The sequence below is a fragment of the Phyllostomus discolor genome, chromosome 4 (assembly GCF_004126475.2).
Source record: "Phyllostomus discolor isolate MPI-MPIP mPhyDis1 chromosome 4, mPhyDis1.pri.v3, whole genome shotgun sequence".
NCBI lineage: Eukaryota > Metazoa > Chordata > Mammalia > Chiroptera > Phyllostomidae > Phyllostomus > Phyllostomus discolor.
In genome coordinates this window covers 48130810-48202898 of record NC_040906.2, presented here as the reverse complement: position 1 = coordinate 48202898, position 72089 = coordinate 48130810, and the positions used below count along the sequence as shown (strand labels likewise).

The 72089-nt window shown below is 39.7% G+C and overlaps 1 pseudogene; it reads left to right on the top strand.

Annotated features, from left to right (window-relative positions):
- The first annotated feature begins 49133 nt into the window (after positions 1 to 49133).
- On the top strand, positions 49134 to 65586 carry LOC114494827 (annotated as a pseudogene).
- The last annotated feature ends 6503 nt before the right edge of the window (positions 65587 to 72089 follow it).

Here is a 72089-nt window from a genome sequence, read left to right as displayed (position 1 = left end):
TTTTCAAAGCACAACATCCTCTTTCCTTAAAGCTTTAGAAGATTGTTCAAAAGAAGCGTTTCCTTTTTTCTTTAAGTATTAACACAAAACACCTTGACTTTATCCTTTCAGATCTCCCCTATTTATCAGTCTGACATTTTGAAATTTGGGTTTGCTATGAAAATAGCTTACCCAATGAAAGAGCATTGTGTTGGGCCAATGTCTTTTTTGAGCACTGTGACTCCTGGCTTCATTGTTCTGTTTTGCTGCAGAATTACCATGGCTATTTTTAAATCATCGCTGTATACTTGTCAGCTTTGAACGACTCCTCCTCTTGGCTGCACGGGCTCCAGCTGCCTTTTTAGTCCTACTGATAAGCGATCCCCTGTGTAATATTTTTATGGCTTCTCATCTATTTATAATTGCTTCTCAAAAACTAGAAAATTGTGTTTGTGTCCTACTTTTCCCCCCTAATCTACATTACCCCTCTGACTGAAGTAATAACCTGCCATGCTTAAACAATTAGCATAAGGCAGAAGACACAAGGCTTCCTACACACTACTAATGGGACACCAAAAGTAGCTTTGGGAAGTCAGATAAAAACGTGTTTATCTGACTTCCAGTGCCACAGTCAGGCAAGCCACCCATGCACGCACATTGCTGACATAGGACCACCACACTGAGTGCTTCTCGAGGGGGGCAGCCTTCCCCCACCTGATATCTGAGACCCTGCAGGGTGGTTTCCATGACTCAAATACAACTAGTACATCAGAACTGTCACCTTATGCTGAATGTGACACGATGGTGGTACAATGTCCATGTCGTCTATGGATGCTCATTTCCAGAGCATGGTTCCGAAACACACCCATGGCTTCAAATTATGCAAGAATTTTTTTCACCCATACATTAATTCATTTACTCATTTATTCATTCATTTATTAACTCAGTAGGTATTGATGAGCAAAAGTTTTTCAGGCTTTTATCCCATAATATCACCAATTTAAATGCTATGTTATCAAATATTCCTGAATTAAATTCCTAACTTCTACCTTTTAATAAAAATGTAAGCAATGAATAACATTTCTGAGCTGTTCATTATAATTCATTCATGGAAGTTATGCTAAGGGGGACGGAAACAGTATTAAGAAACCAGATCTAACATGCTCTTCTGAAGAGAGTCCAGGCATACCATGTCTCACAGCATTGCATTTAGCACAATTATAGCACAATAAAGGGGTTAAGGGCATGGACTCTGCAGCCAGTGAGCATGGGTTGGAATTTGGACTTTACCATTTCACTAGCTATGTGACCTTGGGGAAACTACCCAACCCCTTTGAGCCTCAGTTTCCTCACCTATAAAATGGGAATGATTATGGTATTCATCCTCATGGGGCAGTATTGAAAATCAAATGAGTAAGTGCAAGAAAATCTCTTGAGACAGAGCACATAAATACTTGCTGTTATCATGTTGGCAAGCATTGAGCTAAGTACATCACATAAATTATGTCAATTAAATATATAAAGCAGGCATTATTTTTACCCCAAATTAAAGATTTAAAAACAAGGTTTAGAAGGGTTAAGTAACTTGTCCAAGGCTGCTCAGGTACAGTTAAGAGTAGAGCCAAGATTCCAACCGAGGCATTCTGCTAACAGAGCCCATTTGCTTAAAAACTCTGTCATACTGCCCTGACTTTTAGCTTTCCAGCCAAGCTGAGTTGGGTTGGGTCAGGTGCAGTATGATCTGGCCTGACTTAGGTTCTGTTTATGGAACCGTATACAAGTAGGCAACCCTTCAGAGAGTGGAACACTCTAATCAGCAGCATGCCACCCGCCCCCCGCATGTATAAAATTAGATCTCGATTATCCTCATTAATTTCTTTTTAGTTTCCCAGGATTCTTGGTGACCATGGAATTTTTCTGCCCTCTGAAAGAGGAATTCAGCAGCAAGAAAAACTGACCTTACTGAATTGGTTGCTATTCATGATGCAGTTTTATGAAATAGAATTGACTTGCATCAGTGGTTAAAAATACCCTTTTTGAATCTTTTAAGTTATACAGATATAGATTGAAAAGACAAAAGCTTCCTATAATTTCTAATGGAAATGGTATAGAAATAAATACTGAAAGTGATACTGAAATACAAGTAAGCAATGAAATGATGAAGTGTTCTGTCACTGGAAATTTGAACCTTTTCCTCCTCCTGTGTGTCGAACATGCGGCAGGAGGGGAGCAGGGGCCATGGTTTCGCAGGCAGGCTCCCCGTCCTTCAGGGACTGTCTGACTGTCACACTGAGCAGTTTTACACCCCATCAAATAGATTCTCTTTGTTCGGAAAATAAACACAAAACTTATCACATATTGTTTGGCTAGTCATTTTAATTAGAGTAGCGTGAGCTATTAATTATGAATATCTCTGTAGAGTACTAATAAAATGACTCAAGAAAAAATCAACAATAGTAACAATTATTGAAATAATGGCTAACTTTTATTAAGGGATTTCTGTATGCCAAACACTTTATATATGTTATCTAATTTAATCCATATATCACCCTATGAAGTCAATACTGCTATTGTCCTTATGATATAGAAGAGGGAACTGAACTGAGGTACAGTGTGTTGAATTATCTTGCTCAAGTGTGGCAAGAACAACTAACTTTTCACCCAAATTTGCGCTCCCCTTTTCACGGAATCAAGCTGCCCAGGCAGGGACTATGCTTCCCAGCTTCCCTTACATCTTGGTGGCACCATGTGACTGGCCCTCACCAATAGAAAGAAGTGGCAGAGATGTGTGTCTTTTCCAGCCTTGTTAGTGCCTGTGCCTTCTCCACACTCTCTGCTTATCTGATGGTTGCATGCAGAAGATGCTGAGGTTCTAAGAGGTGCATGAACCTCAAGATGAAGGAGCCTTATCTCTGAATCACAGCATGGAAGACTGCTTACCAGGGACACCACCATTGGATTGTTAATGTAGGTGAGAAATAAACTTCTGTTGTGCCAAAGCAATGGTAATTGGGGGGGGGGAGTTGTTTGTGACAGGAACTACTGCTATCCTAAACCATACGCAAGATTAACCTGGAGGAGCCAGGAAGCAAATTCAGGGATTCTGACTCCAGAGAACCCCTGACTTCTTAACCACTCCACTGGAGTGCCTCTCAGGAAAGGGGGCAATAAGCTCTTCACTGTAGTTCATTCACAGCAGAAATGCAAAGAGGGAGAGAGACAGGGGTAAGAGACTAATTCTAAAGAGCTCTTCTGAGGAGAGTCTGGGCACACTTGTGCCTCATTTCGTTGTATTTATCTTTGGTCACTTGACGTCAAAAAACTCAACCTTATCCTGAAATGTTGATGATAGGAAAGTTGCATTTCTTTTCTCATTTTAAACTGAATGTCAGCTCTGTTTTCTAAGACCCCCCCCCCACACACACAGAACACTGATTTAAGGAAGAAAAATAAAATAATTATTCTAGATACATTCCTGAGTGAATTAGGTAATTTCCCATTCTCTAAAATTGAGAAGTGTGTCCTTAACGCAGCGGTGCTCAGACTCCACAGTGCAGGCTGGATGGTGACAACTATGCATCGACTTAGCTGCTAGCTGAATGCAAGCAAACTGGATTTCCGAGCTCCCTGTCCCACGCCACCACTCCACTTTCCCTAAACCATCCATTACCCAAGCCAACTCGTACCTTTTTTATGGACCACATTTTCTGGATGGTTATGATTTTAAAATCTCTGGCCTCAGAGTGCTATAATTACCTATTGATGATGTAATTAGTAACAAAATTTAACAGGGTATCAGGGGACACCTAGAACCTTTCCAAACGCATCCACCTCATTTATAAAGGGTTTCGAACCACTCCCCCAACCAACTGCCCATAAAACCAGGGCTCCCAGGGTGACAGAATTCACCTACTCCTAGTGAACAGTGCACACTGACCTATGCAATAATGTTAGGCTGAAGAATATTATAAATGCTGTCAGTGACCAGTAACTCACAAGTGCTCTCATTACCTTACCAGCAACGTAGGCAGGTGTGCTCAAGTTAGCACCCTGGGATACATTAGACATGATGTAGGGAATTAGTCATTAGTCCCCATAAGGCATGTTTTTCTCCCACTGTGGTGATGTGGAGGGTTAACACGAGAGCTCCAGTGTGAGGCTGGGCCAGTCTCTGGCAGCTTAGACGTTGTCTAATGAGAGCTGTGAAGGCCAGCCCTGAGTTTACGTGAGATGGGGATTTTCCTTTCAATCCTGCCCCTCACCTGCCATCCCCTTCACAATGCAGATTGCCCAGAGAGAATTGGGCATAGTCTTAAAGAGATATCATAAAGGCCCATTACAACAGCTTAGTGTCCAACATACAGCCTCAGCCTGGATTGTGGCTGCAGGCTTTTTTAGAAATGTGAAGTGAAAGAAACTGGTTAGGTCAGCTTGTGTTTAAGGAGTTTTGTGGCATCAGATGTAACAATGTCAAACATGACAGCAAAATTCTATACTCTGATAATATTTTACCTCATCGATGATAAAGAAGCAATGAAATTCTGAAGGCCCTTTGGGACTCTGGAAACTTCTAGAGTTAGTTTAACAAACCATTGACCTGAGGCTTTCAATGGAACGTAGATATAGAGGTGAAAAAGCAAAGTGCCAGGCTTGTGTTGCTGAGATAAGTCCTGACATTTAAAGTCGAAGTGGATGGGAGATTTGTTCCTGAGTAGAGGAACTATGAAGAAACGATATTTCATTTAGAGTTTGGGAAGCACTTCAGCAGAGTTGGAATGCAAGCTTGCCACAATAGAAATCTCTGTAAGATTAATGAATCTAATGCTGAATGGAAATTAGGCATTCCCTAAAATGAAGGCAAAGCTCAAAGTTTCAAATATTCAGCTTGATTCAGCCTTCAGCTTAGACGATGAAGGTTAGAATTAAACTGAGGACCCTGGAACAAATTCTATGGATCAGGGTAGAGGAAACAGAGGTTCCTCTGCCTTTCAGTCAGGGCTGTCTCGAACATCAATACCCTTTTGAGGTGGAATGTTTTAATCTTGGGGTTATCTTTTGCTAGCAATGTTATCTTAAATTAGGCACTTTCTCTCCTCTGAGTCTCATCTGCAAAATAGAGCTAATAATAATATCTTCCCCACCCTGGCTGGTGAGGCTCAGTGGATTGAGTGCCGGCCTGAGAGCAAAAGGGTCACTGGTTCAATTCCCAGTCAAGGCACATGCCTGGGTTGCAGGCCAGATCCCCAGTTGGGGGCATATAAGAGACAAGCAATTGATATATCTTTCATACACTGATGTTTCTCTCTGTCTCTTTCCCCCTCCTTTTCCTTCTATCTAGAAGTAAATGAATAAAATCCTTAAAAATATCTCCCCAATTTCTCATATTTATGGAGACCAAATGAAGTAATATAGGAGATTCCACTTAAACAAACAAACAAACAAATTGAAAGAGCAGCTTGATCCTAAATGAGAGAGTGTTCGTATACTGAAAGTTTCAAGCTCCAATCTAGGAAATGGCCTTGACTCTTGGCAAAGTTTGGTTAATAGGTCAAAGATTCATGGAAATGATTTGGACTTAAACACCAGGAACTGTGTGGCAAAAACTGCTCTGAGTGAGCAGACACTAAAATGTGTAATGGGGAATAGGTGGTATGGTTGGCCTTACCGTACTTCTTGCTGTCCTTCTGAAGCAAGGAGCACTTTGATAAGCTTCTTCAGAAGCCTGCAGCAGAGGCACCACCTGACAAGTCCCTTGTCAGGAGGACATGCCTGCTTCTTTCCTGGTGGGTACAAGTGGTGTCTTCTTTGGAAAGTGACCCATGAGTCATGTCCCATCTTTTCCCCAGCAGAGGGATCTGAATCAGAAATTCCCATGCCCCCCTTCACTACCCACCCTCTCTTATTCGCTGAGTTACTTCTCTCACATACACAACACCCAGAGTCACCCAGAGGCTCCTTTATGCATCGTTTCAGAAGCCCATGAGCTCTCCCCACTGCTTGGGCCACTCCACTCCAGCATGTCCTGAGCATTGTAGCCAGATGTACCTTCTTAAAACACCACATTCAGAAAATTTTGTGATAAGCCATGATTTACTCAAACTCCTTTACCAGTTAAGAGCATCCAGGGTCAGGTGTTGTTCTTCCTTTTAAAGGAAGTCCTTTAAAAGGTCCTCCACCTTTTAAAGCTTTCTCTACTCACAACCTGTGCTAAATTCAAACTAAACATGTCTTCCAAACATACAACATGTTTTTCCACCTCCCTGACCTTGACCAGACTGCTTCCCTCCTCTGTTTGAGGTGTGACATCCAAACCAAAGGCGAGACCATGATAGTGCTGAAATCTGCCATATTATCACGTAATTTCTTTGCAGTAATGCCCTGCGGAACCATGACTCCTACCTCAAGCATTTTGAAACCCCCTGGCTGAATTCATCCTTCTCTTACAATTCTTTGGGTTTTGCTAAGAACAATTACATTTTCCTTAGAATAGTTATTTATATGTTTATTGGAGTCTATCTTATAGATTATCATTATTTGATGTCAGGAAACTATGCCTTACTTTTATTGTATAATTCAGTAACTATTTGATATTTTTAAGTGAATGAAGGTGTTAGTGAATAAATGAATGAAGTTTTACCTTTCATCCTTTGCTCATACTCTTCCACACAAAACACTCTGACTTGGCTTCAAACTATCATCCATCTCTCAATGTCAAGATCAAGGTTCATTTGCTCCATAAAGCCTTCTCCAAACTACCTCAGACCCCACTAACCCCTCTGCTGTATTTATAGTATATATGCCAAAAAGTCAAACAGATTATGTCCTGAAGACATTGGTCTTAAGCAGAGGGCCTTAAATCTGAGAACCATGGATTAGGGAAACCATGAACTCTCTAAAAGTGAATGCAAATTTTTATGTACATGCCTGGGTCATTTGAGTGTCCAAGAGCTCCATGACCACCCCCACAAAAGATTAAAAAAACACTATTCAGAGGGGACTGTAAGCTGCTTCCTTGGAGCAGAGATTGAGTCTGTTTTGTACATCTTTCCTACTTCCCCCAATGGCTAGTCAAGCACTAGGAACAGAGAGGAGGCTGTCCTTGAATCCCTAGAAATATTTTCTTGACTCCCAATGTGCCTACTTAGCATAGACCCCCGCCTGAAAGGTGATGGGCAGAACTTAGTAATGGCATTGTAAGTAGATAAGCAAGTGATCTCAGGATTGTGGTGAGTTAATGCCTGAACCAAAATGGTGGAAGAGCACCTGGCTTAACAGAATTGCCTTTCTCTGTGTGAAATTCTATGACAAGATGAGGCAGGTGAGCCCTGCGCAGTTCTGGGTAGTTAAAAACCAAATCCATAAAGGAGCTGGTCCCCTCTGGAGGCAGGCCTGCTTGGTCCTGGGGTCTCTGGGCAGAATCCCTGCCATTGTTCGCTCTCCCACCTGTCTGCCTGGCCTCGCCTGCTCCAGAGAGCAGGGGAACCCACATGTGCCGAATTAATATTAAGTAGTCTTTACAAAGCATAATGTGTTAGGGAGATAGTGTTAGCAAAGGAATGTCAGAACTTTAACTTGGGATTGAGCAGCAGGACAAAATAACGTCTTTCACCAGCTGTAGTGCTTTCATTAAAAAAAACAACCTATGGAATATTTTTAAGTTACAAATGATGACTCTAGCTGTTTAATCAAAGAGTTGATTTTAAAAGAAAACAACAGGGGAAGTATGAGTGGTAATTTTTGTTTAACAAGCTCAATTCCTTTTGGTTTATCCTTGATTTAAGTCATGGTTTGTGTTATAAACCAAAAAAATTATAAGCAGCTAGTGCAGTCGTGGTTTCGATAAAACTCTCTTAAGTAATGGTGATCCCACCTTATTTAGACAAGTCAGAGGTCAATATGGCCTTATTTGCTTCTGGTTTTCATTAGTGGTGCTCTCTCTGTAGCATCACTCTTCTTACCAGCTCCTTGAATACACAGAGGATTCATGCTTCAGTTCTGCATGTATTAAGAATGCAGCCATAGCAACTAGAAGCATTAATGAACTATTTGCTTATGCAGTAATAATTAACTTCCATTACATTACTTTGTGTGATTACTTTCTTAATTGCCTGAATTATGCATCCATTTAATATTTAATAACCATTCTCAGAAATCAGACACTGGTAAAAAAACAAATTGCTCACAGTTTCCTTGCAATAATTAAACTCACCAGAATAAATGAAACCTTTTAAAAACAAATGCCTTGTGATTATATCCTTGCATATAGAACAAGATCCTAAATTAGTTATTTATTAAATCTAAATTTAAGCCCAAATAGTACATTTTTCACTTTCACCTCGGGAAATCAACCTGCCCAGTACCTGGTATCAACAACAGAATTAAGTGCCTTCTATTTTCTTTGGGAGTCACAGTCTGCATTAATATTTATTACCATGCAAAATTCAAAAGTCCTTTAAATATTGTGTTTATTATTTATTTCAACTTGGCATCTCTTTTACACAAGGTAAGTAAGATGTTGAGTTGAAGATTAAAGTGTTAACGAAATGAGATCAATAGCTCTCCATTGAGATGGGCTATTGTGAGCCTTCGCCATTCTTTTCTGCTTCCTAACACCCCCACTCACATGCTCACTCACATACTCAGGCCCACACATTCACCTCCTGGTCCCTTATACAACAGTGGAAACACGCCTGTGCAATGTGTTTTTAACCAAGCAAAAGCAGATTCATGGCAACTTATCCTCACACATTTACACTCACAGCCGGGCAGTTTGATCTCCTTGTCTTTTCAGGTTACTTGCTAGAGCTCTCAGAATCCCATGCCCTTCTGCCAGCACCCAAGCAAAGCCACATGCTGATTTGCAAAGTGATAATGCTATTATCCTATTCTATATCAGCTTCAGTTCCCAACGGCTTGCAAAGTCATCACTGTTGTTAACAAATAAAACATGTGACTGCTCTCTATCGCAGATTTCTTGAATAGATTCTATTGAATCTGGACAACTATTATTTTTTACTCTTCCCGGGACTGCATCTGCAAAATTGTTCTGCCATTCCACATTGATTATGGCAGCCATGTACAGACGTGTTTATCTGAGCCACAACCATGTTAGTCTTAAGCTACAGGGACACTGGGATGTTATTTACCGACTGTTAACCCTGTACGTCCATAATATGCACAAAATAATACGTGTCACATGAAAAATGGGGGTTGGGGGGTAACTTAAAGCATTTTGCACCAAATGAGCTAGTCCAGAAAAATAGGTTCAGCCTAAGAGATTATACACAGAGTGCCAAGCAAATAGCTGAGATGAACCATTTTCCTATCAGAGTGGAGAATCTTTGGCAAGACATGGAAATAGCCTCAGGGAAGGGGTAGCATTGGGGGTGGGGGTTAGTTTGTGGAGAAGAGCCAGAGTTTAGGGTGTCACAAGTCAACAGTGACTGCTATCCTGAGTTTCTAAACTGAGCTAAATTGATGCCAATCTCGCTGACTGTTGTTACAGTGGGCAGAGTCATTAGGATTTGCTTTTTAAATGATCTCTCAGCCTGTAAGGCTGAGAGCTGCTAGCAAGGCAAGGTTAGAGAGAAAATGATAGCAGTATGTTGATGCTTCACAGACCTCATGATAGTTTCCGTCTGTCATTATTTACGTCTGACTAGATGCGTCATGTCAGCTACCTAGAAGGCACTTTAATATGAAGCCCTTGTTTGCCTCCGCTCTTGTGCAGCCAGACTGGGATACTATTATTTTTGCATCACTACACTTAGGTGAAGCTTGCTTCAATCTTTCAGTGAAGACACACGAAAGAAATGAAAATGGTTGTGTCCAAGTTATTACGCATGCTTGTGTTCTAACAGGCCCCGTCAGCGTTGCTCAGGAAAAGAAAAAAGTGAATTTAAATCAATAAACAGACATTTATTAAAAGGTCAGCTTAATTTTATTTGTTTCAGTTTCTTCCTCTGTATTTTAGGTAAAGCTATTTTCCTTTGGCTTTGGATTAGTATATTCATTAATGAATGGAATCACTTGCGGCAGGTGGCGGGGGGGAGCGATAAAACTAAGATTTGATCAAACTTGCTTATGTTGTTTAACATCATTGTATCATTTTTATCAATTCTATCAGTGTCACTGTAAATAAAGCCACATGGAAAGCTTTTATTTTATATTTATATTATTGACACTAAAAAGGACAGATTTTCAAACAATGTGCATTTATCTGTAAAACTATATACAGAAAAGTCTAATCACAGAACCCACACTAATTTTCAAACCTAAGATTCCTATTTCATATATCAGGAAAAAATACCATTACGGCAAAAATTAATTTAGGATATTTATGTTGTCTTTCACCAACATAACAAGTGAAACTACCACTACTTTGTACCTGGGTCTGGTAGAGAAAAGAAATGTTAGCTGGAAAGATATCTAAAATGCCAGAATTTTTGAGCACCATTTTATATTAAAACCTATAACATAGCTTTTGCAGAAAGCACATTTTAATAAAGGCAAAAATCTTTAAAAAATGTAATATAACTGGATTTAAGTGTGAATAAAACAATCTACAAACACATTTAAAAACCAGAGCATATACATATATGTAATGCATCAGTAAAAACATATAAACAGTTTATAATTTTTCTTTATATGTATAATTTAGTAAAAGCACTTGAAAAGCTACAATTTAAAATAAAATAACTCAGGCTATATCTTTAGGATCACATGTTTATAATGTTTCTGCCAAGATTCTATACTTAAACAGTAAATAGCACTTTAATATCCAGAAAATGAGTTACTGCTCTCAAATGAACAGTTTAGATGCGAGAGAAAAATGCACTAACCCATCCTGCCTTCTGAGTTCTACATATTTAACAGAGTCTCAAGACTACAGTGTTAACTGAACAAATTTCTGTCAAAAGCCTGGTCATTCTGAAATAGCTGGGAATGTACAGTACTTGATATCCTTATTGAGATAGAAGTGCTTATAATTTTTAAGTCTACATAAGCTGTGTAAGCACAAAAGTATGATGATAGAAATCTCTTTTCTGTTTGAAAGATCAGACACCAGTTTCATGAGATGATACTTTCAGGTTGATGCATTCATGTTTGTGACATATTTTTATAAATTACAACTACAACACTTTGTCAGGACTAAATGAAATGCCCTGTGTGCCTGTGTGTGCACACATACACACACACACACACACACACACATTTTTAGAACATAATAGAATTTGCATTTTTAACCAATGTGACTGTCATAAACTACTAAGATAAATACAGTAATATGAAATGGAATCAATCACATTCTCTCAATCTCTTAAATTTTTTAAATAATTACATTACAGTATACATGGTAAAATACTTTTTTAAAAAGAGAATGGTTTGCCCAAGGCATTTTTCTTACCTACTGCCTGAGCTGTGTGAGAGTTGTGCCTGAAACTGAACAGTAGGTGGCAGTCAAACCACTAAACTGCTTCAAGGCTTCATTAACTAGAATCTGTTGTTAAGAGTAATAGGAAAGTAGTGTATTTTTCCATTTTAAAGAATTCATTTTATAATTAATCTTGAAGTACATTTCTAAGGTCCCAAGGTGCTGAAATAGTGAGCTGATTGCATTCTTAAGCGAGTGAGTCTAGATAAAAATGATTTAATTCAAGAAGTCTTTCTGCTCTGTCTCTATACATTTTTTTTATTTCTCTGCTATTACTGTTTTAATGTGGGTCCTTATGCAGTTTGGTAGTTGTGGACATGATCAGCACATTCTTGGGCTGGAGCCCAGAGCGATGTAAGTCATTCTTGTATATCTTTGTGTAGAGTTTAAATACCGGGCAGGCGCTCTTTGCTCCCCTAATCTTACAGACTGAATGTGTATAATCTCTTTTTGTGCCTCAGAAAAAACCCTGTTTATAGGGAAAAGGTTTCAGACAAGTAGCTGAAACACAGAATAAACATTCCCTAAAGCAGAGAATTGTAGACAATTGAAAATCCAGAGAATGAGAGTGAAAACCAGCTTTGTGTAGAAGAGACCATATTATCTCCATGAGAGGAAGGGCCTTCCTTATCTGTTGGGTTCACCCCAGTGTCCCCTTGGTTGAGAATGGGATGCCAGGAACATAGTAAATGTTCAACGAATATGTGCTAAATGAATCAATGAGTAGCCAAAATCCAAGTCCTACCCATTTCTCAGGTGTCCATCCTGGATGTTTTTGCTTTTGTTTCAGTTCTTCACAGAAAATGATAAAGCTATGTTCCCACTCCCCTCCACTGTCCCTCCCCCAAATTAACTGCTATTGGGAGTTGATTTGGCACCACCAGAACACAGCAGGATGCGAGTCTAGGGGATTCAGTTTGGAATGTCTTTTCTGTGAGTTACTGGCCAGAACTGTTTCTGGAAATCAAAGCTCATGCTACAGAAAGAGCAAACTATGTAAGAAGCACTAGCCTAAAAGGTGAGGCAACTCGGATGAATTTATGTAGCTGCCTGTGCCTCAGCTTTCTCATCTGAGATGTGAGGAAAGTATTAGTGCTTACATCAATAGGGTTGTGGTAGGAACTGAGTGAATGAGTACATGTAAAAAACTCAGACTCTTGTCAGGCACATAGTGAGTCCTCAATAAATATGAGTTTATTATTATTGCATTTTATTATATTTGTTATTAATATTAATAGTACTTCACAAAACAGGTTTTGTTCACCCTTATTTGTGCATTTAAATGAAAATCATTGTGAATGGACTTGGTGATATAAAGAAAGATTTGCACTATAGAACCAGAAGCTCCCTAACAATAAAGTATGACATGAAAGTGGCTATGTTTTAAGTTGCCCAAAAGCCTGAATTCCTTTCTTTTTTTTTGACCTGGCTTTAAGGACAGCCAGGAAATAATTAGCACTCACTACCTCCTCTCTTCCCACCCTGTGACTCCTCACATCCCGGTCTGACTGAGCTATGAAAACATTTTTCAAACATTTCAATAAAGCTTATCTAAACCAAGAACTCAAAAATTCTCACTGATTTTGAAAATTTTTCTCAATTCTATCTATCCCTTAATTCACTAAAATGACCACCTTAAGGATAATTAGTTTAAGAAGGAGACATTATAAGGTGATTTCCTTTTATCCTTTGTTGAAACAGAGAGCTGCATTTTGTCAAAACTAAATTCAGATCCCAAGAGGACCTAAGTTTAGTTCAAACGTCAGAAAGGAGGCAACTCAAGCTGTGTTTACAATCTGGCAGTTTGCTCCCCTCCAATGCAGAGAGCACCGGGCAAGCACCACAGACCCGAATTTCAGGTAGCAGTAATAAAGGTTTCCTAATGTCTCTGGGAAATTTTTAGGGAAATGAAACCCTTTCCTTCAACCCATTGATCCATTTCTCTCCTCCTATGGCAAACCCTGGAGTATTTTAGTAAAGAACTGTGAACTAGTCAAGTCTAAAAAAAAAAAGGAATAATTTGAAAACTTTCTAAGAGATAGGTTTCCTTTTTCCAGAATCTTCTATTTTCATAAGTAACTTTTTCAGGAAGGAGGTCAAAACATTGAGTTTGAGCAATTTAAATAAGAGGCATTGAATAATTTAAAAATGAGATGTTCAGTACAAGGTCCATTCATTTAAATTATGTGAAAATCCAAGGTAGACTCTGTGTAATTAGGAGCCATGTAAGTCTTCAGGCAATTTCAATGGGGGTTAGGAGATTGCTTTAATAGAATATGACAAGGTTCCTTTTGTTTTTCATAAAATATTGTATTCCCTCTTGAAATATAACAAATCCTTAATGAGATCACAGTCCCTTTATTGTTAGAGAATACTTTTCATGTTTTAAGAGATCAACAATGTCAAAATAATTACTGCAAATTAATGATGGACGAACCTCAAAAGATTTAGAGGTTGGTTAGTTCAAATACATGAAGACTCATATGAACTTATTTGAAGGCTCTAGTCAAAATCTCACCTGATAAGGTGCTCCCGTGAGAGCTGTTAGGGCCGATGTACTGCAGGGTTGCTCTGGGGAGAACACTGGGCAAGGAAAGAGGAAATCTGATTTTTCCTGGTTCTGTTTTTACTCACCCCCTGGATTACTCCAAAGAAATAACTAGGAATCTCTGGACATGCTTTTCTATTTGGTTTTCTTTTTTTGTTTGTTTGTCGAGGTTATTTGTTTACGAAGAGACATAAAATATTTTCTGTGAAGAATTGGAAGACTTTTGAGGAAAAAAAAGAGAATTTTTGCAGTTTTTAAGTTGAATTAATAGCAATTAGTTTCTGCTAAGCCAGAAACATGCACTTTCATTTAGTCCTCAAATAGTAAAATTATAGGTTCTAACCAAGTCCATAAGCAAAATTACAGTGGTAACTGTGCATATTATAGCCAGTGCCACACATACTTAATGTGATTTATTAATAGCTAGGAGAATTGAGAAAGGAGCAAACCAGGAATTTGCTTTATAAATAAGTCATGCCAAACTAACCCTTTTTCCTTGTGTTAATATACTGATATTCAGTAGTTAGCAGTAGTTAATACAAAATCCTTGCAAAGTGGACATTTTTATTTTAGACAAACATGAAATTAACTAGCTTGTACTATCCTGGACCAGGAACGCAAGCATAGGCTGGAGGATGATGTACACTTACAGTGCTCGGTAATTGTTCCTTGTCTTAGTTGGCTTTTTTCCCCAATAATAAGGTTAAAGTCATAAAAAAGAATTGCCTATCAAACCTCCAGACATCAAAAAAAGATCAGGAGGGAGACTAAATATGTTGGATGACACCATCAAGATTCAAAATACTTAATAGATTGGAATATATGCTAAAATAAATCATATAAATTGTAAAAGGATAGAGCCCTTCATTTTGGTTCAAATGTACACACCTACAAACTGCACACACATTTATGTATAGCAGAGAAGGAACACTGATACTTAGTGGTTTGTATATAAATGGCCATGGTCTTGGTTGACCAAAAGTTCAAAGTATACTAAGTGTGGCCTGACTGCCAAAAATATGAATGTTATGACAGCTCACAAATGGGCTTATGGGTCAGGCACTGTTCCAAACTACTCACAAGCATTATTTTATTTATACCTAGTATCATCATTTTACAGCTGAAGAAACAGAGGTAGAAAGGGTAGTTAACTTATCTTGGGGCAGATTCAGGATAACGATGCTAGTGCCTTTCCCCAGAGATGCTCTGAATTTCCACTTACGTGACTTTCAGCTCAGGGAAAGTAACTGCCCATTGTTCTTGGACTGGAGTCTGGCTCATAGTTCTCTGTACATCTGGGGTCAGGGATAAAATACAATATAAACATAAAGAGGCAAAGCCGTAGGAAATAGAGACACTTGCCTGGAGGGGAGAAAGTGTGGTGAAGCCATGATAGATGTTCTCAGATGGCGAGACTAGAGACTGTCAAGGAGAAGATTACCCATGTTTATGTATTCCCATAGGGGATGGAAGTAACAGGAAGGCAAATTTCAACCCAATATATGTTCTTACTATGTAAATATCCAAACTAGGATGTGCTGCCCTGTGAGATATGAGCATCTCATTTGTGAAATGATCAAGAGGAGCCAGAGCAAGGAGCAGTGCTATGCAACAGTGGGAAGCTTGACCCAGATGACTCCCAGGGTGCCTACAGAGATACAAAGGTTTGGATAATCAGGGAAAAGCTTCCACTGGAAATACTTGTGAACTGCTTCGCTTTCTCCACCCAACACACACACACACACACACACACACACACACACACACTTTCGTCTATCTCCATCTATATCTTTACATGATAGCAGTCACAATGGCAGCTAGTAGATCTGAATTATAAACATTTTACTTACATCTCTACCTTTTTGGTTTCTCTTTCTGTGAATAAGAAATAAAAAGGAACTGAAGATAGGAAGAAAGAAGGGAGGGAAGAAAATGGAAGCTTAAAATAAGGAGAATAAGAAAAATAGATTTAATCATGTTTCTTTCCTCATAACTTCCTAGACTTTTGGGAAACCACCATGAGATAACAGACCAGATAGAGTTTGGATAAAGACACACACACACACACATATGTATACACGCACATGCACACACACATATAAAACCCTCTGTAAATTCAAAGCATTGAAGGATTATTTCTCTGCAGCAATTTAGCTCGGTATCTTGCATGAATCCTAGATCATGGGTTCAGCACATATAAACTGGCTAATTGCATCCTGTCCTTTGACCATGTGCTCTATGTCCAAGTCAAACTTGGCATTTGGTGAAAGGCTATTCTTCATTTTATCAGGGACTGTGGGAGAGAGTCAGAAGAGCTCAATACAGAGCTGTCTCCAATACCAAGAGACCACTCCAAATGGAATTCATCATTGTGTATAGTGGTATTATCTCAGTACATAAAGGGCCACACTTTTAGTAATGGGATGCTTTTCTGTAAGTGGGGAAATTTTACATTTCAGTGAAAGGCAGTAAAAATGGAAAATATATATGTATATCCATACACACATACATATATGCATGTGAACAGTGTCTGTGTATGTGAGATACAAAAATCTCAGAATGTAGAACTAAAACTAAATAAATAAATGCCCAAGTCAATGCCCACTGTGTATTCATTTCCAACCAATGAAATATATGAACCCTCACTTACCCATTTTCATTCACACAAACTTTAATATGAAGCTGCAGAATTCATAGATTATATAATAAAACAACACAAGAATCTTCTGAAGAGTTTTAAAATGCAACTTTAAACTTAACAAATCAAATTCTTCTATTTGCATGTCAGGAATAAAAACATAAGCAGTTCAATTATAAATGTAATACCCTTAAGGAGTTGGATAATATATTATATCCTTAAGTAAGATAACAGATATAGTAAAATGTGGAAACTGGAAATGAGGTGGTTTATTTTTCAATTTCCCTACATTTACATTAAGGAAATACAATTGAACTTTGAAATCATAATTATAATATGGAGATTAAAAGGTATTCAACAAGAGGAAAGCCTTTCAGCTGAGACTGGTTTGGGGTGAGAAGCATTTCATATTGCTCAAAAGAGCAAGCTAAAGAGAAATAACATCCAAATAAAGTTGGAATAAAACTATCAAGAATAATCAAATATATTGAAAGCATTTCATAAAACTGTCATTATAAATTTTCCATCATGGAATCTTCTCACGCTGCAGATTATTATAGCACTTTTAAAACTGATAGCTTGGATATTATTCTAAAAATGTCCTTGACTTGATCTGCAATTAATTGGAAAGTTATAAATTTCTAGATAGAGTGCTAAATATCCTAGTTTACATCTGTAATGGAAAACTCTTTGGGGCTATGGCAGAGATGGCTAAGAGTCCACCAAAAGTTATTGGTCCCTTCTTTCAAGGCATGTAGCTAGATTATATTTCTCAGCCTCCCTTGCAGCTAGATGTGGCCATGTGACCAATCTCCCACCAATACAGTATGGGAACTTTTGTGAGCAATTTTTACTTCACTTGCTGAAGAGGGAATTCCTGGCTTTGGACTTCCACTCCTAATTCCTTCCTTTGGGATCGAATGGCTAGAACTTGGGCAAAAATGTGTGGAGAACTGTTTCATCAGATGGCAGAGCAGCCATCAGCTGAGTCTCTGATAAAGTTGGCAGAGCTTCCTTATCCACCCGAACCCCTCACCTTAGAAACGTTATGTGTGAGAGAAATAAACATCTCTGTTTTGTAAGCTACCTTGCTATTATCTCTTGCTTTAGCAGCTTAACATTTTATCTAATTAATATCTAAGCTTTAAGAGTTATTTTTATTATCTTTTTATATACAAAAATGTGAACTTTAAGAGTAGACTTATATTTCAATATTTTAATAAATCTTACTATACAAAAACTTAAAAATAATGTTTTACTATAGTATGTAAAGCTTAACTACATTTTTTACTTTTATTTTTGTTTAACTTTTATTTTCATTTCATTCAATTACACAACTGTAAGCTTGTATACAAGCAAATTATCTGAGTTCAGACAGAGAGTTTGGATAAGAATACTTATCTCAGAAATGCTATTATCAACATGAAAACAATACTTTCAAATTTTCTTGAGTGATTTTTATATCTGAACTGTTTTAACCAGGTAACTAGGTGGGGCAGGGGGCAGGGAGAGATGGAAGCTTACCACACATAAGAGAGACTGCTATGATCCTTAAAAATTTGGTCCTTTGCTGACATCTAGAAATTAGCATTTCAGGAGGGTTCCCACCATTCCCTAACTGATACCATTGGCTCACTGAGCCTAACCTATTTGTACAAACAATGTGGTTTATGCTGAACACATGCTTTTCATCAGGGAATCTGAACTCCTGACACAGGCTAGGCAGAGGGTGCCTATGTGATCAGCCTGCAGTAAAAACCTTGGGCACTGAAGTTTTACTAAGCTTCCCTGATAGACGGTAATTCACACATGGTGTTACAATTTGATTTTGGAGGAATTATGCACCGTCTGTGTGACTCCACAGGGAGAGAATTCTTGGAAGCTTGTGTCTGGTTTCCTCCAAACTTTGGCCCATGTACCTTTCCCCTGTGCTGGTTTTGTTTTGTATGCTTTCACTGTAATAAATCCTATGCCGAGTCCTGTGAGTGTGTGTGAGTGCTCCCAGTGAGCTGCCAAACAGGTGCAGGACCCTCAGTTTCCTAGTTGTCCACAGCCCCCTGAGGCTGGCCGTTCATGTGACACCATTGTCTTCGCTTTCAAAGTTAGGGGCTCAGGTGCAGACTTGCCCAAGGTCAAGGATTGTAGAGCAGACTTAAGACCCAGGCCTACTGAATCCTAATCACCTTCCATTTCTCCTAAGACAATGTTTGCAATGTGTCTAAGAGCCCCAGAGGTCTGAGGGAAAGCCTCAGGAGTCACCAGTAGAATGGGGTGACAAGGTCAGGCAGGAAGGCTCCAAAGCTTCCACTTGGCTTCACCCACGGAGCTCCACATTTATCTATTTTTATATATAGGAGTTCTGCTTACATTAGTGTAAAGACAAGAACTGCATTGACTTTTTTGTTTGAATACCACTGAATTATATCTTTTGGTTTCTTGTAGGTAAAATCAAAAATCAATGCTAAAAATTCAGTTAAAAGTAAATTTTTTAGGTAAGTAATCCACCTCTAAAGAGGCTCATGGATTTTAGCAAGTGACTCTAATGTAGATTTTTCAGTCCGTAATTATGTATAGCCACAGCATGACTTCTTTATTCTGCTCTCATATAGCATTGTCATTCCTCTGCTACATCCTTTGTCTTGAACTTCTCTCTGGATCCCTCACTGCCCTTCTCTCTTACACCCTGGATGCTTCTGTTTCTTCCACACACACTGAACCCAAGCCTGAAATAACTACAAGACCTGCCCTAACTAAGTTGTACCCAGGCCACTGAAGGGCAAAGGAAGATGAGCTACAACAAATTTGCTCTCAGCTCTCAGCTTTCCAGAGGTCTTGTTTATCAGTCATTCCTGCCAAATCTATTGACTGATGAGAGAACATAGCCTGGGAGCCATACAGATCTGGAATTCAAATCCAATTTCACCGTTCTCTAACTGTGTGGCTGTGGGTAAGTAAGTTAACCTCTCTGAGCCTGAAGGTATCTGCAAAATGGTAGTAACATCACCCACGTTGAACAGTTGAAAACATTAAAAGAAACAGTACCAAGTTCATAGGAGTCTCTGTTATAGTCATGCATTCCTACCTCAGTCATAATAAAGTCAAGCCTCCCCCAGACTTGGGGTGCTTTTCCCAGAGGCTGATAAGGAAACCGATACAAGTGTTTCAGCTGTTAGTTTACTCACAAAGGAAAGGAAAAGTTTTAATCCTTTAAGATATGAAGTATGAAAAATACTGAGAGCTCCAGGACTGGAGCTGAGAAATATTTTAAAATAAATTAAAGTTGTCCAAAAGAAAGGAAGTGAGAAGTAAGAAAATAACTCACAACAGAGCAGAGAGGCTGCTGCTGCCAGTGACTTCTGGGTTCCTGCAGGCAGCTGGAGCAGGCTGGAAAAGAGGCACTGGGTTTAGGGACCTAGGAAAGAGAGGAGAAGCACAATCTGTAATCATCTCTTCTATTTTGATTCAGATAAACAACAAAAGCTACAGATGCGAGTGGTAGCCTGAAGCTTGAGGAAGAAGCACCAGCCTGTACCACATGTCACATTTCTTTACATCATGCTCCAAATGCCAACATATCTATATCTGAAATGCAAGTGTGGGAAGTAGGTGTTGAACTAATTATTTACATCGCAGTAATAAAAAGAGGCTTTAAAGGAACTGAACACAGCATGAGAATGTGAGGGTCTTTTGGTGTCCAGGAGAGTGTGTGAGAGGACCTAACCAGCCTCCAGGAACAAAACTGTGCTCGTTTGACTTTGTCTCAGTGACCAGAGACATCACAATACACTTTATCCCCTATTCAGAAAGAAGCCCTTCAGTCTGTGTCCAACATCCTAAGTTATTGTCCTAGAGTCTTGTTCTCTTGGAAATATCTACCCTGAACTTAGCACACAGAGTTAACTACTTCTCTTGCCAACTCATATGACACAGCATCCAGCAAGCAGCAACTTTGGACCTCACTGACCACAGGTAGTGGTTGGACAGTTGCACAGTCACAACAGTGACTGCCCAAAGCGTGGCTGCAGTGATGGTCTGAAGAGCCTGGCCTTGTGAGAGGGAACTTTTGTCACCCTTCCCACAGTGGAGTGGTGTGCCCTGGCCGCCTGTGTGTGGGGTCAGCCTTGCTGCCTGTGTCTGTTCCACGAGCTCTTGGTCTTTAGTATTTATAACTATATGCTATGGAGTTTATTTAAAATGCACACTTCCAAACCCTGTCTAACAAATTCTGGTTTGGTATTTGAGATCGGGCTCATGAATCTGCTTTTTAAACAAGCACACCAAAGGGTCCTGAAGCAGGTGATCCTGGGACTACACTTTAAACATTCTTCAACCTAGAACATCTTGACCCATAATTTTTAATTCTAGTATAAGAAATTCATGAGTTACAGTCCTGATGGAAGAAATAAAATAAGCAAAGCCCTTAATACTGTTATGCTTATAAGGAGTTTTTTCCTCTTCTTGGCTTCTCAGATATTGTTGGGGGCTGAGCTGGGAGTTCATGTGTAGGCCATGGCCAGACAATGAACTCTACAAGGGAAACTGTTCACAAGTATAAAAGTTGGATGTGTTCAGAAGTATTCTGGAAGAGCTGAAAAGTATGCTGTTATGTTGAAGGTGATCAGATGCATCTCATTACGATGAAAAGTTTCATCTGTGCCTCACACAAGGCAGGCTTGTTCCTAACTCCCAACTTCCTGGACTAGGTGTTCTTCATGCTGTGATGAAGGCTCATCTGGTAACTTCCACTTCCAGGAGTATATGTTCCCTGCTGTCTTCGTCCTAGGCTAGACCTCTGTGCCTCAATGAACATGCACTTGCTCGTACTAAAACATGTGTGAGCACAATCATCTGTATGCAATCCAGGGAACCAATGAACATCTGCATGTATTCTGTCTTTAACTGGTTAGCTTCCTATCACCTCCATTTGCTGCAACATCATCTTCAGTTTCTCCACGACAATTTCTGTCACTGATGAAGATAAAACAATTATAGCTATCTGCATCTTACTCTGATACTGCATGCATTCTGTGTGCCATGCACTATGCTAGGTACTATATATTTAAAACAATGACTAAGATATAATCCCTGAACTTGAAAAGCTCACAGTCTAGTGAGCAAGACAGAAACAGTACAATTTTATTGACCATTCAATTTGACAAGTGCTTTAACAATATAATGTTATAATGGTAGCACAAGAAAACGAGATTGAATTGGTTAGAAGGAGAAAGTTTGGGAATATAGAAAGGCTTTAGAGAGGAAGTAACATTTAAGTAAGCTCTTAAAGAGGAATTAGGAGTATGACAGAGAGGCCTTACAGGCACAGCAAACGGCATGTGCAAAAAGGCTGAGAGTTGTAAACATCTATCATGTTTACAGCAGAAGGCGGGTGGGGGCACTGAGGACTATGACCAGAGAAGTAGAATACAATTATATTTTGAAGGGCTGTACTAAGGGGTTTGAACCATCTCATATTGGAAGCACAAAAATGCAACTTGTTGGCAATGTGTAGGAGGGATGGGAGACAATGAAAACAGAAATTAATTTAGAAAATTTGCAGCTCTCTAGGCCAGAGGGGATGAGAGCCTGACCAGAAGCTTAGGCTGTAGAAATGAAGACAATGGCATAAATACAAGAGTATTTTAGAGGCCAGCTCCATAGTCCTTACTAATTGAATGTATGTAGGGAGAGAGAGAATGTGACCTTGGGTAAGAGTAGATGAGGATGCCACATGTTGCTTGTGGGATATAGATCAGGGAGCAGGTTTGGTGGAACACAACAATTTGCCATTTTGGGGGGCAGGAAGCAAGTTATTGATCTAGTGGAATTAGAGATGGTCTGTTACAATGATGCTACATTCTTATATAGTTGACAGATTTAGAGGGAAAAGAAAAAATAATAAACAGGATTATCAGTTTAATTTTATTTTCAGATGAACATTTTTAGTACAAATATGACCCATGAAATATTTGGAGCATATACATACTAAAATTTCTTAGCAAAATAATTTTGTCTATAGACATGCAAATTCTGTCCTACTGGAAAGATGTTCAGTTGACTCCATTTTAAAAATTAAAAATTTTAAAAATTAAAAATTTTAAAAATTAAAAATTTTAAAAATTTAAAAAAAACAGTATTGCCTCCATCTCTCATTCACCTCAATGCTGGTCATCTCCAGCATATTTGATCTCTGGGTTCTCCTTATAAATCAGTTGTAACATGTTTGTCTTCCCTCATTGATTAAAAAGTTAAGAAACATCTTTAATATGTATTCATTTTATATCTGTGTGAGAGTCACGATCTTGCCTCTTCTGAAAACCACGTTTTAAACCAGGCCAGACACGAGTCCTCTGCCACCAAGGACTGCCCGCCCTGGTAACGTCGTGGCTGCAACCAGCACCTGCAAAGCCCTTCCCAGAGTTTCCATCCTGCTGTGCATTTTCTCAACCCCTTTCATCTGACACTGGTCAAACTGAGGGGTTTGTACCTATGCAGAAAGTTAATAGTCATGATTAACTGTTCTGGCATGTTAATAACTCCTAAATTGGAGGGACATTATATGATAATCTGAACAAATCAATCATTTAAAGAGAAGCAGTGCCTTACTGCATGTTCAGTTTGGGAAAACCTGAGAAATGAAAACACTAGATAACCCAAGCAGGCACCTAGAACACAAACATGGGGCCGCAGTGACCTGTCTTGCTCCCTAACTATTCCTGAGGAAGCCAGACTGTGTCTTTCTCCCGCAGTGTGGTCATGCGGTCACTGCAAGTCCAGGTACCACATCAGTGTTTATCAAGTGCCCACTCCATGGCCTTGGGTTAGGTGTTGACAATGCAAAGATGGACAGATACAGCCCCACAGACAGACAGACTATTCCAACAGGATAGTGAGTATTATGGTGTGGGACAGACGGCCCAGAGAAGACAGGTTTCTCACCTTCACTTGTGGGTCAGGGAAGGCACTTAAACTGGGCTCTGAAGGATGTAAAGCAGCTAAATGGGTGAAGCAGGGGAAATTCGAGGTTCTAGGAATGGGAGTTACATGAGCAAAGGCCTAAGGTGACAGAGACCAAAAAGCCGCCTGGAATGCAAATGCAATAAATGACAGTGCGGGGGAAGGCAAGGGCCAGATTGCTGTATGTTACACTGTCCAGAAAGAAAAAAATCAAATAATAATATCCAGCATTTCTCAGATGCTTACTAAATACCAGGGAGTATAATAAGCATTTTACAAATATTGTCCCATTGAATCCTCACCAAATCCTAAGTGGTTCTGTAGGTTTTCCTTTTCTGTGTTGTATTTTAATCACAAGTCTTATATGTTTGTGGTAAAACACGGAACAGTCCCTGGGACCGTAACCCCTGGAAAAAGTGACTATTTGGCTTATATTCTTCCATATACTTCTTAATGTTCACCCAGCAAATATAAATATGAAAAAACATACTATACCATACACATATTTTACAATGGCTTTTTTAATCTAAAAATATACATGGGCATTCCTCTAGGTTATTACATACAGATATAAATCATTCTTTTAAACATATACATAAAGAATTTATTCAACTATTTCCCTACTAATGGACATTCGGGTTTGCTTCCTTATCAGAAACAATACTGAAATAAGCACAGCTCTGTGACTATACCCTTACATACTGATGTTTCCTTTCTGTAGGGTAGATTCCCTAAAGTGGGTATGCACACTAAAAATGTTAGAGATACTATAATACTAAATTGTTAATGCCTATTCATTTTTATACCTCTGTAAAATTATTGAAAATAAACTGTTTCTCCGAAGAACTCCTTGAGCTTTGTGCAGAATGGTGAGGTTCTTCAGTCTTTTTTTATGGTCAACCTGAAGATTTTAGGCTGAATTTAACATACTTAGACAACAAAACAAAAAACATGTTGAATAATAAAACATCTCTTTATACCCCCAACCCTTCATTTACTGTGAGAGATTCTCTGCTCACTGCTGGCGTTGAGCAGGTGCTGGGCTGTCAGGCTGCCAGATTCTAGAGGAGAAATCATCAAATTATGAATGAACGCCTGTCATCACAGTCACATGACATGCCCCTTCTGACTGAGCCACTAGGCAATCAAGTCAAAATTTATTGCCATAACTATGGCTTCATTTTTAGACACGTAGGAAGTTGTATCCTTAGAACTATTTGCTACATAATATATTTTTCAAGACTTACCTGTATTATTTCTAACTAGGTTTGCAGATTAAGGCAGAAATGCCACTTTAAAAGAGATGAAGACATCAAAACTTCGAACAATAAATGGTAATAAATACATATCTATCAACATTTGAATCTAAAAAACAAACTAAGCAAAAAAGAAGAACAGAGACAGAATCATGGATATGGAGAGTTTTGATGATTGCCAGATGGGTGGGGGTGAGAGGGGTGGGTGAGGAGGTGAAGGGATTAAGAAGGACAAATTGGTAGTTACAGAATAGCCATGGGGATGCAAAGTGCAGTATGGGAGAAGAACTTATACACAGGACCCATGGACATGAACACAGGTGGGGGGAATGCCTGAGGGAGTGGGGAGTCCTGGGTGGAAGGAGGCAAAGGGGGAAAAATTGGGACAACTATAATAGCACAATCAATAAAATACAGGGCCTGGCACAAATAATGTCACTCTTTTGTTATAAAATCTTTTATTACAAAGTCATAAGCATGTAACTGTAACTTAACAATATCACACTCAAACACACCATATGACATTTAAGGTGAAATGTTCAAATTAAAATTATAAATTATTACACCCATATTATCACCCTACCAACCATATTCAAATAGGCATTACTTCTGCCAGACCCTGTATAATTAAAAGAAAAAAAAAAAACAAAGACAGAGGGGGAAAATTCTTAAGTGTAAAAAAACATAAACCTTATTTCAAAATTGAGCAATTTCCTCCTCCTTATTTTGACAGCAGTGCACTGGTTTTTGTTTTTGCTTTTATTTTAATTGTTGTTCAAATACAGTTTTCTGCCTTTTACCCCCATCTCAGCCCACCTCCCCAGCCCTCCCCACCTCCCTCCTGTTTCCAACCCCCACCCTTGTTATTGTCCCTGTGTCCTTTATACTTGTTCCTGCAAACCCTTTCCCCTTTCCCTTGAAATTCCCTCCCCCTCCCCTCTGGTCACTGTCACAGCCTGTTCTCTATTTCAGTGTCTTTGGTTATATTTTGCTTGTTTGTTTATTTTGTTGATTAGGTTCCTTTTAAAGGTGAGATCGTATGGTATTTGTCTTTCACCACCTGGTTTATCTCACTTAGCATAATGCTTTCCAGTTCCGTCCATGCTGTCTTAAAGGGTAGGAGCTCCTTCTTTCTTTCTCATGCTGCATAGAATTCATTGTGTAAATGTACCATAATTTTTTGATCCATTCATTTACTTATGGGCACCTAGGTTGTTTCCAACACTTGGCTATTGTAAATTGTGCTGCTATGAACATTGGGGTGCATAGATTCTTTTAGATTGGTGTTTCAGGGTTCTTAGGATATAATCCTAGTAGTGGAATTGCTGAGTCAAAAGGCAAATCCATTTTTAGTTTTCAGAGAAAAATGCATTGGTTTTTGACTAGTGAATGAGGAAGAACTTAAAGGCTCTTCTTTTCAGATATTTAGCCACATTGCTATTATTAGCAAGGCTTAAGGTTCCCTTTGTCCTCTACAACTCTTAGGTAGCATCAGAAGCATATGCAAAAGCTACTCTTTGTGGTGAGCCTTCATTTTTAGACATGTGACTTATGTCTAAACAGCTATTCTGTTGGGCCTTCATGCTCCCTTCAAAGCTCCTGGCCCTCAGGCTTGAGGATGTTCCCCGTTATGAGTCTAAGTTGGAGAGAGTTCACCTGTCACAATTTGCACCAGATGCTCACCTTTCAGCCCCTGGTACCAGTAGCAGACATGCAACCTAGGCTCACCAATTTGATGCACCCTGCTCAACTTTACCATGGAAGCTCGTGACTCAAGAAAAAGGCATTTTTCTAGAATCCCTGGTGAAAGTGGATGCAGTGTCCAGTGGCAATTTGGCAGTTTTGGCTGACTCATTCAGCACCCCATTAGTGATGTTGGCAGAGCCTGGTGCAGCATCTGTGCCCAAGGTGTAAGCAAAAGGGTCTCCACTGGACCAGTTCTGCTGCATGGTTTGGACCACCATTCATGGCTAAACACAGAGCTTCCGTGCCAGTTCACAAATCCTCCTGGAGAGTCTATGAGCTACTGAATCTCCTTTAATGAACTCCTTTAGGCCAAAATTAACCAGGACTGGATTCTCTTGCCTGCAGCTAAGAAGCCCTTTGATAGTCCCTCAAAACTAAGATAAATCTTTGTGGTTTTAAAGTATTTACTAAGCTAAAGATTTAGCTTATTATTTTCAAATGATGAACCTATCTCCACATCATTTCCAAGCTGACCTGATATTACAATATATTACCTTTCGGTGTGACTGAATTTCAAGTCAGCTCTGGGTTACTGCTATACTTTTACCATGTAGTCACACCCCCAGTTCCACTTCCCCAGGCTCTCCTCCTTTCCTTCCTCCTTCCACATCTCACCAAAACCTGATCTCTGGGAAGCTGCTCATGTATGCTAGTGTGGTTATGTTTAAGTGATTTAGGAGAATATCCTATAAGTGGGAGCATATTAACAATGGAATGAATCTCTAACTGTGGGATTCCAAACATTAGCAAACAGGTAAGAGAGGTGTGGGAGAGGGAGTGGGGAAGTGGGGACTCCAAGACTGCCACTCCTTTCATATTAGCATAAGGGCATTCTAGAATAATACATATTCTTTCATGAATCATCCACATTCCACTTGGACAAATTTATCCTTATCTAGCTAAGAGAGTAAATGTGTCATTCTGGTACTATTTGCTTACAAACCTCTGCTGACTCTGCATCCCACCAGGACAAAGTCCATGTCCCACTGGACATGGACAAAGCCCTTGTGATTCATCGCTCATCATGGCTCCCGCTTGTGCTCCTAGTGAGGAGCACCCTGTGCCCCTCCCCTCTATGCCCTGGCACACCCCCTCCCTCCTTAGTCCAAGGTGGAATTCTATTCATCTTTTAGACTCAGCTCACTCAGTACTTCCTCTGTGAATTCTTCCCCATCTCCTCACCTCGCTCCCCGACTCTGACCTTCACTTTTTCAATGCTGTCCGATTATATTGTTTGTCCTTTATGTCATCAAGTCTGGGCCCTTCCACCACTGCTGTGTCCCTGCAGAGCAAGGGCTACATCTTGGTCAAGACTGTAGCTCTCAGGGGCCCTGCAAACAGCCCTCAAGAGACACTCGTTGAATGCACACAGCCATACATGAATGCATACAAGTTTCTCCAAAGTGGCAAAGGGAAGGGCCACGTCTGTAGGATTCTACAGGTCCCAGTCCTACAGAGTCACACTTTGCTTTGAAATTCCCCAAAATAATACTTTTGGATGAATATCAGTTTGCTGAAGGTCTGTCTTAAGAAAGAAGCCTTCATATAGCCTTTGTATGACCTGCCCTGACAAAGTACAGCCATTTTCCTTCCCCGAAGTGCTTAACAACTACGCTGTGGAACACAGGACTTGCATGCAGCCTCTGGAGTCAGCCTGCCTGAGTTCACACCCTAGCTTGCTGTTTATGAGCTAACTGTGGTTTTGAACAAGTTACTGAAGTTTTTTGTGCCTTAATTTCCTTATCTGTAAAATGGGTCTGATAATAGGGCCTGTTTCATAGTGCTGCTTTGAAGATTAATTAAATTATTATATAAAATGTTTAGAGCAGTGTCTGGCATAAAATACTTCACTAAATGTTAGCTATTATCACTATTATATCTGAAATCAGTTAATGTCCTTGAACATTATTCAAATTTATATGTATGCAAATTCCACTAATGTATGCTCAATGATGCCAACATTAATCATATCAGAATTTGCCCCATAAGCATATTTTGAGTACAGGCTAATGTGCCTGTGCGCACAGGACTTCAACAGCCACTATTTCACAGACGAGCAGTGAGAATGTTCTTCAGTGAACTTTGCCCTGAAAGTTAACAAATGATAAGAAAGTTCACTTGGTGGGATTTTAAAGGCAGTTAAATTGCCCCAAGTTTAGACTACCTGAAGCTCTTACAATAAGGCTCATCTTGGCAGTGAGGTCACCAAATCCATGCCCCTGCTAGTTAATATGAAGGGGATGGAGTAGAGAAGGGGAGGCCAACACGAATCGAGGATGTGAGATGAAAGAGAAAGTGGCCCTGACATGCCGGAGACTTCTCCTGGGGAAAACATACAAGCTTGTGAAACATGAGTTTTAAGAAGAGTTGCCAGAGTCTTCCCGCCACCCCGTTCTATTTTTCTACATACATAATTTCTGCTAATTACTTAGTCATTATTTAAATTTCTACAGTTGACTAACAAGCCAGATAGACTCAAAAGCATCTCAGAGGAACTCATTTTTCTATCCTAACAAAACTATCTTCCTGTTTATTTGCAAAGACCAAAATATCAAGTATTTTCCTATTTATCATGGTATTGAGTGGTTATCAACTCACTCAGGACAAAATGCAAGTTCCCGCCAGACTGTAAGATTTTTCAACAGCCCCTGTTTCCCAAATACCCTACATCAATTTATAGGTTAACATTCAGCTGCCCAAGAGGCACAGGAAACTGTTTAAAACAAGACCCTTTTGCTTTTGCATTACTTTTTAAAAATTTTATTAATTTTCTATTGTTTTTCAAGTACAGTTGTCTCTATTTTCCCCCATCTCCTCCCCCTGCCTCACCCAACCCCACCTCCCACCCTCAATCCTACCCTGCTTTGGCTTTGTGCATGGGTCCTTTATACATGTTCCTGACAACACTCCCCCCTTTTTCTCCTGTTATCTCCCTCCCCCCTCCCCTCTGGTTATTGTCAGTTTGTTTTTTATTCCAATGTCTCTTTATATTTTGCTTGCTTATTTGTTTTGTTGATTAGGTCCCACTTACAGGTGAGATGATATGGTATTTGCCTTTCATTGCCTGACTTATTTCACTTAGCATAATGCTCTCCAGTTTCATTCAAGATGTTGCAAAGGGTAGGAGCTCCTTCTTTCTTTCTGCTGCATAGTATTCCATTATATAAATGTGCCACCATTTTTTGATCCACTCATTTACAGATGGGCATTTAGGTTGCTTCCAACACTTGGCTATTGTAAATTAGTGCTTGTATTACTTTTTTACTGGATCTATTTTTAATCAGCCAACTTATTTCCAAAGGTATTAATTCATTTCTAATTTCAGTTAGAATAAAATGGAGCAAGCTTTTTACTCCAGACTATGTTAAATTTAGCATGTAACTATCTTTGGCTCCAGGATTATTCAATGGAATTAATTCCAAGAGGTATAGGAAAATAGTAAGGTAGTAATACTCCAGATTTCATAGTTGTCATGGACTGAATTGTGTCTCACCAAAATTCATATCTTGAAGCCTTACCGTGCCCACCCCCCACCCCAGTACCTCAGAATGTGACTGAATTTGTAGATAGAGCTTTTTAAAGAGGTGATTAAGTTAAAATGACATCTCCAGGGTGGGGCCCTAGTTGGTTCTGATTGGTGTCCTATAAGGAGAAACTAGATCACAAAAAGAGACATGGGGTGTGCACGCACAGAGGGACAATGATGGGAAGAGGCAGCCTTACGGCCCCTGTGCAAACCAAGGAGAGTGCTCAGAGGAAACCAACCCTGCCGGCACCTTGATATGTTTCCTTTCTTTTTTTAGTCCTCACCCAAGGACATGCCCATTGATTTTAGAGAGAGGGGAAGGGAGGGAGAGAAGGAGAGAAACATCGAAGTGAGAGAGAAACATCACATTACATCCATCCTTGTTTGGACCTGATGGGGTAAGCTTATAAATTAACTTAAGCTAATACAGAGAAATATATTATCCCTCCCAGGGTATTATATTTCATAGGGTCATTTAGATGGAGTATTATTGATGGCTAAAAATATCTTATTATAAGTCATTAGCAGGCTATATTATTTAAGACAGGCTAATTACTTTTATAAGCACCCCTCCCCCACCCTGTCAAATCTCAGTGGCTCAGTAAAAGTTTATGTCTCCCTCACAGGCCAATGCAGGCTGTGGGATATGATGGTTACTCTGCTCCATACAGTCATTAAGGGACACAGGTTCCTTCTATCTAGTGGCTCCCCATCCTCTACAGACTTGGAGTCTTTTACTAAATCCTCTATCTGGCAACAGATGAAGAGAAGAGGATTTGTGGGAGATTCTTAGAGGCCATGATCTTCACTCACTCTCCACATACCCATCATTTCCATCCATATTTCACTGGCCAGAACTCAGTCACATAATCACTTAACTATGAGGGAGCCTAGGAAATATAGCCTAGCTGAGAGGAAAAGGGAACAGGGCTGGTGAACCACCAGCCAACCTCTGCCACATGGAACCTCCATGACACCAAGGCAATTTCAAAGAGCCAACCATGCAGACTTAGGTCGCAGTGCATTCTTAGAAGAGAACTGTGTAGTTGTCCTAATTATTCTGGCTTCCTTGTGCCTGGTCATGAAATGAGGTGTTTGGGTGGCCATGTAATCTAAGGTAAGTAAAATAATACTTGGGCTGAACAGATCAAAATGGTCAATATTCATGAGCCTAAACCAATTAATCTGGAAGCAAGCATTTTCCAGAGAAGAATCCAGGGCAGAGGAGGAGATATCATTTGTCAGGAACAGAAGTACATATTATAGATAAATTCTATCACTCTTCCTGGATGGTCATATAGATTCTGATTTTACAAATGGAGGAAGAAAGACTCAGAGGAGGTAAGTGAATTGACCAAGAAAAGCTAAAGGGGGTTAGGATTTAAACTCAGGACTGTGCGACTCCAATGGCCTGTCTATTTTTCCCCTTTACCATACTGCCTCAACTTTGGCAATACAAATTGTATAACTTTTAATTGATTAATTTAAATCAACTAAATTTACCACAGATTATATTTGTCTCAGAAACCTGTCAACTGCCCACTTGGCTCCTAAGTCGCCATCTTTGGAAAGAGAGTGTGCCACTTTGACCAGCCGGGTCTTTCACCACTTGGCCTCTTTGAGCCTCAGTGAGCACATCATGAAGTGGGAGTCATCTCACTGTCTTGTGAGGGTACATGACACATGTCAGAGCCCTCAAGACCTTCCTGACATTCTCACTTGATGTTGGCAGGAGAGGGGCTGGATGAGGAGATGTGTTAGTACCCTCAGACCTGTTCTGAGCCTAACGCCAAGTGTTTCACACACACATGAACACTTAATAAATGTGGGTAGGTGAGCAGGTAATGGTGATAAATGAAAGCAAGTGTAACACATTGACAAGATTTTATTGCAGCTTTATCTGAGAGTGAAAGGCACATTCCCAACTTTGTCCTGGTTTACCCAACCTTATTTGATAACTGGTACTGGCCAGGGTCACACTGAGGGCAAGGCCTGACACAAGATAATGGCTGCTTGGTCCTTTTCCTTCCCCACATGCAAGGCAAACCAAGACACTCAGAGCTCACCTGTCCCATCCTGCCCCCTCGCCAGCCTTCCCCACAGCACTGTTTAGTACTTTCCTCTACCCACTTCCCTAGTGCCGGGCCCTCCCTTAGACTATGCTTCAAGACACACAGGGCAGCCCGGAGCAATTTCTCTGCCCTATGAGCTGCCAGGAGTCCTCTGAACTTGCACTGCCCCGTGGCAGTGCAAGTTCATCCCTGCCCTTCGCACAGAAATGAATGAGCACACTCCCACAGAAGCAGCACAGCAGACTGAACTGAGGTAGGGCTTTTGTGTCACAGAGCCCTGCCACTTTCCAAATAGGTGACTCCATCCCGATCATTTCATCTTCCCAGCCTCCATGTCCTCATCTGTAGAGTGGAGAGAAGAATACAGACCTCATGGGGTTCTTGTGAGGATCATGCATTTGGTCCAATGCCTGGTGCACAGGAAATGCTCACCAATGGTAGGCCCATTTGCCTCTCCTCCTCTCCAGCAGCTCACAGAACTCTTGAAGGCAGAAGTGTTGCTAATTGTCCCTGGTGTCCCCAGTGCTCTACACTGAATGGGTGCCTAATAAACATTTGTAAGACAAAGAAATGGATGCACTCATACCACAGAGTCATTTATTGAACATGAATGGACAGATTAATTGCCTCTGTTTTCTTGAATGTCTCTCTTTTGTCTTTCTTCTCAAAAGATGATTAAGAGGACATGGTCTCTCAATTTCTTAGGAGAGAAAAATTAAACTAGTCAGAATTGCTCACTAATTTAGATCCAGGCTTAGGCTGGCCCCCTGGGAGACATTCTGGCAACCCCAAGGGAGGCAGCAGCTGTTGCTCCAGCCTGCCACGCCTGTGTCTGTTCTGTGAAGCAAAGGGGATGACAGACTGCTCAGGAGAGGGGCTGGCCTCTTGCTCTGAAAGTGGTTGTGTGGACTCTGGTGGCAGTAGCCACAAGGAATGGCAAGGGCAGGATCATCTAATCCAACTTGACCAGATACTTTGAAATTCTGAGGACAGCCCCAATGCTGAGATTTGGGCCTCCCTGTCTGCCTAAGGAGACTCAAGCTTGCTGTTCATGGGTCTTGATTTTGGCTCAGGATATGAGGTCCCACAATCTGTTTCCCAATGCATAAAGTAGGACTAAATATGGTTTAATTGTCTTGATTTCATGGTGAGAATCAGGAAGCAGTGAGGTGCTAGAGATCCATTCTCCAAGGTACTCAGAAGGTCACACTGCCCACCCAGTTCCACAGGGCTCACCCCATAGCAGCTGCAAGGTTTGAATGGAGCTGCAGAAGCTCAGAGAAAGAGAGCACAGGAGGGGTCTATAAAAGTCTGAAATGTACACCATGGGCTAGACACATCTGGGATTATAATAGTCATAGGACCAATAAGTAAAATGTACTGAATACCCACTAAATACTGGGTATTGTACTATATACAGACTTTTCCTGAACTATCTCATTTGAGCTTCCCAACTACCTCATGGGGGAGACCCAACCATTTGAGAGTCAAGAAAAGTGAGTCACAAAAAGACAGTCGTTTGTCCAAGATCTCCTAGTGGATCAGAGTTTGAACCATTACTTCATATTGCTTCTCATATTCTGTTAGTCTACGCTTCCTTTGTATTCTATATCAGGGCTTCCCAAACTTAAGTGTACATCAGAATCACCTGGAGGACTTGTCAACAGATTCCTGGGCCCACCCCAGAGATTCTGAATCCATGGGCTCAGAGTAGGGCCCACAGTTTTGCATTTAAGTTCTCAGATAAGGCTGATACTACTGGTCTGGCAATCACTCTGAGAAGCAAAGTCTAGAGCAGACTTACTCCTGCCAGAGCTTAACCATAACAGCCCAGGAGGAAGAATATCAAATCAAGACAGTTAAGAGTTCCCCCCAAAACTGAAGGAGTTTATGTGATGTCCGTCGTCAGCTCTATGGAGCAGGAACTATCTACAACTTTCTATTTACTAGGGTAATTACTACCCCATTTTTTTCTCAAGAATTTCATCAGCATCACCTATAATTCTTACCTAAGTTAAAAAAAATAGGAAAAGAGTTTAACACAGAGTTCAAGTAACTCTGGAATCCCATTTTCATTTCCTGTCTCTTTCCTGGGTTGGTTTTGGTGATTTCAGCATCCCTTTCACCCAGGATCAGAATGGACCTGGAGATGTCATAGGTGGGCTGTAGGTTATTTTAGAAAATGCAGTGCTGGGAGTTCAGAGAACTGGCTCTGGCCTGGCTCTGCCACCTCCAGCAACGTGCTCCTGGACAAATCAATTCACCTTTGAGCTATGCTGGATGGGCTCTAAGTTCCCCTCTCATTCTGGCTTCCCACTTTCAATCTAAAGCTATTGGTGACCATTGGCGAGTTTTGGTGGTTGGGACCCAAAGAATAACATGATGTGGGACCTACAGACAATGGAAACTGAGCTGTCCCCAGTGTCTCTCATCCAACTTTGAGATGCCATCTCTGAGATTTGAACACCTACTTTTTCCTCTGAATGCTGGTGTGGCTCCCCCTCTAAGCCTCAGCACCCAAAGCAGTCCTGTTACTGCGAGGCTCTACCTCCTGGCCTCAGTTCCCTGAGTACCACAATCTCCCCGGGAGACTCGTAGATTCCCGGGAAAATGGCAGAAGGAGTCTTGTCTATAGTGAAAGCTGAGGTAGAACCCAGGGCTCTGTCGCCTCTTCTGCTTCCTTTCCATTACTTCCCATGATCTCTAAGTGTTGGTATACAAGTGGCATGCTTTAGTAGAGACTAGAACTGCCAATGCCTAGCTGGTTATTTTTCCCCAAGGAAGTACATCATAGTGACAGTGACGTTTTAACTAATCTTCCTATAATTATTCCCCCTGTTTTAACTAACTAGTCAAGAACTAAATCACTGTATAAATGAACTAGAGCAGCGGTGTCAAACTCATTTTTACCAGGGGCCACATCAGCCTTGCAGTTGCCTTCAAAGGGCTGAATGTAATTTTAGGACTGTATAAATGTAACTACTCCTTAACAGTTAAGCAAGAGCTCGGTGTTGCCACCAGGTAGAAAAAAGGTGCTGGGCCAGATAAAACAAGGTGGAGGGAGAGATTCAGTCTGTGGGCCTGTGTTTGCCACCTGTGCACTAAAGCGATCCCTGAAATTTCAGCATGATCTTGCCCTCACAATCTACACCTGTAGGACACATTTGTGGGTAGACTAGCCAATTACAAGGTTCTCTCAGTACTTACAGAGCAAGATGTCTTTAGGTAACTATGTTCTTAATCTTCAGCTCTTCTCTCTACACGGAGGTCAGCAAGGTTCTTTCTACTTTGACTAGAAAAGATGCACAAGGAATGACTTAAATGGAACCTTTTTTAATTTTGACTTGAGAGAAGAGCCAGAAGAAAGAAATTATATGAGATATCTAAGAACAAAACTGGGGGAGGGAGAAGAGGGTGGAGAGGTAAAAGGGGACTCGAGTCCCTGGAACAGGCCTGGAGAGTGGCACCCAATGTCCCTGCCATAGCCAGGAGCTCCTGGCATGTAAAGGGTCCCACTCTCTCTGGATTGTATCTCTCTGGATACAGCCAGATACCCACCTGCCCACATCCCGTGAAATTCATATAACTACAGCAGAGATCGAGGTCGGTGTCTGGGATTAATGTTCACAAGCCAGCCCTTGGGCCATGTGTAGTAACTCACATGGACAGCCCTCAGTTCCCCTGAACCTGGTGTGTCCATTTGGAATATTACTATTTCCTCTGTCCTTGTTGATTTCCTTTAATCTCAACCCAGTTTTTCTACTTATAATCCTGCTGGCCATTCACTGTTTTGCATCTGTACTGTTTTGAGTTCTTAAAATCTGGACTCACTCAACTTCCCTGGAGTTAGAGTGCTTACTATAAAGACCCTTGAAAGACAAGACCCAAATAACTGGCAGTTCCCACTCCCCTTTTTCCTACTCATACCTACATCTCTACACGGCACAGAGATCTCATTGCTGGCCTTTGACACTCCATTGCCGCTCAAGTCCTTTCGTGTCAGAGAGAGAGAAGAGATGGGTGGGGACTGGGGGGGATAGAAAAGAGAGAGAAAAGAGAGAGATTAGTCAGAGATAAAGCCACCTATGAAGGAAACATTCAGTTTTACCCCTCCCCCCATTGATGGCTTTATCTAAAAAAGATTTAAATTTCAAATGATAAAATATGCATTTAAAATTCCCCAGCCTTCTGCCAGTCCACCTCTGACCCTACCTTCTGCTGCAACTTGAGTAAATTTGAACAAGTAAATAGCAGTGATATTCTTTAACATTTCATTTATAAGAAAAAGAAATGCATTAATGGGAAAAAGTCCACAGGTAGGAGCTCCTTATTCACTTAGTATGAATAAGCGTGAAGACACAATTACAACTCGGCATTTTAGCAAGAGCATAAACAAAACCAGGCAGTAAGTGGGCAATTCCCCTTCTGTTCCAATATGCCCCAATTAACGCAAACTGAGGAAGGAATAAATTTAAGCAGGAACAGCTTATCAACATACAATTAACACTCAATAATTTATCCCTGTAATGCCAGATCAAATAAAAACATTGTGTCATAAATCACTTACTCAAGTAAGCCACCAACCCTGCGCTGAAATGATCTTTTGGTTGATTTGCTTTCTATTCACCACCCTTCTGCCACGACAATTTTTTTTCCCTTTCTCAGATCCAAGACAGTGAGGCAGCTGCAGTGACATTTGCTACTCTCCAGAGTTCAAGGGGCTATTAACCGCAACCAGAATTATAGTGAGGGCCAGCTCAGAGCCACATAGCATGCGCCTGCCTCCAGATAGGCCAGCCACCAAATAAACCCTGCATATAAATAGATGCCTGGTCCTTTCACATTTCTAAGGAAGGGAATTCCTCATTCATCCTTTCTAATGTTGTTTTAGATTTTTTCATCCTTACAGGTAAAGTTTTCATAAATTTTCTATCCATAGCTTCCATTTTAATTTAAGTCCATTGACATTGGCTGGCTCTAAGGGAATTAAAAACAGCCTGTCATCATCCTCTCTATAATAAGGTCTATAAATCTAAAAGCAATCATTAAGTTCCTTGAATACCTTCTCATTAGTTCTTTCACCACCGAGTCTTAGTTCTTTAAATCTTTTGTGCTTTGCATCCCTTCTTTGTAATCAGATGTGTTCTCCATCCTTCTCCTGCTAACTCTGTTTCCCAGATTCCCGTACAACTGATTTGGCCAAAGAGAGCACTGGTGGAAGACTAGAAGGTGGGAGAATCAAGGGTATTACATCATCTCTCTGTCCTGGGAAGTATAGTAGAGTCTCATTACCCATGAATATTTGCAAAACTACCTACTTAGACAATCCCTGACCTAGGACAGTGTGACTGAAGATTTTTCAACTTCACAGTGATACAAAAATGACAAGGATTCAGTAGAAGCTGTACTTCAAATTCTGAGGTTCTTCACTATCCTTTGACTTTTTCAGATCTTCCATCTCTTGTGCAACAAATTCTCTGTATTAAATGTGCTCTGTTTAAAATATTAAAATGACTTCTATTTCCTGGCTGAATTCTGATTGATATACCTTCCCTTATTAATCCTATTTCCCAATTTCTTCATTTCTCTTTGTAGTAAGCAGAATAATGCCTCCACAAAAGTGTCCACATCCTAATCTTTAGAGCTTTTAAACCTTGCAGAGAGTTGCTGGGTCAATTCCCAGTCAGGGTACATGCCTGGGTTCTGGGTCTGGTCCCCAGTAGGAGGTGCATGAGAGGCAACCACACACTGATATTTCTCTCCCTCTTTCTCTTTCCCTTTCCCGCTCTCTAAAGTAAATAAATAAATAAACCTTACAGAGAAAAAGGAACTTTGCAGATGTGATTACATTAAGGGTTTTGAGATGAGACTATCCTGATTATCCAAGAAGAACCAATGTAATCACAAGGGTGCTATAAATGAAAATGAAAAGCAGTAGAGTCAGAGATGTGCAGACAAAAGTAAAGATCAGGATGATGCAGTCATGGGGCCAAGAAATGTAGGCAGCTTCTAGGAGATGGAAAAGGCAAGGAACAACTTCTCCCCGGGATCTCCAGAAGGATTTAGCTCAATGAAGCTCATTGTGGATCTCCAGCCTCCATAACTATAAAATAATAATTTTGTGCTGTGTTAAGCCATATCATTTGTGGCAATTTGTTACATATTATAAATTATTATTTTTAGTAATAATCAGAAACACACTCTTTTTGAGGCTTCTATCTCTTCATTCTTTCAAGCTGAGGGTCACAAAGTTGGTTCCAAAACTAATTTAAGTTCCGATAGAGTCTCTATACCCAGAAGTATCTGAAGAACTTAGAGGAGGCAGCAATCACTGAGAACTGAGGGCATTCTATTTCTTGAAACTGGGGCCTAAGAAGGTCTTCAACCTAGGTTTCTCCAGCCATTTCCCCCCATTCAACATAGAAAGTTTCTAACACACACAAAAGTAGAGAGAGTAATATCATAAATCCTGTGTACTTATGATCCAGCTTCAACAAAAGTCAACTGATGGCCAATTTGGACTCATATGTATTCCCATTATTCTTCCTTCCATGGATTATTTTGAAGCAAATTCCAGGCATCATTTCTCTACAAGTACTTCAACATATATCTATTGTCAACAGAAGAAACATCTAAACCTGTAAGATTTTTTTATCAGTTTATTTGAGCTGGGAAGCAAACTCTCAAAGGACTGAGAAAATGCTCCAGAGAATGGTAGTTTTGCATGTTATTTTATACATTACAACCAAAGGAGGAGGCCTGGAGGGGGGTACATGAAATCCATTGGTGGTACATTAGGGAGGCAGGAGAAAGAGGTGGGAATCTCTGGAATTGTATAAAAGTAAAATAAATAGACACATACCTCTTTTACATTGGTGGGTATAGGACAGTTTACAATTACAATTAACATGACAATAATCATAACAATGAGGGAATTTGTGATCTCTGCTCTGGTGGGAGATTGTGACCTGAGGGGCTGGAAAAAGAAAATTACCCAGACAGTCCAAAGGTATGTTATCATAGATGCAAAAAAAAAAGTAGACAGGCTCAGTTAACCAAAGATGGACTCCGTCAAGAAAGATACTGGCCTAGAACATGACTACCCACCATGATTTGCTTTTAGCTAGAAAGTTTTAATTTCAGACCATCATGTGTGGTTACTTTAGATCTCTGAATTTATATGGCCCACCATACAGGCCTCTCCTGAGCTTGTCAAATTTGGTATGTGGCCTGCTTTTCATCCACACTATAAAAGATAAAGACTCTGAAAACATGACCACAAAATTATTATTGACCCAAAAGAAAATTATTAATTTCTTACACAACCAATTACATATTCAGTGTTGAAATTTCCCCAATTGTCTCATGATTTTGTTTACATCAGCATACAAATAAGATTCTACAATGCAATTATGCAATATTTCTTAAATTTCTTTTAATCTGTAGGACCCCCTCTACTACCACTTTGTCCTTACAATTTGTACACACATACAATTTGTGTATATATTGAAATCCATAGTTTACTGAATTCATTCCATGGTGTGGTTTAACATTTTCCTCAGTTCTCTGTAATTTGGTAGTTACTTCTAGTGGATTTATTAGATTGGGTTTCAATTTTTGGCAAAAATATGTTTTAAGTGGTATTGTGTATTTCAACATACTATCTGGTTTACTCTCTTTCTGTAATGTTAGCAGTTACTGATGATGTGATATTGTGATTTATAATAAGAAATATGTATATTCGGTCTTTGTTCTCATTTTTGGCACAGAGTTCCTAAAACTCTTGGAATTTCCTAGTGATGAGAGAGACAAAGGTGTTTTCTGTTATGTTAATGAGGTAACTTTTGGAAAGCACAAAGGATGGGCTGGTTTCCAGGAGAACCAACCATGTGATTAGAGGGTGGAAACTTTCAGTCTCACCTCCCACTCCTTCCCCACATCCAGAGGGGCTGAAAGTTTAATCAGTCACCAATGGCCAATGACTTAAACAAGAATGCCTAGGTAATGAAGCCTCCCCTCCATAAAGTCCCAAAAGAATGTCGTTCAGACAGTTTCCTGGTTGGTGACAATGTGGAGATGGTGGGGAAAGTGGCTAACTCAGGGAGAAGGTATGGAAGTTCCTCACCCATTCCCCATACCTTGCCCTATGCATCCCTTCCATCTGACTGTTCCTGAGTTGTAACAATTTATAGTAAACCAGTGACCTAGTAAGTACAGCATTTCTCAAGCAAATTAATAGAACCCAAGGAGAGGGTGGTAGAAACATCTGTGATTGACATCTGAGGGGTTGGGGTAAGGGGCTCAGTTTTATAGGAATAAACTCTTAGCTTATGGAATCTAATGCTATCTCCAGGTAGATAGTGTAAGAATAGAACTGATTTGTAGGACACTCAGCTGTCTCAAGAATTGTTTCTTGGTATGTGGAACCCCCCCGACACACATATTAGAATTGGTTTCAGAAAATTAGATGCTCACTGCCTTAATTTACTAGGGATTACAGAATGGTGATATTCTAATTGTTTTCCTTCTTTTATTACCTAATCCTTTTATTATTTTTTAAATTACATTGTATTGATTATGCTATTATGGTTGTCCACATTTTTCTCCCTTTGTCCCCCTCCAACCAGTACACCCCACTCCCTCAGGCCATCTGCATACCTTCATTCATGTCCATGGGTCACGCATACAATCTCTTTGGCTACTCCATTTCCTATACTATACTTTACATCCCCATGGCTATTCTGTAACCACCTATTTGTGCTTCTTAATCCCCTCACATCTTCACCCATTCCCCCAAACTCCCCTCCCATCTGGCAACCATCAAAACATTCTCTGTATCCATGATTCTATTTCTGTTCTTCTTGTTCACTTAGTTTGTTTTTAGATTCAGCTGTTGATAGATATGTATTTATTGCCATTTTTCTGTTCATAGTTTTGATCTTTTTCTAAAATAAGTTCCCTTAACATTTCATATAATAATGATTTTGTGGCGATGAATTCCTTTAGTTTTTCTTGTCTGGGGAGCTCTTTAACTGTCCTTCAGTTGTAAATGACAGTTTTGCTGGGTAGAGCAATATTGGCTGTAGGTCCCTGCTTCTCATGACTGAATATTTCTCGCCAATCCCTTCTAGCCTGTACAGTTTCTTTTGAGAAATCAGCTGACAGTCTTATGAGAACTCCCCTGTAAGTAACTAACTGCTTTTCTCTTGTGGCTTTAAGATTCTCTCTTTATCTTTAACCTTTGGCAGTTAAATTATGATGTGTCTTGGAGTGGGACTTTTCGTGTCCATCTTGTTTGGGACTCTCTGTTTTTCCTGAACTTGCATGACTTTTTCCTTCCCCAGATTAGTGAAGTTTTCTCCCATTATTTTTGCAAATAGATTTCCAATTTTTGCTCTTTCTCTTCTCCTTCTGGCACCCCTATGATGCAAATGTTAGAACACTTGAAGTTTTCCCAGAAGCTGCTTACACTATCTCTTTTTTTTTTCTGGATATTTTTTTCTTATTATTGTTCTGCATGAATGTTTTTTCTTCCTTGTGTTCAAAATCATGATATGATTCTTGGCATCGTCCACTCTACTGTTTTTCCCTATAAATTGCTCTTTATTTCAATTAGTATATCCTTTGTTTCTGACTGGATCTTTTTATGCTGTTGAGGTCCTCACTAAGTTCCTTGAGTGTCCTTATAACTAGTGTTTTGAACTCTGTATCTGATAGATTGCTTATCTCTATTTTTGTTTAGTTCTTTTTCTGGAGTTTTGATCTGTTCTTTCATTTGGGCCATGTTTCTTTTCTTCTCATTTTTGCAGCCTCCCTGTTTTGTTTAAGTGTATTAGATAGAGTTTCTATGACTTCCTGTCTTGGTAGCATGGCCTAATGCAGTAGGTGTCCTGTAGGGTCCAGTGGCACAGCCTCCCATATCATGCAAGTTGGGTACTTGAGGTGTACCCTCAATGTGGGCTGAGTACACCCTCCTCTTGTAGTTGAGCCTTGATTGCTGTTGGCAGGTCAATGGGAGGGATTTACCCAGGCCAGTCAGCTACAAGGACTGGCTATGACCGCTCACCACCAACCTCCACCCTCTATGGGGGATCAGCTGTGCAGGTGCAGGGTGGTGGTTCTCTGACATGATCTGTAGCTGTGCACTGGGTGCATAAGCCCTGTGGTTTCCCAGGTTTTGCAGGCCAAGGTGAGCCACCACCTGTGTTTTGCCTGGGGCCACCCAGCATGAGCTACAAAGCAATCTGAGATGGCTTCTTTTTGTGATGGGCTTGGAGATTCCCATGTGAAACCAAGCTGTGAACCTAGGCTGGTTGCTGCTAGTGCCAGGCCTGGGGTCACTTAGCAAGAGATACAGTGTTTGGGGGCTTGCTGAGGCCAGCTATTGCTTGTTTGATAGTATTTAGGAAGATGTGAAGCATGAGCCGAGACCAGCCATTCATGTGGAAAAGCTACTGTTAATAGGTTGGGTGGGCCCATAAGTTGGGTGGGATGGAGTCTTAGGACAGGGCAAACAGTGTGAGCCAGATTTATGAGAATCAGATATGGTACCCACCTGCCAGCTCTGTGGCTCTGTGGGAGAAGGGTTCAGAAAAGAAACAATGGCTTCTGCCCGCCATTCTGTCTGGGAGATAGCCTTTCCAAAGCTCTCATCTTGATGCCAGACACTTCAGTTCCTCCCCATATCCACTGGTTCCTTTCAAGCTGCCCCCCAGAGCTGAAACTGAGAGTGAGTGAGTCTGAATAAGTCTTTGTGTGGGTCCTTTAAGAGGAACTACTTGGGCCCTGGCTGTTGTAGCTCAGCAGATTGAACACGGGTTTCAAATCAAAGGGTCTCTGGTTCGATTCCCAGTCAGGGCACATGGCTGGGTTGCAGGCCAGGTCTCCGGCATGGGGTGTGCAAGAAGCAACCACACATTGATACTTCTCTCCCTCTCTTTCTCCTTCTCTTCTCCTCTCTCTGAAAATGAATAAATAAAATCTTTTTTTAAGAGGAACTACTTGGGAATCCAGCAGTTTCTTCCACCAACTCAATCACCACTGGTTTTTAGAGCTAAAAGTTCTGGGGACTTATCTTCCTGGCACTGAAACCCTGAGCAGGGTTGGGGGTAGGGAGGGGCTGGTGTGAGACTGGGACCTCTTGCTCTCGAGATATCCCTTCTGAACTTATATCCACCACATGTGGGTGTGAGACCAGCCCATTCTGCATCTGGATGGTTGTGGTTTCTTTAATTCCATAGTTGTTGGACTTCCATTCAATGCAATTTATGATGGTTCTGAGTGATAGTTTTCCTATAGTTTAGTTGTAATTTTGATGTGGTTGTGTAAGGAGGCAAGCTGTGTTTACCTATGTCTCCATCTTGACCAGAAGTCTTAGGATCCTTTTATAAAGAGAATTTCCTCTAATCATTTATTTATTTGCTTAGAGATACAATTCATGAGAGAAAGGCAGAATAAAAAAGTTATTCATGTACTATGTGAGCTGGCTCCTTAGCATCTTCTAAAAGTCGACGATGATGTTTCCTATTTTTAATTATATATAGTCTCATGCATGAGGGGAACCCCCCAAAATTGGAGTTTATTTATTAAAAATTGTGTATTTGTTCTTACATATTTAAACTTGAGTCAACTGCAAAGTATTCCCCATTTGATGTAATACACCTATTGACACGTTTTTTTTTCCTACTTCTCAAAGCAGTTTTTTAACTCTTTAATTTTGATGCCTTTTAGTGCTTCTGCCATTTTTTGTTTCACCTCTTTCACATCAGCAAAATGTTTCCTATGAGGACTTTTCTCATTCAGGGAAACAAGAAAAAGTTGCTTGGGGTGAAATTGGATAAATAGGGAGGATGGGGCACAGGAGTCATTTCATTTTTGGTCAAAAACTGCTGAACACTTGGTGTGGAGTGGGCAGGTGTGCTGGTAAATCACCCATCATGATGTGGGCAAACATGTTGAAAGAGTCTTCCAAAAAATTCACTGAAGCCAAACACAGACTCTCACAACAACTCCAGCTGGTACGCTGATACAGATGGGTTCCTAGAACACTCACCTAGTGGGGGAAGCCTATACCATAAGGGCCTGCCCCTAGAAGATAATTGCATTTTTTGGATCCCTCCTAAAAATTTTAATGTATTTAAGTTCCTCAATTTATTGTCATTATTACTCTTACTGATGTTCAAATTGACCCATATTAGATGATGTGAACTTCTTTTAGTTGGCTTTTGAGGGTTGTTGTTTTTTTTTTTTTGACACAACACAATTGGTCCTTGATAACTTTCTTGTTCTGTGTCATGGCAAGATATTCCAGCTCTGTCTTGTACATTTCCTGCTTCCTGGCTAATATCAGCCATTTCTCCAAGAAACACTGGTTTCTAAACACAGTAAATTATGTTTAGAGATGACAATCTGTGCACTAAGGGTGCTCACTGTTAATTAATTGGTCATTGTTTCTTGGCCTTTGGTGGGTGAAGCTAAGAAATATATTTTTAAAGATAAAATACTTCATGAATTTAAATTGTTAAAACCAATTGCAATTCAAGACTACAGAGTTTTTAACTTAACCTCATGGTTCTTACATTTGTATCTCATGATTCCCACTTTGAAAAACTTGATACACAGTGACACCAACACAATTACTCATTTGTTTTATCACATAATGCTCTTAGAAAACAATACCAACACTTATGAGACACATATACCAACAATATTATTACTGAAGAACAGTTTAATATAACTTTTCTTGGTTTCTGTTTGTTTACTTATTTTATTGCACCCCTTTTTGTCCTATGGACATACACTATTCCCCCCTTATCCTTGGGGTATATGTTCTAAGAGCCTCAGTGGAAGCCTAAAACTGGATAGCACCAAACTCTACATATACTATAACTTAAGAGACTATGCTTTGTCTATTAATACATACCAATAATAAAGTTTAATTTATAACTTAGGCACAGTAAGAGAGCAACAACAACAATAATAAAATAGAACAATTATAACAATATACTATAACACAATTTATGTGAATGTGGCATTATTGTGTAAAATAAGTTTACTTAAACACAAGTAAGGCAATACCTTGACAGTCAATGTGATAACCAAGAAGGCTACTAAGTGACCAACAGTGACCTATGGGTGAGTATCCTACATAGTATGGATATGCTGAGTGAAGGGAAGATTCATGCCCAGGCTTGACAAAGTGAGACAGTGCAAAATGTCATCATGCTACTCAGAACAGCATGCAACTTAAACCTTATGAATTGTTTATTTCTGGAATTTTTCATTTAATGTTTTCTGACCATGGCTGACTACAGGCTACTGAAACCAAAGAAAGCAAAACCATGAATAAGGGGAAAATGCTGTAATATTCTCCAATAACAGAGACCTGTGCTCCTTGGAAAAGTGGCTGGTTCTAGAGCTGGGACAGGAAAAATATAAGCTGAGCCTCGAACACCTTGTGGTTTGAAAAAGTAAAGAAGTGCTCAAAAAAAGTGATGACTTGTTGAAAGGACACAGAAGCCAACTTGAAGGAGCACCCAATGGCCAAGGCTGAGACATTTTGAGCAATAAGAGATAATAAAAATCGTAATAGTAATGGATTATAATCCATAAAATATCCATGAGTGCATATTCATCTAAGTAAATATGTGAGCAAAAATAAACATCCAGCCTGGCCCCTAAATATAAGAAAAGCAAGGGTCATATGTTTGTGATCAGATATCTAGACTCAGAGAAACTAATAAACTTGCTTTGAAATATTATTCTTCTCAGTTCTCTGATGAGGAATAATTTACCTACTACATACAACAGCAGCCAAAGGAAAAGGAGACATACACTGGAATCTGTTAGCATCAACTCTTATAGTCATCCTTCTTTAGATGACATATTGTTGCTATATATAGTGTAGATATGAGTAATGGAGTGTGATTGCAAGCCAATATTTAGGGGAAAGTTAGGCCTATCACAACCACAACTCTGATGGAATGTCTTGGTGATGGATTTAGTCTTATATGTTCTCAATTTATTTTTCTCTGGGATGCTTTTCTATTTAGAGTATTAAATGACTTACATTTGATGAACAGAGAAAGACACTTATTAATTGTGAAATCTTGGGTAACTTATTTAACTTTTCCAAGATCCCTTATCTACAAAATGGGAATAATAATAGCCTCTACTTCACACAGATATTTATGAAAATTAAAGAATCAATACACATAAAGAACTAAAAATAATGTGCAATATATAGTAAGTACTCAATAAAGTGAACTGCTTTTATTTTTGCTCGAGAAATGGCTAAGAAATAAAAGGTCACTTCAATTGTCAGCTAAAAGTAATCTTATTCAAACATTTCTTCTTATAAATCATAGCTAATACTAGATCCAGGAGAATAAGTTGATGACAGTAAAGGAGTCACTAAAAGTGCAAAGCAAATCTTACATAAAGAAAATGCTAGGAGGCCAATGCCTAAGGGGGAAGGGTTTTCAGGAACATGTATAAAAGACACATGGACAAAACCAAAGGGGGCAGGATCAGGGGTAGGAAGTGGGGATGGCTGGGGTGGGGGGAGTGGCAAGGGGAAAATGGAGACAACTGTACTTGAACAGCAATAAAAAATGTGAAAAAAAAAAGAGAAAAGTCTAGGTATTCATGACAAAGGTAGAGGTTATGCTCCTGAGCCCAAGAACTTCTGCTTTGCCAAGGCCAATGGGGATGATAATCATAAATTTAAGCCACTTCAAATAGGAGAAAAATAACCTAAGAAACATATAATGAGAGGATCATTCTGAGAAAGGTAAGAGTTGTGGGGAGAGAAATATTCCTTCTTGCCAACAATCAGCTGTCTTTTTGCCCTCTCTGCTGTGGACTGTTTCTCCATCTCTATCCCCCTTTCCACTCTATATAAAGACAAATAAGCCTTTCCAAAATAAACGACAAAGCAACAAAGCATCCTTTCCCACTAAGCAACAGGGAGCTGTGCCCTAAAGAAGCAGGTGAATTGGAACATGTTAGGGCTTCCATGTTAGCACTGCAATAGGTTGATTCTCTGACCTAACAGAGGTTGAAGTCTTCTCTTCGAGACGCACTCAGGTCTCTGCATGGAAGAGTGCCCTTCACGTGGTTTAAAACCCCACCACGAAGCACAGTTACATACATTAAGCTACTGCAATAAAACACAGCCTAACATCATCCAACCTCCATAGTTATATGCTGTTAAATATTTAATTAAGAAATCATATGAAGCGAACTATTGTATATACAATAAAGAGAGAAAGGAAAACAAAATGCAGGTGTAGAACAGAGCCCAGCTTGGTAACATGTACAGTTTTCATTTGCTTTCACCCAGGGGCATTTGTATAAAAGATTATTTTGCCAAATATTTATATTTTTCTTCATTTTCTTGAAGCATGTCTTTTCCAGAAAGAAAAAGACATTTAACAAGTATTAAAAACATGTGTTTAAACCATTTTAGAAAATTTAATTTTCTTTAAAAATGGTTTCCGGAGCTGGGGTCTTCTCCAAGTTTCTAGAGCTGAATTTTCACCTGATCATATGTCAAGCCTGACCTGGGTGACCCTCTGTGGGCCTCTGTCAATCACATGGGATTTTCCTTGGACCCCCCACCTGAGAATATCCACCAGCCACTGACAACGCTATGAGAGAAAAGCAAAAGTGAGCAAAAGGCCTGACACAGTTGTTCAGCATGAAGGGTTTGGTTTTCTGGGAGCTTGTTTCATATCATTGTAAAGTTTATAAAGCAAACTTCTGGAATATGGCCAGGGAGTTTTGAATACTATAGTCATGAGCAGCTCAGTCCCATAAACATAATCAAAGTCTGTATCAAGTTTATACCCAGGGCAGTAGTAACAAATGACACAAATGTGGTAAAAGATGCTGGGCACTGCTCAGAGAAATTAATGAAACGTGAAGGAAAGTAAACAACTGCTTCGCCCGCTGGAAACCAGGTCCATGCCGAGCCCTGTCCTTCTGATGGGATATCAGGCTGAGTGAAAGGGAGGTACCAACTTCCAGCAGCCCAATTCCTACTCAGATTTTATAGGGCCTACCAAATGCATAAGGGCGGAATGAGAGCAGTGGCTGACTGTTTATTGCAATTTTGACTTGCCTGACTCCCATTTCCAGAGCTGATCAACTAAGCTAAATCTGACCTTGAAGCTGGAAGCATTGGAGGATGAAGGGTTAAGGAGAAATTATTCTTGAAAAATTTCTCCAGGATATAATATGAAAAAGAAAAAAGAGGCAGAAAACTGTACTTGAACAATTAAAATTAAAAAAAATAATAATAAATAAATAAATGGAAAATGGAATGGCACTCTTCCCACATCCTTCCCCTTTATTCAGAAAGGAAGGAAAAAAAAAGAGGACTCAGTGCTGACAAAAGCACACTTCTTTCCCCTTAGGATGGCTTTTTGAGTGTAGGATGAAGCAGCAGTCAACTCCTCAGGAATTATATATGTCTTAGAAGGGCTGGCTTCCTGACCCATGCCGTGAGACAAAGTGGAGTTTTCCTTGTACCATTCCTACCTTTCAGGGCACCCTGAGTGGCAAGGAGGCCTGTTTCTGGCGTGGCAACATCAAGATCCTCCCAACTTCACCTAAAAATTTTCTTCCAGAAAAAGCAAGGAGTCTTGCAGGAAGAAAGCAGCTTTTTCTGAAGATCATGTGGCTGGATACAGAGGTTCTTCTTGCTAAAGAGATCTGCAAAATGTACTCAAGAAAAACCCCAAAGATGGAGAGGTTTAAGCATGATTTTGCATGTACTTCCGCAGATATTGCTTAACTAGAAGTACAGCAATATATATTGCTACTGTCAAAGTTGGGCAAATATTTGATTGCCTGACACTTATTTTTAACACTATCACCAGTATATGTTTATTCTACTCTGTGGTTAACAATGGCATGAATAGATTCAGATTTAACATATGAATATACAGGTTAGAGTGCTCCTTGCTCGTTATGAAAATGGCTTTAGTGATTCGGAGGAAAAAAGAAATTCAGGTAAAAATAAACAAGGAATTAGTTTAGTCATGGAATAGCTGGCATCTCGGCCTTCTGCTAGCTCAGCAATCCTATCTCCAGCAATTATACCAATGCCAAGCTTTCATCATTTTGCAGTTTTGTACTTGGAGTGTGTGAAAGCACATCAGTTTCGTTTTACACTCAAAGGATCATTTGCTCCCACGAATCCAAACTAAATCAGCAGTTGTCCTCAGCTGCAGAGAGGAATAAACAAAGCAGATCCTTCAAGGTACATGGCTGGCAAATGTATTATTATTTTTAAAAATTTGGACATAGATTTCATACACAATTCAAAAGTGCTTCAGTACTGTGCATTTGTACAAAGTAAATCCATCAGAAATCAAGCTACCAGCAGTCAGGGCGCACTAGATTTTATTTTTAAGGAGGAGACAAAGAGATGTGAAGAATACAGAAGTTTAAGGATCATGAAAGTCAACTCTTGCAGAGGGAAAAAGGAGGTACATGTAAGCAGTGTAAGAAAAAAAAGATGGTAAGTATCAGTTGAGAGTATAAAAGAGGCATTTTAAGTTTAGCAAAGGTCTGATTGTACTTTTGAAGTACTGGGAGCAAGAAAAAAGACTAAGAACAAACTAAACTTTAGGATTGTTCGATGAGAGTAACAAAGGATAACAGAACAAAGAAACATGCCAGACTTTTCCTTAAAACGGCCAAGAGGCTAGAGGAGTTTGAGGTGGTTATAGATCAAGAAACGGTGGGTGTTCTTATCTAGAAAGTCAAAGGCTACAATGGGGATGAGGAGAAGAAACAAAACCAAAAACTGAAACAACCAAAAATACATGAGTAGAATGAACATCAGTTTACCAAATACTGCAATTCTTGGAAATATTTTTGAAGAATACAAAATAGACTCATTTTTCTAAAAATAGGGGCATGCTTGTATATTATATATACACATATAATCTCTAAGTAAATTTTTTAAATTTAAGTTGTTAAGTGAGAGTTTATTGAAGAAAACCAAATTTGTTTTAAATACATTTCTACTGGTTGTGGTTAGCCTCCAAAATTCTGCTTAGCTTTTATAGTTAGATGGATATGCTAAATCTAATATTCTTAACCAAATGAGAGAGCTTATAAAAAAGCATGAAAAAATGAATAATACCTCATTGATTAATATTGGTCTTTCAAAACCCTTCCCCTCTCCCCAGTATATTAAAGTCCATTTTTCCTCAAGCTCCAAAGAAAGGTATTAGCTTGAGGACATAGAACATAGAGTTTTTTAACTTAACTTTACATTTAGTGCCTAAAAAAAGAAAATAGGGTATATTACATTAAAGCCTTACCACACCATATTCATTTTGGGAAAACCAACAGACATGGGGACCAGATGCCTTTAAGGAAAAAAAAACCCTAAAATTACTCTATCAACAGAGTAACCTGCTATAAACCTGCTATACTAACTGACAGTCATTTGCTTAAACTTTTTTGCCTTTGCCCACCATCAAACAAGAAGATACACTGAAAATGGTTTTTGGCCCACACCACCAATCCTAACCAAATGGGTATGAGGAAGAGCTCAAGATTCGCTGTTGAGGGGCCATATGGAATAGATTTCTGAATATAGTTTCAGGCTACAGCACTGAGGTCCAACCACCAGAAATGGTGTTGGAGCTAAGACAAAGAAACTGCCTGGAAAATGTAGGTGGGACCTAGAGAAAAATGGAGGGTAGTGGAATTCATCAGGGAATGATGCAGCATATTGATGCCCTCCCTCTGGGAGTTTGTCATGGCTGCACTGTGTGAAAAAGAAGAGTGGGTCTTGAAGTTTAGACAACTACCATGAAATGGAATTGGTGCAGGAAGAAAGATTGAGAAGGGGCAAAGGGAGAAGGCACCCTGAGCGTGGGCACATGGCCTTTTCCTGGACTATGCATCTGCTAGTGCCTTATCTTCCCCAGATGCTGTTTAAGATTTGAGAGGCAACAGGAATACCAGTGATGATCGACAACATGACCAGGTCGGGGAGTCATGCTGGAAATAAACAGGATGCCCATGGTAAAGGTGCTGGGTATAGGGTGGAGGGGAGACAGGCACTGAGGGCCCTGTGTCAGGCGTGAGCAAAGCTCCAGTCTCCGCCTTTCACCAGGTTGTGAAGAAGCTTTAACACACTGATGGTCAAGGGAACCTCTGAAGGCCAGTTTGGGATTCCTGTAATTGTCATCTAAAAGCTGAAAAGTAGGAAGTCATTTCTTTTTCTCACGGAGTCCATGAAATTATGAAGTCTCTTGTCTCCCTTGTGGCTTACCTATTTTACCTCATAGACCGTTCCAAGTGCAACTCCGGTGCTTGCAGGGTGCACTTCCTTCCTTTTCTGCTCCTCAGATCTTTTTAGGGTTTATGTTTATTTTTACCCTTCCTTACTCTGCCATCCCTGCAACTATCTACATGATCATGTAATCTAAGCTACTGGCATTGAGTTGGCCATTCTGACCCTAAAGTGGGAGCCAAGCTGTTCATTCAGTCTTGCTTCAGACCCCTACAGAAAACCATGAGGCTTAAAATGAAATGATGCTGTGGGTTACATGGGTATACCCATTTGTCAGAATTATATAGTTAAAACTTTTTGATGTATGTGAATTTTATCTTGAAAAACTTAAGAATCTCTAAATAGGGGATTGGGAATGAGTAGAGGTATATAGGAAGCAAGAGGGCAGGATACTCTTAATGATTGAAGCTGAGTGATTGGTACATGGGAGTTTATTTTACTATTCTGTTTACTTTGTGTATGTTTGAAATTTCACGCAATAAACAGTAACCAGAGGGGAGGTAGGACAGGATAATGGGGGGGAAAGAGGGAAGGGTTGTCAAGGAACGTGTGTAAGGATGAACGGACAAAGCCAAACAGGGGTAGGATTGAGGGTGGGAGGTGGGGGTGGCTGGGGTAGGGGGGAGTGATGAGGGGAAAATGGAGACAAGTATACTTGAACAACAATTAAAAATATTTAAAGAAATAAAAAAAGATAAAATGGTAGTTCTTCCACATGTTCTATGCCACAGCCATATATGTATTCATACATATGAATACAAACACACGTACACACAGATTCCAGAGGTATGGAGGCATTAGTGTTAGAGCCATCTGGTTCCAATTTTTTCACATGTGGTTCACTATTCATCCAGTGAGGAAGAGAGGGCGATGACGTCTGTCAGCCTATCCAACATTTCGCATTGACTTGAGCATTTGGGTAATGAAGTCATCTTTACTTTTTTTCTGGTCTCCAGAATGGAAGCTAGACAACTGGAACATATCTCTACACTGAGACTTTCAATAGCACCACTTTATATAATCCTCTCAATCCCTTGCCACTATCCAAAACATTCGTCTGCACTCCATTATTTGAAATGAAAATGGAGGCTGCAATGTGATATCTCAGAGAGCAGCTAGGTATGTGACTAAATACTTTCCCCTAAAATTCCCTTCAACTTCCCTTACTATTAAGGATACTGTTCTTCTCATTCTTAGTTTATTTCCTTTTCACTGGTACTTTCTTAAATTACCAAAATACTGTATAATATATGGTTTCTCACCAACTATCTAACAGGTTTATTTCACTACCTCTACAAGGGCTACCTCCCATCCTGTTTTATTTTTCTCCCTTTTGCTGCCTTCCCCTTAATATAATCTCTTAAATTCGCTAGAATAAGTTCTGTAACAAGTGTATTTATTCTATTTCCACATGCAGAAATTTGTTCCATTAAATAGGCAAGGTCACATCCCAGATACCTTTTAAAATGTCTTTTTATAAATCCCTCAATAGACACTTCAGTGTAAGATAAAATATTAACGACTTGGACTAATGAAGGGTAGCCTAGTATGAACTAAGGAATATTTAAAAAGAGATATATAAAAGAAAAGCTACACCCAATAAAGAACAGAGGGTTACAAATTATTAGAAATAGAGATGCTTACAGACTTATTTTGATGAATAGAAAATAAGGTCTTTTAATTGGTATACTAATAACTTTCTAAGTAATTTTTTGTTCCCAAAATACTAGAAACAGCATGTCTTCCTAATGGGGTGGATATGAAAGCCCACTTCCATTATTTCTCTGTTTCCCAGATTCTTTCTCTTTCTTTAAATGTAAGATAAACTGGGGAGACCTCTGCCTCCAATTCATACTTTTTGACTTCTTGGAGTACAAATTCATGAAGTTCAGCTATCACATAATAAAGTGATGTTTCTAAACAATTGCAATCTGACTTAGATTTTCAGATATGGTCTATAGCTCTTCCTACTGTGTGTGTGTGTGTGTGTGTTTAATCAAAAGAGGGATGTAATACCCAAAATATAATTCACCATTACCTCAGAAAACTTAATTGCAAAATGTAGAAAGGAAAAATTCTGAATCCACTAAACTAGGCACAAAGAAAATAATAGGAAATAGCTGGTGAACAGTGCAGATGTCAGGCCACTCCTTGCTCCTCAGTCTGACAGGCCTTCATCTCAGCGGACCAGATGCAGTCGCTGGGGCAGTCACCAGGCTTCTTTTCTCTTCATCCACATAACTCCCTGCTTAAATCTTTCATACTGGGCAAACTCAGGCCCAGCCCTCTAATTTCCTGCACTTCCCTTTCAGCTAGAAATGCTTTGACCTTTATCTCAAGCTGTATATTGGGGCCTTCTGCCGATGTGTTTTAAAGCACCTTTACCACAGGGACCCAGGGTGGGTCTGAGTCCTTGGACCCAGCGGTGGGGTTTGAGCCCGAGCATATAATGACTGAATAACTGAACAAGCACAAATAAAAATGTACTTAAATTTAAGTGCAATGTTCTTGATGCACTAAAACTTAGACATACTTCCATATGCAGCTAAAGTGAAGGATAATAGTTGGACCATAAATGTACTACTTGATGCAGTCCTGAACATACATGTAGGTATTTCATTAGAGAAAATGTGTCAGAAATTTAGGTTAAAATGAACTTGACATTTGAGATCAAGAGAAAAGAGGAGAAGCAGCCCCAAATCCCCAGAGCCCTCCCTTATCTCATCTAAGCTCCTCTTCATTAGCTACAAGTGGGCTTTTCAGAGCATGGATTTCCAGAGCTGTATTCCTCCTGTGCTTCCCCCTCTGTTACTCAGCTCAGACTAAAATGGATGTGCCTGAGCAACATACAATGAGATAGGAGAGTCTGATTTTTAAAAAAAGAAAAGGAAAAAAGTATAGCCCAAGAGTCTCATTAGAGTTAGTTATTTTTCTAAGTTAATATCCAGGGCAACGCGTTTCCAAAAACATTCCTAGGATTATACGTGTACATTTGTTTTTATATAAATGTAAATTCAAAAACTTTTCCAAGATTTTTGGCTATTTGAAAATGGACACTTCACAGACTTGGTGTTACGTTTATGTTCCAACATCCAGAATGGGTATTTCTGGGTGCGGGGACTATACTTGAATCAAGGGACTCGGTAAGTTTGCCTTCTAATTCTGAACCTAGTGAAAAGATATCCAACAATTGCTGCAAACAGAACACTTGAGGGAGCAGAAAAGGGAGAAACATGATTTCTAGTACCTACTAAGAACAGAGCCTCCTGTAGTACCTTGTAGTATCATGCAGGTTTGCTTTTTTGGGAAACCCCATGAACACTAAGTTTCTAATAGGAGATCGCTAGATTGGAAGGACATTCCAGACAATGGAATGGAATAAGATGTTGCTATAAGGAGGTAAATGTAAAGATCAGTATGTGTGTTCAAAAAGCCAATCTCACAGTAATATGTGAAGAGACAAAGTTTAAAAACAACTACAGACAGTGTTTTAGTCAACAATGGAATCAGAACAAGTTTATAGGGTCATTTGGTTACATCACATGATTCTAAGCTATATTAAAAGATGTACAAGATGTATAGTGAGGGTGGTGATATTTCCATGACAACTGCATTGGTCAGGCCACACCCTAAAAGGAAAATTTGATTCATCTGATGTGTATTTATTGAGTGCTTTCTATGTCCTAGGTATCACACTGGGCCTTGAGGATCTAGTTGAGAAAAAACCAGATACATTTGCCATAGACATGAACCTTAGTAGTACAACAAATGTGGGTAAAGTATGCTCAGAGAATGGAAAGGAACTTAAAACTATGTCTTAGACAACAATAAAAGGTTGGAAAAAGTCTTTTCTTACAGAACTTTTTAAAGGTTGATGGGAAAAATGGATTCATGTTTTGTGATAGATTTTACAATACTTCTAAAGTGTTCTTGCCCTCTCTGTGAAAGAATTTTACATCCCTGGCCCACAATGTTAGGCCTGGCCACCTGACTAGCCATGCTCCTTCTCCTGGGAGAATTATATGTCTCCAGCCCTGTTGGCCTCCAGAGCAGCCACCTGACTCACTTTGGCCAATGAAATGTAGGCGTAAGTGACTATGCAGAGAAAATGCAACTAACCAAATTAAAGATGTCAGTTCATCCTTGTTCTAGCCGGAAAACAATTCATTGGGTAATTTGGTTTCAAGCAGCAACAGAATATTCAGTTTATAACCCAAAGAAAGAGCTCCTTTTACCAAACATGTGTTACCTTAGCCAAAACCAGAAGTAAGATCAAGTTTACTAAGAAGTCAAACAGACATGTTCAAGACTGCATTCTAATCGTTACTAGTTCTCAAAATTAGGTGGCCCACCTATCATTAACACATATTAGTGTTGCCAATTTCATTCTAATTGTGGGTTTGATTCAACTTGTTCAAATCAATTTTATTGATGTGTAAGGACACTTACAATGTATCACATGCAGTTTTGGTTAAAAGTTTAGTGATCAGGCTGGAAATGAAAAATTGATGCTTGGCTCTATTAGCAATGCTGTTCATTCTACTCTTACACAGTAATCTGCTTCTACTTAAGCGTCCAGCATTAGGAAATGAGTTATCATTGGTGATCTCAAAGTGAAATTGAAGATGTCAGATAGCTTGGTAGTTTGCTTGCACACAAAAAAGGAAGATAACTTGCCTCCTTTCCTTCCTTCTGCTCAATACTTGACCTTTTAGCAGGCACTAAAGCCACTCTGGAAATGTATTTATATATTTCTTGCAATTAAGAACTGCTGCTTCTAAAAGGGACTACAGAATGAACTTTAATTAGGACTCGCTTTCTGGGGATATGCCCTGCTAGCCACTCCCTTTCATTTACTTCTCATTCTTCCAGAGGAATGTAAACTAGCAATCACCTTTACGTGCAAGTTGTCTTTCTCTTTAGAAGATATTGCCCAAGCAGTCCCTGCTGAGTTGGAGAGGTGTCTCAACCCCGAATCTGTATACCCATCACTGTGAGAGGAGCTAACATACCCTTTTTTAACATTATCACTAGCTAAGGCTTTGAGTATAAGAAGCAAACTTCTCATGACAATTTTGAAAGCATTCATAAAGGATACTAATATACCAGAAAACATGATCTCATATTTTATAATCCAGTGAAGAGATGAAACAAACCTAAAACACATTTTTAAAGTCAAAACCAAAACATTTTGATAAGTTCTATACAAAATCGTTGATCTGCCACTATTTTCAAATGGATTGGACTAAAACTAATTATATTCATATTCAGAGGAGGAAATGTCTATAATAAAAAAATGGAGGGTTGCATAATAAAGATGGATTTTAAGAGGGAATTTGAGAGAAAAGAACAGAGTTCATTCCAAGGTGAGAGAATGTGAGTAGGAGGCAAGAAGTGTGGAAGGGACCAGAAATGAACTATTTTGGCTGTAGGTTCTAGCATACGGTAGGATTTACTAAATGTTGAGTGAAGGATGGAAGGAAGCAATAGAATGGCTCAGAAAGAAAGCCCTCTTAGAAGTGAGACCCAAATGGCTGCATTTGGTTCCAATTGTGAAAACTTTTCTACCCAGGCTATGGAGCTTAGGCTTTATCTTTTGAATACTGTTGGGGTTTTTTTGGTGGGGGGGTGGTAGGTGTTTACTGTGTCAGGTTCCAGGCAGGTGCTCCCTGCTGAGGTGTTGGGGCTTTATATTTCATTTTCCTGAATGAAAACTTTTCATTCTTTACCTATCTGCCTTCCAAGGCAACCACAGACTGAAGTTATCTGACCCCACTCAGACATCTCTGAATATTTGTTATTCATATAATTCATTAAGCAATTAATTGTACATAATTTTGATATGTCCTTGTGATGGTTAATTTTATGTGTCAACTTGACTGGATCCGCAAGATGCCCAGATATTGGCCAAATATTTTTCTGGCTATTTCTGTTAGGGTGTTTTTGGATGAGATTAACATTTGAATTGGTGGACATAGGTGAGCCTCATCCAATCAGCTGAAGTGCTGAAGAGAACAAAACACCGTCAGCAAAGTGGGAATAGAGGGAAGATACCTCAATATAATAAAGGCCATATAGAATAAACCCACTCAGCATCATACTCAATGGGCAAAAGTTACAAGCATTCATTTTAAGATTGGGAACAAGACAGGGGTGTCTGCTTTCACTTCTCTTATTCAAAATACTACTGGAAGTCCTAGCCACAGCAATCACACAAGAAGAAGAAATAAAAGGCATCCAAATTGGAAAGGAAGTAGTAAAACTGTCATTATTTGCAGATGTCATGATACTGTACATAGAGAACTCCAAAGATTCCACCAAGAAACTACCAGAACTGACAAATGAATTCAGCAAAGTAGCAGGATACAAAATTAACACCCAGAAATCTATTGCATTTTTATATGCCAATAGTGAACTAACAGAAATTTTGCAATTGCCTCAAAAAGAATGAAATACCTAGAATAACACTAACCAATGATGTAAAAGACCTGTAACATGGAAAATTATATGACACTGAAGAAAGAAACTGAAGAAGATACAAGTAAAGGGAAGCTCATACCATGTTCAAGGATAGGAAGAATTAACATCATTAAAATGTCCATAATACCAAAAGCAATCTATAGATTCAATGCAATTCCTATCAAAATTCCAATAACATATTTTACAGAACTAGAAAAAATATTTCAAAAATTTATATGGAGTCACGAAAGGCCCCACATAGCAACAGCAATCCTGAGAAAGAAGAATCACACTACCTAATATCAAAGTATACTATAAGGCCATAGTAATTAAAACAGCTTGGTACTGGCATAAAAATAAACACATGGATCAATAGAACAGAATAGAGAGCCCAGAAATAAACCAACACATTTATAGTCAATTAATATTTGACAGAGGAAGCAAGCACATTACAATGGGCTAAAGACAGTTTATTCAAGTTCATTCAATAAATAGGGTTGGAAAAATTGGACAGATACGTGCAGAAAAATGAAACTAGACTGTCTTATTACACCACACACAAGAATAAATTCAAAATGAATCAAAGACAAATGTTAGACCCCAAACCATAAAAATCCTAAAAGAAAACATAGGCAGCAAAATCTCAGACATTGTCTGTAGCAATTTTTTATTGGATATATCTCCCCAGACAAGGGAAACAAAAGAAAAAATAAACAAATGTGATTACATCAAACCAAAAAGTTTTTGCAAAGCAAAGGGAATGAGCAAAATAAAAACACAACCCAATGAATGGGAGAATATATTTGCTGATACATCTGATAAGGGGTTAATATCCAAAATTTGTAAGAACTTATAAAACCCAACACCAAAAACTAATAACCCAATTAAAAACTGGGCAAAGGATCTGAACAGACATTTCTCCAAAGAGAACCTACAGATGGCCAATAGACATATGAAAAGATGTTCAATGTCATTAATCTCAGAGAAATGAAATTAAAACCCTAATGAGATATCATAGCACACCTGTCAGAATGGCTGTCATTAATAAATCAACAAGGATGCGAGGATAAATCAACAAATCAGCGAGGATGTAGAGAAAGGGGAACTCTTTTGCACTGTTGGTGGGAATGCAGATTGGTGCAGTGACTATAGAAAGCAGTATGGAGATACCTCAAACAATTAAAAATGAATCTGCCATTTGACCCAGTGATCCCACTTCTGGAAGTATATCTAAAGGAAACCAAAACACTAATTCAAAAGAACATAAGCACCCCTATGTTCATTGCAGCATTATTTACAATTGCCAAGATACAGAAACATCCCAAGTGTCCATCAATAGATGAGTGACAAAACAACTATGGGGCATTTACACAATGGAATGGAATACTACTCGGCCATAAAAAATAAGATTTACCTTTTGCAACAGTATGGATGGATGTGGAGGATATTATGCTAAGTGAAATAAGCCAGTTAGAGGAAGACAAATACCATATGGTTTCACTCATATGTGGAATCTAGTGAACAAACTGAACTAACAAGCAAAACAGAGACAGACTCATAGATGGAGAGAAGATGACAGTTAATGATGGGGGTTAGGTTAAGGGGTGGAGGGACTGAGCAAAGAGGAAAAGGACTCGGACTGCGTATGGTGATTGGTGGGGGGTGGGTAATATAAGGGAATTAAATGGTAATGGAAAAAATGTCCAACAAAGATTGAAAAAAAAGAAAAAAAATCACAATTTTAAAAAATGGTGGACCCCCCCAGGTAAGAGAGAATTCTTCCTACCTGATGGTATTTTAACTGGAACATTGACCATTTCCTTTCTTGGACTTGAACTGCAACATCAGCTTTTCCTGGGTCTTGAGCTTGCCAGCCTGTGGACAGGAAGTACACCATAGCTCTCCTGGGTCTCCAGCTTGCCAACTCACCCTGAGATCTTGAAGCTTTGAGCCTCCACAATCACATTAGCCAAGTCTTTATAACAAATCTCTTTAGATAGATGTATAAATATATAGAGATATTTATCTCTTATTGGTTCTGTTTCTCTAGAGAACCCTGAGTAAAATAGTCCTATTCTCTTATCTTAAACTGTTATGAAACACTTAATGTTATTTAGGAGACATCACCGTAAAGGGCAGCAGGGCTACAACTTACAGTTATGCAAATTATGCTCTGCCCAAGCTCCTGACTAGGAGGATGAGGAGGACAAAAATTCAGCACCAGGTCCACCTGCCAAATGCAATCCTGGAAGGAATTATGCCCACCTGGAAGAAGGAACACTGTTTCTAATTCTCAGAATCACTAAGACTAGTGGAGGCTCCAGGCAGCAGCATTTCATGGAGAACCCAAGCAGGTGGTGTGAGCATTCCAAATTGCCTGCTCTGCCCAACATGGGGCAGGACTCATCTAGCTCTACCTTACAGTGGCCAGAGCTAAGTTTCAGGAATTGCCATAAGGGTTCCACAAAATGCTCTAAAAGCAAGTGTTCTTTCAGTTTATTGGAATGAGGACAATATACATTATACCGATGACCAAATTCCCACAATTTCAACATTTAAAAGTATATCAGTCAGGATTCTTAACTGCTAGCACCAGAAACCAATTCCAACAGATTAAACAGAAAAGAATGTATTAAGTAACTCACAGATCACAGCAAAGAATGGAAAACCACACTCAGAAAACAGGTAGGAAAGGTGTCTGTCCACCACCAGGACAAGAATCAAAATGACACTTAGAACCAGCCAGGCAAAGACACTTCCGCCACAGCCATGAAACACCGGATGCCTCCCCTCCTCCAGACATCCCTAACACTTTCACTAGGATGATTTCTTCACTACTCCTGCTTCTTTGCACCCCTGCCCATGGATGTCAAATCTCAGGTATTCAATACTGTCTGATGGGATGAGCCACTTCAGCATCTCAGTGGGAGGTGAGCTCTACTTCTTACCTTGCCTACTAAGATGAGGAACTCCTGAAACACAGGAATGGGATTCATACTTTGGAAGTCAAAAAATAAAATCGTTCTCTCCATGATCATGCATATTTGAGCATCAGCTGTGTACAAGAAACAATTTAGTATGCGTGGAATAGAAACACTGTGTTCATTTATTTCAACTTCATTTAAACTCTTCAATGGGAGAGCCTGATCTTGGCTTCCTAACTTCAGGAGAGAACACAACACATACCAGCATTTCATGGAGAATGAGTATCTCACAGAACTCAAGTAAAATGTACTGAATGAGGGTAAGTTTGTACACAGGGTAAGTGATTCTCAAACAGAAAAACAAATTTCAGCCGAAGTCTCCTTAATTCTGACAGGTCCTGTGTTGCTAGAACCTGCATAAACCGCAAATGTAATCATGAACACATATTCAGCAAACTGCTTCAAAAACACTCAGAAGTGTTTCCCTGTTGGTAAACCTTACAGGCTTCCTTATGATGAAGCTGGCAAGCAGCCTGTGTCAGACAGAAAGAGCACAGATTGTCATTGTTTTTACTTTAGGACCTGCACCAAAGTCCAAAATGGTTTTATAAATCTTAAAAATATATAAAACATTAAGTATATTTTCTTTCTTGATGTTCAATCTCACAAATCTGGAAGAAATTGTGGCTCCTACCCACTTTGTAGATTGCTAACCACTACACAGAAAGCCTCTATAAAGAATTGTTGACTGAATACCTAAATGAATAATATTTCAAAAATTATGTGTGGATAAAATGAAATAAGATGGGTGGAAATATTTGAAATTCTTAAGAACAAAATGTGCTGACTAAATTGAAAGCAAGAGTATTAAAGGACAGTTTCCCAACTACATGATGGATGGTAAAGAATATCATGAATCTGATAAATAACATTTTGTTTTCGTTTGAAAGGAGTCACACTAATATATATTGTTTTTATTTTCCCAAAACAGATGACAATTCCTGCTGTCTAAGCCCTGGGTTTTTCCTCAGGCCGTGGCAAGGGCCTGGTGCTTGGAGGCCCTTACCACAGCCTGAGGAAACTGTTAAAAGGTGTGGCCAAGTGCTGGAAACAGCCTAGGTGCCCATCAGTAAATGAATGGATCAAAAAACTATGGTACATTTACACAATGGAATTCTATGCAGCAGAAAGAAAGAAGGAGCTCCTATCCTTTGCAACAGCATGGATGGAGCTGGAGAGCATTATGCTAAGCTAAACAAGCCAGGCAGTGAAAGACAAATACCATATGATGCCACCTTTAACAGGAATCTAATCAACAAAACAAACAAACAAGCAAAATATAACCAAAGACACTGAAATTGAGAACAGGCTGACAGTGACCAGGAGGGAGAGGGGAGGGAATTTCAAGGGAAAGGAAAAAGGGTTTTCAGGAACAAGTATAAAGGACACAGGGACAAAAACAAGGGGGAGTGGAAATGGGAGGGAGGTGGGAAAGGCTGAGGGCATGGACTGGGATGGGGTAAAGGGCAGAAAACTGTACTTGAACAACAATTTTTTAAAAAGTGTTAAAATCCTTATCAGTAAAGCCAACCCAGATAGAAGTATTCCTCAGGGAACTTTCATGATCCCTCTCGTCACTGCTCTCTCTGCTCCTGGTATCCCTAACTCCTGCTACTTGTGACCTTTGTCCCATTCTCATGAGGACTCCCTCTCAATCAATCCTCATAACCTTTAGCTACTAACTCTTGTGGTTTTTACCACTTGTGTGTCTTTTATTTTCATTCTGAAAAGTCTTCAATACACAAAAAAGGTCATTTGGAGTAAAAAGCACCTGGCATTATACCACCTATGCCACATAGTCCTAGGGCACTGCTCATGGACATTACAAGTTTGCCAGCCTGGCTAAATCAGTTCCTGCATTAAGGAGAACTGAAAACCAATTCATCTGGAGCGATGTCTCAGAGCACTGCCCTCCCATGGAAAGAGGGATCCCAGAGACCGTGAACCCAGAGGAAAGCCCCCAGGTTTTGATAGACCAGAAACTTCTGGGCAATTCTAAAATAATGAGCCCTCTGAAGACAGGGCAAAGCAGAAGTCCCAAAAACCCTGTTTGCTTACTTAATAATTGGCCTATAGTATGCTCACAGTATGATCATTTGCCCATGTGTTACAGATCAGTGACAGGTAAGAACAAAAACACAGAGCAAGCACTGAGAAAACTTTATAGTAATTTGATAGTCTGAAGAATTTAATAATAAAAATTGACATTTGTATTTTGTATTTCTCTTTTCCTTAATGATTCGTTTTTATTGTATTTTACAAAACTATGTGTCTAAAAAGGACTGGAAATTTTTTAAATGGTCCTTCAGCATTAATAGCTTGAGAGGAACTATTTTAAAAGAACTGAAGAAGAAAATGAACCACTTGCAGTGAGACTTGAGAGTGCTATGATACCTAGTTCCTGGTGACTTTTAGTTTAAATAGAGATCAATTTAAACAGATCATAATAAACAGGTATACATGTTTGTGTGAAATGCATTGCCATTATTTGTGTACTCATTCCCTAGCAATACTAAAAACATGGAACCCACTTCAGTCAAACACAGTACAGAGAAGTGAATTCTTTTCCAAGTCTAAGGAAGATCTAATAAGAGGATAATAGCAATGGATGTCATTTGGAATTTACCATCAAAATGACACAGACATCTGCCCTTTTGAGCTAGCAGTTGAGAGTACAGTTGTTTATTTGGCACTGAATGTTTCTTCATCATGGCTCCAAGGAAGCTGCGCTAATCCCTTGTGGCCTCTGGCTGGCTCTGAAATACCATGCTGGCTAACACTGAAGCAGAAAAGGGCATCTCAAATCTTGCACCATTTCCCCCTCCCAACACCTGTTACCAAGTCATTTTCTAAGCAAGACAAAGGTGAGGTGGTTAATGTCGAGGACAAATAACACTACTGTCATCACCACAGCTAAAAAAGAAGTACGAAGAGTTGTGCACAATTTTCTAAAAAATGTCTCAGTCCTCCCCTGTAACAGTCTTCATTGAAGGGTTATAGCCTGTGATTTGCAAGCTTTCTGTCTCTTTTTTGCCAATTTTTCATTTTGTGTTAAGCTGAGAACAGTCCTCCTTGTCTCTAGGTATGGTTAGAGAAATCAGGCCTATCCCATGCAATACCTCCAAGAGTCATGAGTTTACAAGGAGCAGTTACAAAATCAGACACTTCACAGATATTTCTAGTATTGGGATACATTTCTCTTCATCTTAAACCTGTTCAAGGGAAAAATGGTTCCCTGATCAGCCCTTACACTAGTGCAAAAAAATTCCATCCCAGAAATGTGTTCAGAATTATGAGAATTTAATTATTTTCTTCGACTCAGCAAGATTAAATAATCCTAATGAACATTATATAAGATTATATTAGATTTTTGAGGTAATGCAAGGTAATGTTTTAGATAGTGTGACTGGACAACGTGAACACAGAGGTGAGCAATTGCAAGATACATTCCCATCAGTTTACCCTAATACACGATGTTATACCATTAAAATATTCCCTTTTGTTTTAGTCTTTTCAGGCTGCCATAATGAAATACCATAGACCAGGTGTCCTAAACAAGATAATTTTATGTATCAGGTTTCTACAGATTGGGAAGTCCAAGATCAAAGTACCAGCAAGGTGGCTTCATTCTGAGGCTTGTTCTCTTGGTTTATACGTGGTGGGCATCTCACTGTGTGCTCACACGCACAGGGTAAGGGTACGGAGAACTGTCTAGTATCTCTTCTTATAAGGGCACTAATCTCAACATGAGGGAGCCACCATCATGATCTCATCTAACCCTAATTATTGTCCAAAGATCTCATCTCCAAATACCATCACATTGGGAGTTAAGACTTTAATATATGAATTTGGGGATGGGGGAGAGGTGCAAATACTCAGTCTACAACACCTTTGAATTAAGATATCACACCCAGTCACTGATCCTGCTGCCTGGCTCCCTGTGCTAGCCATTGATGTTTGGAGTCCCTATGAGTTGGCAGATGTTGACAACAAAGAACAGTCTGAATTTGATCAAGATTTGAATGATGTTGAAGAAGTAGAAGAAAAAAAAACTGGTGAAGAGAGAAAAATCAAAGCATGTCAGATGATGCAAAGTCCTCAGATTCTTACAGCCCTCCAAGAGAGCCTTGATGGTCTGACAGAAACACCAATAGGAGCCAGGGAAAGCTCGCCTAGGGCAGTTAAAAGACCAGTGAATCCTCTCTAAAGCCTTCATGTTAAATGTGCACAGATAGAAGCCAAGTTTTATGAGGAAGTTCATGGTCTTGAAAGAAAGTACACTGTTCTCTATCAGCCTTTATTTGATAAATGATTCAAAATTATTAATGCAATTTATGAACCTACAGAAAAATGTGAATGGAAACCAGATGAGGAAAATGAAATTTTGGAGGTGCTGAAAGAAAAGACCAAGATTGAAAAAGAGAAAAGGGATTTAAAAAAAGACCCAAAATGAATTCCTGAATTTTGGTTAACTGTTTTTGGGAATGTTGACTTGCTCAGTGATATGGTTCAGGAACATGATGAACCTATTCTGAAGCACTTGAAAGATATTAAAGTGAAGTTCTCAGATGCTGGCCAGCCTACGGATTTTGTTTTAGAAATTCACTTTGAACCCAACGAATATTTCACAAATGAAGTGTTGACAAAGACATACAAGATGGGTTCCTAAAAGTGGAGATCTGGATGATGCTGCTGAAGCCATTATTGTTGGAGACTTTGAAATTGGTCACTTTTTATGTGAGCATATAAGCCCAAGATCAGTGTTATACTTTTGAAGAGAGTAATTTTGAGGAAAAGCAATTGAAGATGATAATGATGATGATGATGATGATGAAGAAGAAGAAGAAGAAGGGGAAGAAGAAGATGAGGAAAACAGTACAGACTATGGCTCAAACCAGGATCAAATGCCCAGAGTGCAAGAAGCAGTGAAGCAAGATGGTCTAATTTCTGCTTCCCTAGAGAGGATGAATTTTCATCATTTGACAAAGCCATTTCAAGTTTTTTGTTGTTTGTTTGTTTGCTTGCTTGTTTTTGTAGCCTAAAATTTTTAAAGATATCATACTGATGGTGTCTTTTAAAATAAAGCATTTAATTTTTGATACCTACTTTTTATAGTTAGAATTTTTTCTTTATTTGTTTTTCAGCTACTATCACAGCATGTAGGATGGGAAACAACATGAAGAAATAATATGTAATTGGCAGAAAGGTGTTAAATACCTAGGCTCTGAAACAAGAAAGAGAAGTCAAAAAGAGTAAGAACAATTACTACTCACAATTTTCCCTAAAGCTGCCAGTGTAAGATGGCATTAATCCATTATTTACTGTACAGTAATGTGTTAATTGAACACACTGGGTGCAGGTACTGTGCTGAGCACTGGGGATAAACCTGCAAGTAATACCCTACCATAATGGGCTTTAGAGATGTTGACAAAGTCAGACCTTCGACAAATAATGTGCTGTTAGGGTGTTGTGCTAGAAGCAAGTCCAGGGTGGAGCAGAGCACGGTAAGAAGCAAAATCTACATTGGGACTCAGAAAATGCTCAGAGGGGAAACCATACTTTATGTGACTGTACATGAGAAAGGTATGTAGCAGAGCAGCAGGGATGGGAGAGAAAGGTAGGGCATGGAAGGTGGGCAGTGGAGAATGGGGTTGTAGAAAAATAAGGCACTGAGGGCCGGGCACAGAGTCCGAAGACAAGACAGGCAGAAAGTTTCACATGCACAGTAGGCACAGGACAGGTCAGGGTGGATTTCCTATGCCCTCTTAAGAAGTTTTTGCTTTAACTACAATCACCGAAGAATTTTAAAGAGCCACAAAGTAATGGAATCAGATTTTTTCCATTCAGAGATCTCTCTTCCACAGGTAAGGTAAAAAGTAGATTGGAAGAGTCAGAACCTAGATTAAGAAGTCTGTTAAGAGTTTTTGCAAAAGTCAAGGTGAGAAATAATGGAGGGTGGGAAAGGATGGAATAAAGCAGTAATAGCAGCAATGGAGGGTTGTTGAGAATGTGAAGACTAGGGGGTAAATCCAAATGGGCGCTGAAGTAGAGGGCGGTCTCATACATCCAAGTGACTTTAGGTGACTAGAGGCACCAATTGCTGAGGTAAGGGAATCAAGAGAAAGAGTGAGTTTGAAGGGAACACAGGTAGCTGTGTGTTGGGCATTTTTCCACTGGGGAGCTGGGAGGCAGTTGGAAACAGGAAGCTCAGGAGAAAGGCGGGGCAGGAGCTTAATACAGGGAGTTAACTGCTTTCTGATAAGGAAGTTACCCAACCAGAGAAGCTGTGTGTCAGAGTATGGGCTGCCTGAGCAAGGACCCTGGGCAACATGAATAAAGTCTTCATGGCTACGTGGTGAGCTCCAGAAAACTCAAATCAATGAGGTTCATAGTTTCATCTCTTATAGCATTTTGCACATAGAAACTGCTCCATATGAGATATTAGCAGCACCAGGAAAATAGATTCAGGCTCTGAAATGCCTGCTATGCTCAGCTTAAAGTAGAGGTGAATTGCTGCTCAGAAAAATTATAGAAATGAGAATAAAAATAAAGTCTTGTGCTTGTGCATTGTTCCAAAGTTTCTTTCACTTACTAAATTAACAACTCATCTTCAGAGTAAAACAATCTATCTTAATGACTTCCAAAAATACTATCTGCAAATAGATTTGAAGCCTTTGGGTAAATATCCATGATGAGGTAGAGGACGTGTTGGTAGAATTATTTCCCAAGTAGGTGTGGTCAGAACTGAGGAGCAGGGGGGCAAGGAAAAGAATCACCCAGTGACAGGAATAGCAGTGCAACAAAATGTGCTGTCAGCTTTCTGCTGTATTAGTAAAATGGCCTTTATTGTTTTGGCTGAGAAAGGTCAATTAATCACCCAAAGTGTTATCTGACAGTAATTAACAATCAGCAGGGACAAAATATCTGTAAGAGCTCAGAACAATAAAGGGTTTTTTGTTTGGTTGGGTTTTTTGTTTGTTTTTTCTTTCCATATACCATTGAAAAAAGTCATCAACATATCATATTTCCTTTTATAGCTTCATTAGTGATTTTTGGGACCTAGGAAGGGGTGAGAAAAATAGAAGTGTCACAGCTCACTCGAGCAGACTCACAGGTAATTAGTCCCACTCCCTCTTCAGTATCATCTCGTAACAAGGCACTCAGAGGGATCAGGGCAAAGCTTGTCAATAAAGGGTTGCAAAAGGTAGGTAGCACAGGCCATCCCTCCGCCTAAACTGGGGCCCAATAAATCTCAGAACTGGTGAGTGGCAAAAAGGAGAATTGCTCAACTGAATTCCAATTCTGGATTAAAAGAAATTAACACTAGTGTTAGAAATTCCCATAAGTACTTCCCTGCCTTCCCAAATATCTAAAAACAAACCAACCAAAAAACCTGTGTTCTTTTACTTAATCAAGTTTTGTTATTAATGTTTCTGCCACAAGTAATGAAGAGATTTTGCAGTATATGGGTTTCCCAAAAAAGTCTGCAAGTATTCCCAGAAGACTGTTATATGTGGTCCTTTTCAGCATCCCACCAGGCTCTGATCACACCTTCCACACAGCCAAGTTCACATGGCGCTTCCAGGAGGGCACAGTTGTAATCTTCATGTAAACTCGTGTACTCTGATGAAGCACAACCTTTAGACACTGAGGTCTTCTCAGATGATGTGCATAGAAGATTCTGCCGAAAGCAGCAGCCAGGCCCCCAGCCTGACTCCTCCAGGGATGCTGCTGTTGTTGTTGGTTTTTTGTTGCTATTGTTTTTTGTCTGTCTGTCTGTTTGTTTGTTTTAATATCTGGTTCTACTCTATAGGCCAGCAACCTCTGGTTCTAGCCTCAACATTCTTTGTCTGCTATGTCATAAACTATATGCTTTGGGTTTCTTTTGTTTGAGGATAAAAGATGAAAATGGGCTCCCTTCATTAGGTGGAAACTGTACAGCACCACTGAACTCACCCACTTCCCTAGCAGCAGAAGTTAAGGCTGACACTGTCTAACCACTTCCCCCTCGTATCCGGTGGGTTAGGACTGTCACGGGCTCTCCTTGGTCTCAGGAGTGTTAACACCTCGTTTGTTGCCATGGGTTGGTTAGTCTCGCCTTTAACAGTTTCAGGGGTCAGAAATCTCTTAGGGCAGCTTCTTCTTTTCTTGTGCTTATCTCCAAAGGGATCTCCTTAAACAGAGTCAAAATATTTTCCTGTGACTTTTAGTCATTTGTTCTAATACTACCTTCTGGAGCAACACATCATAAATATATTTCCTTATACATCATGGTCCCCTAAAGGCCTGAAGACATTCCTTACAGCTCATTCCTTTCCTTCCAGTCCCGTGGCCTTTTCCTCTCCAAGCCAAATACCACTTGTCCCTTCAACTGTTCTACATAGGATTTCCAGACTCTTTATCCTCCCATTTGCCCCCTTGGGACCATTTCACTTTATAAATTCCCACTGAGACTGTCTTTTCCAGATCAGAGCCCATGTGCAGTATGAGCAACACAGAGAGTTCACCACAATTCTTCTTCCCTGACCTGGACACTGTACCAGATATATTGTAGCACAAGGGCCCCGTAGGATTTTTACCAGTTTTGCTATCCTATACCTCAGCCCTGTCACATGCTGAGCAATGCAGCAGTCTCTGAAGGATGAGGAGTAAGAAGACCCCTACTTTCTCTGGAAGAAGTCAGCTCTGGTCTACTCTGCTCAGTAGAAACTACCAACGTCCATGGAGGCCACCCAGCTTCAGTGCTTCTCCTTCACAAGAGCCAAAGGATGGTTTGATCAGAAGTTCTTCAAGACAAAAAAAGGAAAGATGGGGAAGAACTGAGCTCTCAGAGGAAACTGACCATCAATATAATCATTATGCTACTGTACAGTTCTGGAGTTAAACTTAACCGTAAATTCATGTAGTGCCAGCTACAAATAATATATAAGTGAAACTACAGTGTATTTCTACCACTGTCTTCCCACCCTACTTCACTACAAAATAGGTGAATCCCTAACCTAGTAGTTGCTAAGAAAAGTATTAGTCTTTTCCAGAATAAATGCTTCTTAAATAATTACATATTATATACTAATTGAGCCAGTGGTTCTCTCTGCCCCTCCACCTAGACCACTGAGACCTTCTGGAGAAAGCTGTACAACCCCACAGAATGGCCCCACACAAATACTTTTTGATCAGCACCAACTAGGTCTTAAAAACTACCTAGATCCATACCACTAGGATAGCTACTATAAAACACCACCACCAACAATGACAAAAAATAACAAGTTTTGGTGAGGATGTGAAGAAATTAGAACCCTTGTGCATTGCTGGCGGGAATGTAAAATGAAGCAGCCACTGTGGAAAACACCATAGCATTTCCTCAACTAATTAAACATAGAATTATCATATAACCCAGCAATTCTACTTCTGGGTACACACTCGAAAGAACAGAAAACAAGGACTCAGAGCAGATGCTGAATGCTCACATTCATAGCAGCATTATTTACAATAGTTAAAAAGCAGGAGCAAGGCAAGCGTCCACCAACAGATGAACGAATAAACAAAAAGACAAAGCTATAGGTAGGAAAAAGATGAGTATAGATGAAAGCTTTAATCAAATGTCTGACAAACTAAAGAACCGGAAAAAGATAAAACTAAAGTGGGAAAAATTATTAAAAAAAAAGAAGTCACTTTCTAGAACTGAAGGGACTAGCCCTTCACAGAGAACAGGTGTATGAGAAGCCAGGCATGACAAAAAATAAGACCCACACCTAGGAATGATTTCAAAATACCGAAGGAAGAGCAGTTCTCAGTATATTAGAAAGAAGTTTTAAACCACATTCAAGGATCAAATGACACCATCAAACATATCAACAGTGCTATAGCTAGAAGACAACAAAATAATGTATTTAAAATTCTGGAGAAAAAGAATCAAAATGGAGTATTGTTCAGCCTTAAAAAGGAAGGCAGTTCTGGCACATGATACAATTCGGATAAATCTTGAGGGCATTATGCCATCTAAAGTAAGTCAGACACAAAGGGACAAATGCCATGTGACTCCACTCACATGAGGTACTCCAACAGTCTAATTCATAGACAGAAAGTAGGCAGAGCTTGTCAGGGACCAGAGGGATGGGGAATGGGGCGTTAGTCTTTAAGGGGTACAGAGTTTCAATTTGGGAAAATGAAACAGTTCTGGAGGCAGGCGGTTGCACAGTAACGAGCCTATGCTTAACAGCACTGGGCTGAATACTCAAAAATGGCTAAGACAGTACATTTTATAGGCGTGTTTTACCATAAAAAAAAAGTAGTAATCTTTTTATGGTTGCCTACTTAGGTTAGGAAAAAAAAGAGGCAAGGGAGAAAATCAGAAGTTAGATCTTTAAGATATTTTATAAAGTATTAAAGAATTATAAGCGAGCAAGTGACACGAGGACCGTTGTGCTTTCAATAGGAATGGACTTGGGTGAAGGGCGTTTGGAGGCCAGGAGAACAGCCAGGAGGTTACCACAGTATAACCAGGAGTGAGGGCCCATAGCAGAGCCACAGCCATGAAAATGGAGTCAGTTAAAAAAAAAAAGTCCAGAGATGGTAAGGAGATAGAGTCTATAGAATTACAGGTGTTTTTAGTTTGCCCTATCATTGTCAGCACTGCGCTCAGTCAGTGCTTATTGGGGCACTGGACAAACTGAAGAACAGGGGCCACGTGGGTGCAACGGGAACTGACCGAAAGACAGAAACAAGCGGCCAGAGGACAAAGCTAAGTTTAAATGAGTGCATGCTGTGACTCCAGGGCGTAGCCCCAGGAGGGAGTGGCTGAAATGAAGGATGGATGTCAGACGTCACAGAGGCAGGGGACGGGTTGGGAGGGCAGTGGCTGTGAAGCCTGGCTGCATCACCGGGGGAGTTCTACAAAGTTCCTGACACCCACGCCCTAGCCCCAGAAATGCTGATGGGTCTGGGCAGTTGGGAGGGTTAATTGTACAATATATATAAGATTAAGTTTTTTTCACTTCAGCCATTTTATGGTTAGTACAGTTCAGTGGTATTCAGTGCATTCGCATTTTCATGCAACCTTTACAAGCATCAGAACTCTTTTCTCTGCCCCAGCTGAAACTCTGTACCTACTGAACACTGACTCCCCATTCCCTCTCCTCCCACCCCCTTGCAACCACCATTCTACTTTTCGCT